The sequence below is a fragment of the Peromyscus eremicus genome, chromosome 10 (assembly GCF_949786415.1).
Source record: "Peromyscus eremicus chromosome 10, PerEre_H2_v1, whole genome shotgun sequence".
Lineage (NCBI taxonomy): Eukaryota > Metazoa > Chordata > Mammalia > Rodentia > Cricetidae > Peromyscus > Peromyscus eremicus.
Genome location: NC_081426.1, coordinates 29,401,734 through 29,471,905, shown reverse-complemented (window position 1 = coordinate 29,471,905; position 70,172 = coordinate 29,401,734). Strand labels below are relative to the sequence as shown.

Sequence of the window (70,172 nt, the reverse complement as noted above, 5' to 3'; positions counted from 1 at the left end):
GCCAACCCTTTCTCTCTAGGGATGGTATGCTGCAAAGCCTGAGGAACTTGGGGTCTGAGGCTCTGGGTCACAGGTCCTGGTGTGGGTAGCAGGCTGGACCCCTACCCACCAGGGCCCAGGGAGTGGACTTGCACTCAGTGAGTGGAAGATGCTATGGCTTGGGTCCAGCTGACTCACCACGCTGAATCTCTCTAAGGACAACAACAGTTCCCAGCTCATTTCCAGAGCAGCCACTCAGGAAATCCTTGATGACAGAGCACTGGCTGGCAGTCCCAAACACCAGAAGGAATGAGAGGCAGGGAGGGGGAGCAGATTCTAGATCAGGGTTTCCTGAGACCCACCTGATGCCCACATCAGCTTCATTTGCTTTAGATCAGAAAGTAGTACAGGGCACAGGCTCACACCACAGGAAAGGCATGAGCCCTTGAGCTACCACCCCGCCCTGGGGTTGATAGACATCATGTAGAGAGATTCAGAAGCTTAGAAGGTTGGAGAGATGACTCATTAGTTAAGAGCACTGGTTGCTTTTCCAGAGGACCTGGGTTCGATTCCCAGCTAACTCTGTAACTCCAGTTCCAGTGGATCCAACACCCTGACTGGCTTCTGCAAGCACAGTGACGCACAGACATACATGTATGTAGTCAAAACACCGATACACACGAAAAACTTTAGAAAAATGAAAAGAAAGAAAGAAACACAGCTAGAATGAGGAAAGAGCCACAAGGTTCTGATGATGAGAAGAGGGGCCCAGCTTACACCTCTTCTTGCTCAGCTCCTGAGGGAGTTTGAGGGCAGGTCTCCGGACTCTGCCCTTTGGAGAGGTACCCGTGAAGGTCTGTCCCTCTGTCTTTGTTCCTGTCCCTTCCCAGGTTGACTGTGTTCTACCAAAGCCATAGGACTTTCTTGAGTCAGCTCATGTGGCCATCTCAGTAGATACAAGAGAGTATCGAGTATCGGACAAAATTCAGTTTTTCTTCTTAAGAAAAGGTGTTAGCCACCCAGAAAGAAAAAGACTCACTGTCCCTCCGATAAAGTCTATCTGGCAAAAGCCACAGGCAGTAATCACAGTTAATGAGAAAATGCTGAAAGCTCTCGGGATGAGATTAGCGAGCAGACAAAGATGCTGGTGAGTCCGCTGCTGGCCAATGTCAGCCTGGACGTGGCACACAGCTCAGGGGGTGAGTCAGGGAGAGCCTGGAAAGAAAGCAACAAAAACCCTTTACTCAAAGCTCATGCAGCAAAAGACCCTAAGGAATTCACGAGAGATTAAAAGGAGAGATTAAGAGCCAAGGTTGTAGACAAGGTGATGCAGTTGGCTCTCTGCTCATCAAACTTGGCTGGCCAGGACTCCACCCTGATGCTCAGCATGGCCCATGGAGACCAGCACTGCAGTCCCCTAAAACCCCAGGCAGAGGAAGAGAAGAGGGTACAGTGCAGGAAAAGAATACAGGCCAGTGAGAGACCCTGTCTCAAAACACAAGGTGGATGGATCCTAAGGAACAACACCCCAATCTGGGCTTGGTGGGGCACAGTTTAAATCCCAGCACTCAGAGGCAGAGGCAGGCAGATAGCTTTGAGTTTGAGGCCAGCCTAGTGTGCATAGTGAGACTCTGTGTAAAAAAATAAAAGAAAATAAAGAAATAAATAAAATAACTTTTTCTAAATGAGAAAAATAATAACCAAAACACAATACATAGTGGAAGGCAAATAAATACTTTGGAGAAACGAGCAGTTTTCTTGGTATTTTACTGCAATAAATACTTTGGAGATACTGGCAGGGTGGGGCAGTTTGCGGAATGAGCTGATGGCCAGGGAAGGCTGCAGGGAAGGTGACATTTAGGAGACTCAAGCGCAGCTAAGACATTCTAGAAGTGATAAACATGGGCTGTGCTCTGTCGGAGATCAAGGTGTATTTACAAACCCTCCATAATCAAGACAGTGTGGAACTGGGTGGAGAAGCCTGCAACACCAGATTAGGAGAAGCCCAGTCTTGCTCGTGACAACTAAGGCAAGCACACGTTGGCAAAGAACGAACTCTGCAGGGAGTGACTGTGGCAACAGCTCTCTGATGGTAGGGGAAAGTGAAGTTGTCCTCTGTCCTCAGAAATCAACATCAGGGACATTAAGATGTGACATGAAAGGCAGAGCCATAGCACTTTTAAAAGACAGTACAGCCCGGCGGTGGTGGCACACGCCTTTAATCCCAGCACTCGGGAGGCAGAGCCAGGCGGATCTCTGTGAGTTCGAGGCCAGCCTGGGCTACAGAGTGAGTTCCAGGACAGGCTCCAAAGCTACACAAAGAAACCCTGTCTCGAAAAACCAAAAAAAAAAAAAAAAGACAGTACAGAAATGTTTTCGTGACCTTGAACCTGAAGAGATTTCTTAAAGGTGCAAGAGCCAGGCGTGGTGGCCCAGGCCTTTAATCCAAGCACACAGGAAGCAGAGGCAGGTGGATCTGTGAGAGTCCAAGGCCAGCCTGGTCTGCATAGCGAGTTCCAGGACAGTTAGGGTTATGTAAGGGGGAGGGAATGCAAGAAACATCAAAAACTAGAGGAAAATGCTGATAACATCAAGTATATTAACATGTCTAGGTTGTGTGGGGCTCAGCGCTCAATCTGCTGCACCACAGAGAGAGAGAGAGACAGAGGCAGAGGGAGAGGGAGAGGGGTGTCTGCATCCAAGAAAGTCATGTTTAGAGTGAGCTTCCTTCTGGGACGGGAGTAGATACTTGCAACAAGTGAAATTGCCGTGTCTACCGAGAGAACTTCCCCGCGTTGGTGACAAGAGGCAGGGACAATGGCCAACTGAAACACCGCCTGGGAACCTGGCAACCCAGCTAACCTACGCAGATGACACAGAACAGGGCCACACTATTGTCACAGTCAATTTGAAAATCAACAGTTACAGATTAAACCTGCAGCAGGTAGGACTCCAGATTAACAGGCAGGGACAGTCAGCTGACATCAGGGTGGGTCATAGGTCATCCATGCTCCGTATACCCTGCCACTGTTGGAAGACAGTTCTAGACTATCTCTCCAGGCTAAGGGAAATGCAAACTAATGACCCAGAAATTCCATTCCTAAGTCAACAAATACTCCAGAGGAATGCAAACTTGTGCTTGCCTGTCCTTCGGAGCACCGCTGACCACTGCCGAAGGTCCCAAAGGTCAGACACAAGCCCACTATGAGTCGAGTGGATAAATGAGCGTAGTAGGTTCACACAAAGGAATCAGTCTCACCTAGCCTGGAAATGTGTGAACTGGGACGGTGTGACACAGAAGTTTCACCGACAGGACACGGGCAGAGGGATACTTTCATCTAAAAGAGTATGTGCAATGTAGTTAGTCTGTTGTTCAAAAGCTGTAGCCAACATTGTAAAACTACAAAGTAACACAAAGAAGTGATTGCTGCTAAGGGGAAGGGAGGGAATAGGATTGGGAGGGGCCCTAGGGGACCAGTAATGTTCTGATGGGCAGATGCCCCAGGACTAGTGACCCAACTGTGTATGCACGTGGGTTACATGCTTCTCCATGTGTCAGATTTTATTCCACATGCCTATTCTGTAACTGGAGGAGCTGGGCTGCCTCTCCAGTCCCCTCCATCTGACCTTGATCTGGCAGGGGCCTGTTTGGGGCCCGGAGGATGCATCCACCCCTGGCACTTGCTGAGTGAGTGAATGACTGAGGATAGACGGAGGGCTGAGCCATGGCAGGGAAAGCGCTTCTTCACTGTTGCTGTGAGAACCCCTGACAGAGCTGCTCTTGTGCCTAATCTTGAGTGAGAACTGTCTTTCCACATGGCCACCTCAGCAACCCGGTGAGAGGCTCTGGGTGGACTATCCTAGTCTTTGCTGTGCTGCTGACCAGGTGTGGAATCAGTCCTCTGAATGCCAAGCCCAGGCTCTCTGTAACCTCCCTGAGGAGATTCCCAGGATGTCTTGTGCTCCCCTCTGGCGAGAAGCAGACTCTAACAATCTCAGACCTCTTAGGAGTTGCTTTCCACTCTCAGGGCTGACCCCTAAGCGGCCACCTGCTCAATACCCCAGCCAGATGTTCCCATCACATTCCTGCTTAAGGACTTCTGCTGTGCATGCGAGTCCCAGCACAGACCATGCAGGCTAAATGGAGTCTGGCCAGGGGCCTATGCCCCACTTCATCTCAGCACTTAAAGGTCCTTAATTCCTGCCCCAAACTGTGAGCCACCCTGGAAGTATATTCTCTTCATGTTATATTGTGTCTTTTCATTTACCCAGGAGCCTCTCAGTAGAGTCCTGTTTGCATTAGAAAGAAGCAATATCAATGATGTTTCAGTTTGTAACCAAGTCACACCTGCATGCCCATCACTGTCAGTGAGCTGCTTTCACATCCATGCCTTGTAGGTGACCTCAGAGCAGAGCTGGGAGGCAGGCCCACGCGTGTGAGAGGTGAAGTGTGAGATGCCACAGGGTGGTCAGTGCACCGGTGGAACAGAGTTTCCAATGCCTGGTGCAGGATCCCCCGTGGGGAAGCAGGCTACAGGTCATGGAATGATACAATTGTCCATGCCTGACATCAGCCACTTAGCGGATGCTTTTTGTAATTTTGCACACTGGCCCTGGCAAATGAGCATGCCCAGCACAGGACTGACCTCCTTTGTTACTGCCTGACACACAGGAATGGCCAGGAATGTTTGTCTAATACAAAGCAGTGCACCATAGAAGGGCCTCAGGAATGGAGATCTTGGCACAGCTGGGGAAGCGCTTGCCACACAAGTCTGATGACCTATGTTCACTCCCTGGAATCCATGGATAGCTGCACAAAGTTATCCTCTGGTCTCGACAGGTGCAGCCTGGCACACAGAGGCCCACACATACATCATGCATACACAAACAAATAATAATAATAGTAAATAAAACATTAAAACTAAAAGAAATGGGGATCTTAATATAGGACGTAGCTCAGTTGGTAGAGTGCTTGACCAGCACATATAAAGCCCTGGATTCCAGGCCCAGTACCACATAAAACCAAAGGTGGTGCATGCCTGTAATCCCAGCACTCCACAAGTTCAAGGTCATCCTCAGCTACACAGAGAGGTTTAGGCCAGTTTGGGCTGGAGTTCCTATCAAAAAGCAAAACCAAAAACAAGACATAAAAATTAAAAAAAAAAAAAAAGTGTGAGGGTCCCAGTAGGAGCAGGAGGAAGGGAGGCAGGAAGGGATGAGAGAACCCACAGGGTATTCAGCCTCTAGCCTGGAGAAGATCTGCTGGTATGGGTTCAAATCCTGCCTGACCTTAGAGAAATGCCCTCACCTCCCCATCCTTAATTTCATCTGTGAATCTGTAAAATGGGGTGTGGGCAAGCCCTTATCAGATGCTCCTGAGCAGAGCAGCTCACACTGCTGCCTCTTTGAGTGCCTTTTTGAGCCCCAACCTGTGAAAGCAGCAGGCCCCATGGTTATTCCACTCTGGTATGGCCTTCCTAGGGCTTCATAAAGTCACTCTTGTCATCTGAAAAGGGGCCTGCAGTGTCTGTCTTAGTTACTGGTGTCATAATGGGGTTCTTCTTTTGCTGAAGCTCTGCTGCTTGGGACAAGAAGACAGCCCTGGTGGAGGACAAATTTCCCAAGGGAGCAGTGGTAGGCAACTGGGCCCCCCACCCACCCGGGGCCCTGGCAGTGGGGAGCAGCCAGAGCCAATGTAACTGCAGCTTTGGAAGTCAGGCTCACAGAAAAGACCTAAATAGCTATCTCCTCGGGGGAGGCTGGGAGCGGGGGAGGGCAAACTCTCACAGAAACGTCAACTTTTTTAAAAATATGTTTTCAGTAATTGCTGTTCTGTGTCAAGTTTCAGCCTGGTGGGAGTTTCCTGTCAGGATTACTAAGTAGGTGTTCCTAACAGACAAGATAATCACCCCTGTGTAGGGGCGAGATGCTGAGCACTGATCCGGATCCCTGTGCCCAGGTGAGGTGCCTCCTGGGTGTGCTAGAACGGGGGGGGGGGGGGGGGGGGGCGCTCTGGGATGGGGAAGGCGCTGTGCAGGGGCAGAGGAGACAGGGACTCGGAGGGTAACTACACACCGAAAGTGGAGGATGCTGTCCCACTCCAGTCCCTTCAGGACTGCCTTGCCCATGTCCTCAGCATCCTAGAGGAGGCGGGATGTGTGTTCTGAGAGGCCTAGAGGGTGCTTCTCTCCCCACCTCAGCAGCAGCAGAGTTCACCTGGGTGATCCCTGGCAGTTTCCGAATCTGAGGTTAAAGGGGTCACTCACTGTCTGTCTCTGTCTCTTACTGTCACTGGGGACTTTCGGGTTTTGTTGTTTTGTCTTGTTCAGATTTATTTGTATGTGTATAAATGTTTTGCTTGCATGTGTGTCTGCACACTAGGTGCTTGCCTGGTACCCAAAGAAGTCAGAAGAGGTCACAAATCTCCTGGAACCTGAGTTACAGATGGTTTTGAGCCACCATGTGGGTGCTGGGAATTGAACCCTGGTCCCCTGCAACAACAGTCAGTGCTCTTAACCACTAAGCCATCTCTCCAGATTTTGGGGGGGAAGGGCTGTTTGTTTGTTTTTTATTTTGTTTTGGATACAGGATCTCATTATGTAGCCCTGGTTGGCCAAGAGCTCACTATGTAGATCAGGCTGGCCTCAAGTTCACAGAAATCACCTCTGCTAAAGGTATGCACCACCATGCCCAGCATGACAAGCTGTTTTTGAGAAAAGGCAGCATTCTCTGTGACAGAACTTGAAACAAGAGAGGACTTTATCATTTATCTCATCATCTATTCATCTACCTATCTACCCACCCACTCACTTACCTACTGTCTACCTACCCACTCACTCATGGATCCATCTGTGTATCTACTTATCTACTCATCTACCATCTATTCCTTTATCTATCTACCTACCTATCCATTCATCAACCCATCCACCTACCTACTCTCCATCCACCCATCCATCCATCCATCTATCCACCCACCCACCATCCATCCATCCATCCATCCATACATCCATTCCACCATCCATCCATCCATGCATGCATGACTCCATCCATGCATTCATCTATCTACCCATCCGTGCACCCAAGCATTCATCCATCTACTCATCTCTCAACCAGCTCTCCATCCATGCATTCATCTACCTACTCATCCATGCACCCAAGCATTCATCCATCTACTCATCTCTCAACCAGCTCTCCATCCATGCATTCATCTACCTACTCATCCGTACACCCAAGCATTCATCCATCTACTCATCTCTCAACCAGCTCTCCATCCATGCATTCATCTACCTACTCATCCATGCACCCAAGCATTCATCCATCTACTCATCTCTCAACCAGCTCTCCATCCATGCATTCATCTACCTCCTCATCCATCCACTCACGTATCACTCATATCCCTTTTCTGAGCAATAGGAAACAGCTATAGAAACATAATCCCTGCCCTCAGAGACCACACAAGCTAGGAAGAGGAAGACACAGACGGAAGCCCCAGAGGAAGCTGCATAAGGAACAACCATAAAGTTGGGGGAGAGGAGTGGGTAGCTTGCAGCTCAAGATCATCAGAGGAGATCAGATCAGGGTTTTAGAGGCATCATCCAGGTGAGACTTGAAATCAAGGATCATAAAAGTAGGAGTGCTAGAGAGAGTGATGCTGTCTTTTGTATTTTAGGTTTTAGGTTGTTTGGGGTTTTTTTCATTGTTGTTGTTGGTTTTGTTTTGATTTTAGTTTCTTTCAGTCATTATTTGACTCTATAGCCCAAACTAGCCTGAAACTCACTCTGTAGTCCAGACTGGCCTCAAACTCACAATCCTACCACTTCAGCCACCTAAGAGCTGGGGTTACAAATGTGCAGCTCTACCCGTGGTTTGTCTTTGAAAGATAAGTTAGTACCCATTTCCAGTTATAACTGGGTCAAGGGAGGACCCAAAGGTTGGGATATAGGAGGTACTGCTCATGGCAGGTCATGAGGAATGTGGGAATTATACAGTGCCACACGTCACATGTCATTATAAAAGGGCCTATGATGCCCACCTGGGTGGGATAATAAGGGGTCTGAGGAGACATACAAAACTGTGTGAGATAAGGAATAACTTTGGGGACCTTTACTTGACACACAGAGGGAGTAAAATCATAGAAAGATTAGTCCCAGGGTCTGGAGTGGCAAGGGGTGGGAAGCAGCAAGAGTCCTGGGTTTGCCCATGGAGGAGGCCAGGTGAGGATGGTCTGTTTTCAAGGATGCTCTGGGTGGAAGGATGGAGAGAGGGTACTCAAGACATGAGTCCCATATGTCTCCAGATGATGGCACTGGCAAAGGATAGAGATGCTTCTAAGTGCATATCTAGATGCCTTTCTGCCTGCCAGAATAACCACTCCCAGCTGCTCACAGCTGTCCCTCTTGGGAACTGCTTTGGCCAAAAGGGAATAGTCTAATCCTTTCCCAGAACCCAGTGGGGCAGGGGCATGAATACCTGAGGGCCCTGGCCTTGAGGTGGGCTGGTTGGGAGGTGAATTTGAGTCTCCCTGAGCTCCTAAGTGATAGACTGAAGCTGTGCAGGTCACAACCTGGAAGGAACCGGAAGTTCTTTGTACTTGTACACATCCTCACTCTTTGCTCCTCTCTCTCTTTCTCCCTTTTCATTCCCCCTCTCTCTCCCTTACCCCTTCCTTCCCTCTCTTTCTTCTTGGAGAGAAATGGGTGGCTCTTCGGCTTTCCAATAAGGAGCTGGAGGCTGACTTGGGCATTCTTTCTTGAGGTTTAAAAACACAGACTAATGGCAATGGCAGAATTTGATCTGTTTGTCCCTTGAATCAACTATTACTCACCCTCTCATTCCCACTCTCAGGGATTCCTCTTACCCCTTCCTACATTACTTTCCAATTGGGTCTGGTACTTGTCTGCCTCTGCTTTTGATTTATTTCCCTACTCTAGTGGAGCGTTTGTGTCTGGAGTGTATTTATTAACCCGATCTCATGAAGTTCTCTCACATTTTCTTAGTAGTTTGGCTGAGGATAAAATTCTAGGTCAGAAGTCATTTTCCTTCTAAATATGAAACGATTGTTCTACCCATCTTCCTTCTTTATTGTAAAGACAGAGTCTCATGTTGTCCAGGCTATCCTCAAACTGTAGGATGTAGCTGAGGATATCCCTGAACTTATGATTCTCTTCTCTCCACTTCCCAAGTGCTGGGATTACAGCTTCTGCATTCATGGTGCATGCCAGGCAAGCATTTTAAACTATTTTTTTAAGATTTATTTATTTATTATGTATACAGAAGAGCGTGCTAGATCTCATTACAGATGGTTGTGAGCCACCATGTGGGTGCTGGGAATTGAACTCAGGACCTCTGGAAGAGCAGTCGGTGCTCTTAACCTCTGAGCCATCTCTCCAGGCCCAGGCAAGCATTTTAACAACTAAACTCCTGCCCTCACCCAGTGCCTTTCTATTTTAAGGGTTTGTTGTTGTTGTTTGTTTTTGTTTTTGTTTTTGTTTGTTTTTTGAGACAGGCTTTCTCTCTGTGTAGTCCTGGCTGTCCTGGAACTCACTCTGTAGCCCAGGCTGGCCTTGAACTCACTGAGATCCACCTGCTCCTACCTTCCAAGTACTGGGATTAAAGACATGTGCTTGGCTTATATTAAGGATTGTTATTGGAAAAACCTAGAGACAGTTTATAACCTTCTGTTTGTTTATTTTTCTCTTTTAAAAAAGGCTTGTAAAATTTTTTTGCCTTCTACACTGTAGACTTCCACAGTAACATGCCTGGCTGTAAGGTTTATTTTCACTCATTCTAGGAGTCACCCCATGGGCTCTGTTCATCCCTTTGAGGTCTGGATATTGTCTTAAATTATTAATTTTGAGCCGGGCAGTGGTGGCACACGACTGTAATCCCAGCACTCGGGAGGCAGAGGCAGGTGGATCTCTGTGAGTTCGAGGCCAGCCTGGTCTGCAGAGCTAGTCCAGGACAAGCTCCAAAACTACACAGAGAAACCCTGTCTCGAAAAACCAAAAAAAAAAAAAAAAAATTATTAATTTTGTAGTTTCTAGTTTCCATTTCCTCTGTGCTTTCTTGGGGGTAGGTAGGTGCAGACATTCTAGAGGGCACACATGTAGCCATCAGAGGACAACTTTTGGATAGTTCTCTCTTTCCACCAGGTGGATCCCAGGGTTTGAACTCAGATAGCATGGCTTGGTGGCAAGCACCCTTACCTCCTGGGCCATCTCACTGACCCTCTGTGCTTTCTGAAACTCCTGTTCATCAAATAATAGGTCTCTTGGATTGGAAATCATGTTTTTCCTTTCTGTTGACCACCTCCTTGTAACTTCAATGCACTTTCTCAGAGTTTTCTTTGATTATTATTTAGGTTTTAATTTCTGCTCTAAGTTTGTGAGCTGATAGCTCTTTCTGCTCTCTAACATGCTTTTATTTATTTATTTGTTTGTTTGTTTGTTTGTTTGTTTGTTTTTATTTCATGTGCATTGATGTTTTGCCATAGGTGTCAAGTCCCCTGGAACTGGGGCTACAGACAGTTGTGAGCTGCCATGTGGGCACTGGGAATTGAGCCCAAGTCCTCTGGAAGAGTGTCCCTGAGCTTAGCCACTGAGCCATCTCTCCAGGCCCCTCTAACATGCTTTTTATGTTCCATATAATTATGTATAACATCCATGACTATGTGTGTGAATTCTTTCCACAGCCAAGGGTTTCTGTTGTCTCTTCAAGGATAACATTTCTTCCCATTTTCTTTCACTGTGTGTGTGTTTATCTCCTATTTCCACTTTGCTGGGTTTTTTGTTTGTCTGTTTGCACTGCTCAGGACCAAAGCCCAGGCATGTAAGGCCCCTGCTTTGACCTTGCTACAGCCCTACATTCTTCCTTTCTGTTTTCTTCCAGCTGCTTCTCTGCGGTTGTCTGTTTCTGTCTCTCCAACTAGGAGCACCCCTTAGCCTTAGAACGGCAAGGAGTGTGAAGTGTAAAGGTTGACAGGAAGCTACTTCCGTGGTACCCATCTCTCTGTGGATTCTCTTCAGACTAAGAAAAAGGCCTGCAGCTTCCCATCCTCTCCTCTCCTCTCCTTTCAGAACTACACACCATTCCCCGCCTCCAACACAACCAGGAGGATCCCAGCAGGGAATCCTAAGCAGGGGTAACATAGCTAGCCTATCAACCGCTGCTTCCCTCCGCCTGTGGGAGGCAGTCTTGGAAACTGCAGCATGAAGGTGAAGAGCCTGGCTTCAAACCACATCTGGAGTGCATCTGCCTAAGACTGAAGCAAGGGCAAGATGAACCTCTGTCCTCCGGGACCCTCATGCATTGCCAGGCTTATTACAGTTACGCTAATCTGAGCAAATAAGTAAGGGTAGTTAGTAAACATTAAACATTAACAGCCAAGCGGCAGGGAGCCTGTGCTTCTTGACAAGACAGAAGACTAGGGACTGTCTTCACGCTCTTGTCTGAATCCACTGGAAAAAATTAACTCAAGCAACTGCTCTCAAGATCTGGGACAACTAGGAGGTAGAGAAGGGTGGATCCCTGTGAGTTCAAAGCCAGCCTGGTCTACATAGTTGAGTTCCAGGGCTCCCAAGTGAGATCCTGTTTCATCTCAAAAACCAACAAGACTAAAAAGCCCCCAAACAAAAACAAAACACCCTTCTTCTATCTGAAGGGGAGGTATTTGAGGCCAGGCACAGTGGTGCACACCTTTAATCCCAGCACTTGGGAGGCAGAGGCAGACAGATCTCTAGTTTGAGTCTGAGGCCAGCGTGGTCTACATAGTGAGTTCCAGGATAGCCAGAGCTACATTGTGAGACTCTGTTCGAAAAACAAAACAAAAGAGCTTAGAAAACAGGTGCCAACTTTGGCAAATCACCAGGTTTCCAGGCATCCTGAACCCTTTCTGGAGAAACACAGGGTACAGCTTAAAACTAAAAAAAATAAGCACTGGCTCCCTCAAAGACCCCTCCCTTTGTCCTCTATGTCCCTCCCCATTGGAGACTCTTTCGGGTCATCCTCACCAGATGACTCTTCTGCCTGTCCCTCTTAGTCCCCCAAACTGTACTGGTGCCTGTACCAGACCCTGGGTTCCTTTCAGGGTCAGGCTCTCTCCAGGCCAGGCCACGCCCCCAACAGGCTGGCCACGCCTCATTCTGTCCACTGGAGTTTCTTCAGGGCTGCAGGTGGGAAGAGACTAGGAAGGTGCACAAAGCCTGTCAATCGGAACCCGCGCGGAGGGGGAGCGTCCCAAAGACCAAGCTGAGATAGCTGCTCCCGGGTTTAATGGCAAAACCCTCTCCCGCCGCGCTTCTTGCGTGATTACATGAGGAGTGGGGCTGTGCGTGAGGACGCAGATGAGACGGAGCAGCCCCAGTTCGGCCGCAGGGCCCGACTTTCCCAGTTTCCCCTTCTTGGAGGAACCCAGAAGACCAGCTGGTGGGCTCTGCAGGCCGAAGCCCCAGGCCCAGAGCATGAAATGCGCTGGGACCTTTGCTCTCTGCAGGCGGTGGGCGGAGCCGAGCCAGTAGACTGGGTCAGAAACCGAGAGGAGGGCAGTCATGTGGGCGGGGCTTGGAGGAGGGCGGGATCGGGAGAAGGAGAGAGGCGGGGTCTGGAGGAGGGCCTGTTTGGTGGGCGGGGCTGCCGGTGGGCGGTTCTACACGACCAATCCTGTCAGTCGGCGAGCCTCAGGCTCTGCAGAGAAAGATGGCGCCGCGAAGAGAGAGGGTTTCTACGCTGCCTCGGCTGCAACTGTGGGTGCTGTTGTTTCTGCCGCTGCTGCTCGTGCCCCAGCCCATCGCCGGTCATGGCGGCAAGTACTCGCGGGAGAAGAACGAGCCTGAGATGGCCGCCAAGCGCGAGCCCGGGGAGGAGTTCCGCATGGAGAAACTGAACCAGCTATGGGAGAAGGCCCAGCGGGTAAGCGGGATCCGGGAGATGCACGGGGCTGGGGGTAAGGAGTTGCTTGTGAGCAAAGGAGAGCAGTGCCCTGGTCAAGAGGCTGGCGTGGCCTCCGGGCCGGGGCCAGCCTACCCTTTGTACTGCTTCCCCTAAGTGTCAGATGGGCCACCCAGACCTTGCAATAAGGAGAGACCCAAAGGCCCAAGAGGAACTTGGTGCTGATCGTACGGGGCTGTGGTTGCCTTTAGTGTAACTGGGGACCCCAAAGAATGAGTGATGCCTACCCTTCCTACCTATGCACACCAGATCACTCTGTCCAGAGAGCCAATTTTCCAAAGAGCCAGTTATTCAGATGCGGGTAGCCGGGTGCTTTCTACATGAGATCTTGTTTGCAAGCCTTTTCTTTTATCTATATTTTCCCCCTATGGAAAGAAGAAAAGCAGATGACCTGAGATGGTGACAGTACAGGAACAGCAGATGTCTCAGTTGCTAGCAGAGCTGGTTAATTTGGATGCCTTTCCCAAGGGGGTGAGGGGTGACACTACCCAAGACCTGGAGAATGCCTAACTCACATTTAGCAGATATCTTTATCTGATTCTCTTCCTTTTGGAATGGAGATAAGAAGAGCCTGAGGGCTGGCTTGGAACTTGGGTCCCCTCCCTGATTGAGATGCTAAAGCAGGGCTTTTGTTGTGTTATAAACAGGCCCTGAGGGCCACAGTCTCTTCCACTCTAGCTTGAAGAGAGTAGCCCTTTAGCCCTCCAGCTTGAACATTCCTGAGTTTGGGAGGATAGTAAATAATTTGCAAATGAAGAATGAGTTTTCAAAGAAAACAGTGGAGAAACTTTGGCCCTGGAGGATTAGGATGGAGAGATAGTTGGGAGGTTGGCTTCTGGGGCAAGAGGTGTGGTGCCTCACGTACAGCCCCACAGGCCCCTCCTGAACTACCACAGGGCCCAGCTTAGTGCCCAGCCAGTGCATTTGAGGGGCTGCTGCAAGAGGGGGGACAATGTGCAGTGTCCAGCCTGCCAAGGTTTGGGACAGCCCTGTTGCCTGAAGGAGCAGTTCAGCTCCCTGGAGAAACAGGCCGGGAGCACAGCGGGGAGTGGATGCCAGCAGAGTGTCAGCCATGGGAACCATCTAGAGTGAAAAGGCCTGCTCTCCCTGACAGCTGTCTCACATGCCCACTGTGATGTTCACTGTGAGGAACACTGTTCACCTGAGATTACCCAAGAGAAGGATGGGGGCCCTGAAGACAGTACTAGTCTGATAGAGACAAAGTCTGTTGGGGGAAGTGCAGTCTGGTGCCCATAGAGCCTGGCATCCCCTTTTGCTCAGAAGCTGGCCCCAAGTCCTCCACCAGCATGTCCAGGTGACTTTCTCAGACCTGCTGTGGCCGGTCACCTGTCCTCACCCTGTGCCCGTGTGGTCCCTGGGTCCTTCCCTGCGGTATCCACCCATCTGTTGCAGCATCCATTATGTCCCCTGATTGTCCACAGCTCCTTGTCACTGCTGGCATGGCCGCTCTCCTCATCCTGTCTAAGCCTCGGGCCGTGTCCTTCCAGCCCTGTAGCCTGAAAGTTCTGCTACACGGAAGGGGGTAATCTTCCAGGTGGCTTTCCTTTTAGGATGCCTTGTGTCTACTCCCCGCTTCCAAAGTTGAGTAGTGTTGCTTTTCCTTTCAGACATGAAGGCTTCCAGCTGTGTCCTAGCTGCCAAGTCACCTCTGCTGAGGGGAAGAGCACCAGGTTCTTATCTTTCATGTAAACATTTGGAAGTGGCCTTCTGTTCCTTCAGGATTCAATAGTTATTAGTGCTGCCATCTCCCACCCCCACCCCCATCCTTTAGGTAGATACAGTGCTCACCTAGGCCCTCCCTGGATTGTAGTCTCTTAGGGGTTCTCAATGATCTTCACCATTCAGGGAGGTTTTATTTATTCTTTAAACAGTCTGTGTTTCTTTGTGTTCCAAATACGAAACTACATCGTAGTGAATGGAATATAGTATTATCATGCATGAAGCCAAAGAAAAGGTGTGGCAGAGCTGTTTAACTGAGGTCAGTCTTGAGAGCCCAGGGAGTGGAGTGGGCCATGGGAGAGCTCTGCAGAGGCCTGGGACCCACCTCCATCTTGTGAGATTGAGCAATGTGACACTTGGGGAGTCATTGCTTCATGCCAGTCTAGCCCTCATGCCCTGACTCTGGTATTACCCAGTTCCTGTTTCATAGACATGCTTGTGATGAGCTGTGAGTTGGTCAGTGGGGGACTCCTGGCTCAACCAACCATCCTGACTCAGTGCTGTGACATGCCTAGTGAGTTACAAGATGGAGACTCCTGGGCAATGTGGAGAGCAAAGGACTGTCCTTGGAGTTGGGGGGAGGGGAACCTCTGCAGGTTGTTACACACTCCCAGAGACTCAGTTTCTCATCGACTCTTAGAGCGCCCAAGTATTCAGATGACAGGAGTTGACTTCTCAGGTCCCCTGGGAGGGCGGTCCTTCCTTCTGATTTTTTTTTTTTTAATTTGAGACAAGCTCTCTCTGTAGTAGTATGCCTAGTATGGACAAGGCCCTGGATCCTGGTCCTAGTACCTCAAAAAAAAAAAAAAAAAATCAAGATTTTATTGGGAAGTTTTCTATAAACTCAGTCTTCTACTCTGTAGTAGTTTTTTTTTTTTTCTTCTCACACTTACTGTAGAAAAATCATTTCTTCACCAAGTCCAGCCCTTCACTGGTGTACCCTTTACCTGGTACATAGCTCTAGGTGTCAGAATGTGAAGGTGTAGCCTGGCGGTGGTGGGCACGCCTTTAATCCCAGCACTTGGGAGGCAGGGGCAGGCGGATCTTGGTGAGTTCGAGGTCAGCCTGGTTATAAAGCGAGTTCCAGGACAAAAAAAGAACATAAAGTTGTCCTGCCCTGTTGCAGGAGGCTGCTGACAGCAGACCTCGCCTCAGCTGGGTTCCTGACACAGGGCACAGTCTCTGAAGTCCTTGTGTGTCTTGTCAGCCCTGTCCACTCTGGACTCCTAGTCACACACACACACACACACACACACACACACACACACACACACACACCCCAGGTCTTGTTCACCATGCCTGTCACACAGAGCTCATCACATGTCGGCCCTTTCTTCTTGGGCAGCTTCATCTGTCTCCTGTGAAGCTGGCGGAGCTCCACTCTGACCTGAAGATACAGGAAAGGGACGAACTCAACTGGAAGAAGCTGAAAGCAGAAGGCTTGGACGAGGATGGGGAGAAAGAAGCAAAACTGATCCACAACCTCAATGGTACCTTCTCGTTCTCACGGCGGGTGCAGCCACCAGCTAGGGGCCAAGTTGAGGGGGGAGGGGGTATTGAGACATCAAGTGTAGCCTGTGAGGTGGCACATCTGAGGACAGATAGATGCCCTGGGTCATGGTCAAAAGTCTCTGTGCTGCTTTCTGAATGTTGGAAAGGCGTCAGGGCTGGGGACTTGACGAATTGATACCCAGGCAACCAAAGGCTCTGGAGCTTTTTGGCCAGGAACAGGATATAGGATGCTGTCAGCCAGATGAGGAAGCAGGTGTGATCTCAGAATGGACTGTGCTGGCAAGGCAGGGTTGTGAGCATCTCCTTGTTGTGGACGTTGAAGATGGGCAGAGCTCTCACATGCCCTATTCAGTGTGCATACTTATGCATCCTTAGGTCTAGATGATAGGTGTGACTGCTCCACCTGGGTTTTCCTCTGCCATCCTCCCAACACCCTCAGCCCACACTCAGGCACTAATAGGAAGAGTTGGGTTCATTGTGTGCCATCCTGTGGCATTCAGGATACAGCACGTAGACTGGCCACCAACCCTTCTGTATGCCCTGGGCAGTAGGGTTTTACCCTAGCTCTGCCACCCCATCCACTATACCCCCATTCCTTGAGCTAACACACTGCTTCTCACATGACCTGGTCATGTGCTGCCTCTCATGGAAGTCCCAAACTGAGTGGAGTATCCACCATGAGATGCCACTGGACTGCAGGATGGGTGGAGTTCTCGTTGACCGGCATAAGCAACTGAACTGTACCCAGGGTTCACACAGGTGGCTTCTTCAGAACTAGCCCTCAGAGTCCCTACCTCAGGCCTGATGTCCAATGTGGAGTTGGTCCCCCAGGAGAGGAGGCCAGGAGCTGCCAGAGGGAAGTAGGCAGCAAGCTCTGCAGAGATGGGGTTGGACTCAGAGGTAGAGGGATGCAGACGTTCCAAGGAAGTGGGCTATTGACCAGCCTCTGGCTAGCCAGTGTCCTGGGCAGGGAGTAGTTTCTTCCAGCTTGGCAGAGTCTGGCCCACAACTCAAGTAGGACAAGGCTGCTTGGGCGATGCTTTCTTTTCACTGGTGCTCGGCAGCACACCTAACAGGATTTGGAGCCAACACCTGAAGCTGACTCTTCTGAGCACTTGGTAGATGGGTGCTTACTGATGCTGGCTACCCTCTGGCTGTGGTCCATGTGCGCCCCTCCATTCATTGTTCAAGTCATTGTCAATGCTGCTCCCACACCTTGAAGACCAAAGTAGAGTACAGACCTGTAACTTGGGGATAAGAAACATCACTGCTGGTAATCACAAGGAAGGGGTTAGGCCCCCTAGCTACAGCCAACTCTACCCTGGGCCAGGCCAGATCCTTAAGGCCTAGTCTCATCTAGACCCTCAGCTCTTGTGCAAAACCCCGCATGGACTCAGTCCTATGAGGCAGCGATCCTGCTGGTCTATTCAGGGGCATGCCCACTATCAGCTCCAGGGCTACCTCACTCCCCTGGCTGGGCCTGGACACTGCTAGGAACTATGTGAGACCTCAGCTTTCTGGGATTCTATTTCATACAGAGCTCAGCACTCCAGGATCCAGAACCTTGCTCAGCTTTACTTCTGAACAGTCTTGAGCAATTTGCTTATGGGCCCCAAGTCTGATAAAGCCCCCTCTGCCCAAGCTCCCCTCCTACCCCTACCCAGCTCAGGCACCAGGGTTACCCAGCTTGAGGGTAACAGTGACAGCTCTTTTCCATGGTGGCAAGCAATGAGCAGGCTTGGGCTGGGCAGCAAAGTTGCAGAGGCAATGCCAGGCACTGGCTCTCTGAGGCTGAGGTATCTGAGCCCCCAGACTCCAAGACTCCAGCAATCTTCCTGCCTAAGCCTCCCACTAGCAGGGATTACAGGCACCAGCGGCTGTCCACGTATAGCTTTGCATGTCTGAGTTAGAGTCCAGATCACGTCAGTGTATGTACCCACACTGTCTGCTCACAGATGCCTCCTGACCTGTGAGTAGAAGTGGCTTTCCATGGTCATCTAGAATGCCACAGACCGCTTGTGACTGGCACAAGGCCCTGTGCTCGCAAACTGGATGGTAGGTATGCACATTATACCAGGTTCCAGGGGTTCAAGCTTCCAGACAAAATGAGGCACCTTAGTTCTTAGGCCTGGGAAAAGGGGAGAAATCCCCCAAAGACAGGTACAGACTGAGCAACAGGGACACTTGCAGGGCTGGCCGTGACTGAAATCAGACCCCAGAAGAAGGAACGAGGTGGGGGCTCTGGTGTCAGCCATGTGGCCACTGACCCACTGGAGCGTGGAGACCGCAGTGCCACGTGGAACTGTCCAGTGAGAGCCGTGTGATAAAGGTGCCGAGGAAATGGCTGGGGATCAGTGGGTCACCAGCTTGGACCCGCCAGAGTAACACTGTAACAGAGAAGTTCTGCACCCTTTCTAGACAAGACAGGGTCACAGGGGAGGATCCCCAGTGGCTAAGCAGACATTAGGCCTAGGAGTGTCTCTGCCTTTAAGAGACAAGCAAGCCGGGAGGTGGTGGCGCACGCCTTTAATCCCAGCACTTGAGAGGCAGAGGCAGGTGGATCTCTGTGAGTTCGAGGCCAGCCTGGGCTACAGAGTAAGTTTCAGGAAAGGCACAAAGCTACACAGAGAAATCCTGTCTTGAAAAACCAAAAAAAAAAAAAAAAAAAAAAGAAAAGAAAAGAAGAGAGAGACAGACAGAAAGACAGACAGACAAGCAAACCCTCCAACCAAATAGACATTATGGGTGGCTGCTCATGGAATACAAGTTCCAGGGCAGTCTGGCTGGCAGGGGTGTGGAAGTTAGAGGCCAGGCATTTCTGAAGTCAGCTGGCCGGCTTGCCCTTGTTATGTGTTGGTGACAAAAGGTGCCGAGTCCTCCAGAGTGGAGGGGCTGTGGTGTGGGTATGCACAGAACCTGGGCATCTCAGAGGCCAGGTGCCTGTTGGCCAGCCTCTCCTAGCCATCACCCTGACACCCAGGAGACTGTTCTGTGCTGGTTTTTGCTGAGGTTCGGGCATATGCCAGTAATGGGAGCATCATGATACGGTCCTACTCCACACATCAGGTCACACCCTCCCATGAGCTCCTGATTCAGGAGGGCTCAAGCAGGGGGTGTCTGTGGTGGATGGAGTTCAGGATGTCTGTGAGTCCCTGGCCATGCCCTAACCTGGTGCGTGTTTTCCCAGATCACTTAGGAGAAGGGTGAAAGGAATCTTCTAGAAAATGAGAAGCAGACTCACCTTACAGGCCCCCATGGCAGCTTCTGCCTGTCAAGGGAAACAGTGTCCACTAAAAAATCAAATACCCGCTCTCTAGTCATCTTGGCCAGGTACGGACTGGATGGGAGGAAGGACACCCAGATGGTGCACAGCAACGCACTTGAAGACACCCAGGACGAGCTGGGGGACCCCAGGCTGGAGAAGTTGTGGCACAAGGTACCACTCACCTTTCCCCCTCCCCTTCTGAACTTGGGCCGACCTATAGAGTTAAGATGTGGGGCCGTGGGGCTCTCTCTGTGGTCTTGCTGCCTGCTCTGTGGTGAAGCCTGCTGTGTGGGAACCAACTCAGGCTGCTGCTGGCTTCTCCACGAGACATGATCTGTGCTCAGACTTCCCTTCCTGTGAAGTCTGCTGTCCTGGTTGGTCAACAGAGGAGTTCTACATTGCTCCTAGCTGTCAGGACTACAGGCATTAGAAGGCTCTTCAGGGTGTGTGGCTGAATCACAGGTGTATCAGGTCAGGCCGCTCTGTCTTCTTTGTCTCTGGGACTGGCCTGCGGTCTGGCTTCTGTGCTTAGGAAGGGGGCCCTCAGCTGTGTACAATGTCGGTGTGGGCTCTTGGGGCCGTGATTGGGAAGGCGGGCGGTGCTGGGTCTGGCCCATCTTTGCTTTGGGGTGCAGACCTAAGCAGAGCACAGGTGCGGGGTGGGCATTGGGATATGGCAGCGGTTCGGTGCCACAGGCTCACTTGGTCCCGCTCCCAGAGTAGCCCGTCTGGGTTACACTCATCTTGTCCCTGCTGGACCATGGAGATGGCCCTGCTGTCACCACCATCCACACAGCCAGAAGAGCTAAGCAGATGTAGGTAACTTCCTCAGTCAGGGTCCTTCCTCTCTCTTCTCTAGCCAGCCCTGTCGTATCTGTGGACATCGAGGGGAAGGGACACGGTCCATCAGGAGCTTCCAATTTGGGTTTTCTTTTCCTGGTACACACACCTAATAGAGGGTCACAAGGCTTGCAGAGGATGAGAACAGCCCCAAGCTCTTTGCTCTGGAGTAGGGATCCTGCCGACAGGCGCCTGAACTCCTTGGGGTGTGCTGATGACGGGACAGGCATGGTCACTCCAGGCTGTTTCTTCTCAGGCCAAGACATCAGGGAAATTCTCCAGTGAAGAACTGGACAAGCTGTGGCGGGAGTTTCTGCACCACAAAGAGAAGATCCACGAATACAATGTGATGCTAGACACACTGAGCAGAGCTGAAGGTGCGCCCCGTGTCCACCTGGGCCCCCCTGAGCCCCCCTGTGCCGGGCACAGTGTTCCATGGTTCCCAAGGGTTGTGGGGAGGGGACGGGACACTTTTCTCATGTTTCTACCCATGTTCGTGGGTGCAAACAGGTTTTGTACCAGTCGTGTTGTTACACCGGTCCAGCTGCACAGATGAAAGGTGGCTTCTGGGGTGACTGAGGTACCCTGACGTAGCAAGCCAGCCACCATCACTTCTCACTGGTGTGACCTTGCCAAGTAGGGGACCCGAGAAAGTTGGTCCCTGGGGCAGGCCTTTGGGTACAGATGCCGAGACATCCACCCTTAGACGTTTGTGTGAGAAAGCACATGCTCCAGCCCGCACTCAGGGTTGGCAGAGGCATGGCCAGTGGATGGACTCAGGGCCGTCTTGGCCACTAGGACCCCAGGCCTGCAGGGGAAGCCCTTGTCGGACATGCTGCATCTTGTTCCACAGAAGGTTATGAGAACCTTCTCAGTCCTTCCGACATGAGCCACATCAAGAGCGACGCGCTGAGCAGCAAGCACAGCGAGCTGAAGGACAAGCTGCGGAGTATCAACCAGGGCCTAGACCGCCTGAGGAAGGTCAGCCACCAGGGCTACAGCCCCACCACTGGTAAGCCCTTGCTTGCCCCTGTCGGTGTGCAGTTTATTTATTATTATTATTTTGTTGTTGTTGTTGTTTGGTTTTGGAGGGGGGTTTTGATTTTGTTGTTTTTTTGTTTGTTTGTTTGTTTTTCAAGACAGGGTTCCTCTGTGTAGTTTTGGTGCCTGTCCTGGATCTCGCTCTGTAGACCAGGCTGGCCTACAGAGATCCACCTGGCTCTGCCTCCCTAGTGCTGGGATCAAAGGCGTGCACCACCACCGCCCGGCATCCTATGTGCAGTTTATGCCTGCTGATGCCTGATGGGGGAATTGTCTGCTTCTGCTTGAGGCGGGCAGACTGACAGACACATGCTTAGGGGACAGGTACATAGACTCAGGAGTGCCCAGGAGACTTGTCAAATTCAGTCCTTGTCTGTGTTGAAGAGTGGCCTGTCCTGGGCCTCACTTGCTGTAATATAAATGTCTGGGCTGGGAACTAGAGAGAGATAGCTCAGTGATTAGGAGCACTGGTCTCTTCCAGAGGACTGGGTTCTATCCCTGGAACTGACATGGTTATCTAACTCCAGTCCCAGGTGGTCCAGTGCCCTCTTCTGGCCCTCGTGGGCACCATGCCTGTGATAGATACATAGACATACATGCAGGCAAAGCACTCATAAAGGTTAATTACCAGGACTGCTTTGAAGTGGTAGCAGAGTGGCCCTCGGGGTGGTGGCTCATCCAGGCCACTTTTCAGTCTTGATAATCTCACACAGGACTGTCTCCCCAAACCCTTGCCAGTGGAGGCCAGCTTTGCCAGTATCACTGGCCTTTAGCCCTTCTAGCAAGCAGGATGACGGCTTCTGCGGCAGTGACAGTCCCACCCTCTGGGGCTTACAAAAGTGTTGGGGCCAGGCCTGCTGTCCATCCTGGGGCTCTAGGCAGTAGGTACCTAGTTTCATCCCTAAGCACAGGGCAGTAGCCAGCAATGGATAAAGTCCTGCTTGCACAGCCTCAGACAGACAGCATGGGCCCAGGCAGAACCTCCTCCTTCTGGGGCAGCACCTGCAAGGCCTTGTGGGGCTGGGCTTGAGGCCTACTACGAAGTCTTAGCACCTTATCCCAAGACTGCTTGCTGTGGCGGTGACCAGGCTACCTTGTAGGCCAGCTGTGAGGTACTGTTGTTGGGTTAATGGGACTATACAAGGGAGTCTGGCCATGGTCAGTGTGCTGGGTGTCACCTCTCTCTCCAACCACAGTCCTGCTCTATAGTTGGAATTTTGTCTTTGGGCTGCCAACCAGCTCCCAAATAAAGACACGGAAACTTATTATTAATTATGAATGCTCAGCCTTAGCCGAGACTTGTCCCACTAGCTCTTTTAACTTAATTTAGTTTAACCTGATTCTTTCTATTCATCTATGTTTCGCCTCAGGGCTTTTTACCTTTCATTGTGTGTGTCCTTCCTACTTTCCTGCTTTCTCATTTCGGGCTGGCCCCTGGCACCTCTTTTTCTTTCTTCCTTCTTCTGCACCCTCCCCCCCCCCAATTCCTCCTCCCACTTACTCTCCCTGCCCGGAAGTCCTGCCTATACCTCCTTCCTCACTATTGGCTACTCAGCTTTTTATTAGACCAATGGGGTTCCTTAGGCAGGCGAGGTAAAACAGTAACACATCTTTACATAATTAAACAAATGCAACACATCTTTACATGGCTAAACAAATATTCCACAACACTGCCCTCCATGGGCCATCTCCTAGGGAGCTGCTTCCAGATAGTCCCTTTGCTTCTCTCACTGGCCTGCCTGTTCCTAACCCCTACACTCCCAGGAAAACCAGGGTTCCCTTGGGTCCTAGACAGGAGGGGCCCTGTGGAAGACTAGGATCTTCTGTTTTGGCTCAGGGGTAGCCAGACCAGGGAGCCTTGCTGTTTACCCCCAGAGGTGGGTTGATATCGAGGGTTCATGGGAGCTAGAAGGTGAATGGCCGAACCCCAGCCTTAACTAAGTGACACTCAGCCCTCCCCAATGCCCACCTGGTCTTCATGACCTATCACACCCCAGCTCTCACTCCCTCTCACCTCAGCGGCGGTCAGGGGCATGCCGATGGTCCTGGCCAGGTGTAGTAGGCGATTCTGAGTCCAGAGGATATGACCCCTCGCTGCAGGCAGTGAGGTTACAATCAGGCTACATCTAAGCTGGGGCTGTGAGCACAGACCAGGTACTTAGTGCTCCCAAAATGCAACACACACAGAATTCCCCCAGGCCACATGGACCCCCAGCACCAGGGTGTGTCCTCTGCCTACCCAGACAGACGACCCTTGCATCTCCTGCAGAATTTGAAGAGCCCCGGGTGATAGATCTGTGGGACTTGGCCCAGTCTGCCAACTTCACCGAGAAGGAACTGGAGTCATTCCGGGTAAGGAAACTAGGAGGCAAAGCTGTGTCGCCTTCTGTTGGGGCCTCCGTCTCTTGCCGGTCTCCAGTGGGATCAGGCTCTGTTCTTTTTCCTCATACCGCAGTCCCTTCATGTTTTTGTCCCGACCCTTTACCTTCCTGCCCCTGGCCTCTGCAGCCCTGTCATCCTGGTTGGAAGCCAAGTGGCAGCAGGTGGGCACGCACCTCCCATGCCCTCAGTCTCGTTACCTCCTGTGTGTGGCCTCTGGTTGGAGTGGGGGGAGGGGCTGCCCGGCATTGTGCTGTGAGATGCTGAGAGGGATGACGGCCAAGGTGTGAGGTGTGGGCAGAGCCGCGGAGGCTGAGGGGTGGAGTATCTTCTAAGCAGGATTGTTGATGGTTAGTTGCTGTTTAGGGTAGGGTGGAACATGCTTGGGACCTTGTATGGTTTGAGGCCCCCAAGTCTAAGGCTCCTCCAGTGTGTCTGTGCCCAAGGAACAGGGGTGGGGCTTCTAGAGGCTGCCACTGACCTCCCAGAAAGCACTGGACCCATGGGGTAAAAGGGAGCAGGCAGCCTGTGAGAAGCAAAGGCGTCCTGGGGAGGCAAGGCAGTGAAATGGAGGTGAGACTGTCCTCATGAAGCTTGAGCTTTTGTGGCCTTGTATCCCAAGAGACCTTGTATCCCAAGATGCAGGCTCCCTCAGTCATGATCTCATGAAGGCAGAAGATGGGATAACCACCAGGACCTGGGGTGGTGGGCCTGTTAGGGAAGGAGGGAGCAGAGAGGGTACAGAGCACCTGTGGTCAAGCTAATCCCTGGGCACCAGCCTGTCTGTGGGGCCAGGAAGGAGCTGGATGCCTAGTAGGCAGGGCTGCTGTTTCCAGAGGTTCCATATCTAGATGTGGTGGGTGGGAGCAGAGTCAGCGTGGGAAAGAAGGTATCCAGGGATGAGAGTACAAAGGTCCCTGCTGCCACCCGGTTCTAGTGGACAACCCCCATTTAGAGATTCTTAGCAGTGAGCATGTACCAGTTTTCGTGTGCGCAGCCTGGTGGTCAGGACCATTGCTGGACAAGAGACCTCGGGTCTCTGTGTTGGAGGAAGCTAAGTTGTTGACACCCTCTAGGAGGAGCTCAAGCACTTTGAGGCCAAAATTGAAAAGCATAACCACTACCAGAAGCAGCTGGAGATTTCCCATCAGAAACTGAAGCATGTGGAGAGCATCGGTGACCCCGAGCACATCAGCCGCAACAAGGAGAAGTACGTGCTGCTGGAGGAGAAGACCAAGGAGCTGGGCTATAAGGTGGGACACGCCGTTCCTCTCACCCCCTCCGCCCTTGCACCCAGTCCTCTTCAGCCCTATGCTTGGGTCTCCACCCGTGACCTCCCGACTCAAGGAAACATAAATGCCGTCCATGGGAGCTCGGAGTGGCCAGGTGCTCAGTGTGGCAGATGCTGGCACTGCCAACAGACGTGATGCCTGTAGACATGTAGGGCAGCAAGCATTGTAGCAGTCAGGGACAGGGAGCTGTTTCCTGGCCTGCTGAGAGGTGTGGGCTTGAATCCTAGGCTGGCCGTGCTGCGGGGCGACTGAGGTGTCGCAGGGGTCCCCGGGAGTCCTTTGGGGAACAACCTCTGGGTTAGTTGCAGACAAGCAGAGGCACAGCAACTGCATGAGCAGTCCCCACGGATTCCTGGAAGCCCGAGGAAGCAGCATCCTGCCTTTGGAGGGACCTGGGGCCACAGCCGGCATGGGAGAGCCTCTCCCGTACCTTCTCAAGTTGAGCCGCCACGGGGTGTGTTAGCTACGCAGAAATAAGTAAATCTGAGAAGTTAAGTGGCAAGAGAAGAGTGTTTATGGACGAGGCTGAAATCCAAGCACATTCTCAGCTGCCCCTGGCTGCCAAGGGACTTGGAACAGTGTGCGAGGGGCCCCGGAATCTGGACAATAGACTGGGGGTGCTGGGGCCACGGGGTATGCTTGGAGACCTGCCAGCAACTGACTCCAGTGGGTAGCGCTAACGACCACCATTTTGAGAGAACTCATAAAATCAGAGATCAAGCCTGGGCCTTGCTGGCAAGCCACTAAGGTTCTTTGTGTCTTTGTGATGTTAAGGGGTCAGAAATGGAGTTCTCAGTGTCCCCTTGCAGGCATCCACCACTGTGAGGGAAAGTCACTATCCTCATGGCCCATCACAGGGTCTCCTAGAAATAATAGGGCAAATGTCCCAATGTCAGTGTCTTTTGGGATGATCTGCTTCTGACTGCTTGTTTTTAGCATCCCTTGTGTTTTTGAGTCTTCCTTATGACATGTTCTAGATGGCTCTGTAATGGAAGATGGGCCAGAGTGTTTAGTATTGGTTTTCAGCTGTCTCCCGTGATCTCATGAAGTGACAGGCTTGCCATGCGGTCCGCCACTGACAGGTGTCCCTTCCACAGGTGAAGAAGCATCTGCAGGACCTGTCCAGCAGGGTCTCGAGAGCTCGGCACAATGAGCTCTGAGGACCAGGAGCCACCAGCAGAGAGGCTCCTGAAGACACTGGGAGCCGGCAGCATGTCATCTGCTTGCACAGTCCCGTGGTAACTGGTGTGGCTGACCACAGTGACGTGGCAAGGAGGATCCTTGGACACACCAATATGATCCTGCTGTGGTTGGCAAGGACTTGTTTTCTTTCAAGCAAGTGTGTGTGGCTGTCACCACCCTGGTTGAGGGCCGTGGGCACAGCCACCAGTGAGATATGACTGTACTCCATGCTGCAGCAGCACAGTTTACATTGAAATTACATAAATCTGTCACTGGAAATGTTCTGTACGGAGTCCTTAAATACATGGCAGGATTTTGAGCCACCCAGTCCTTACCTGGTATCTCGATGGATGGGTCCAATTTGAGTCAGAGCTGGCACCGTGGCAAAGTAAGTTATGGATGAAGGGAGGAGGCATGGGCTAGTTTACCTGAAGCATTTCCCTCAAGGCCCCATCCTCTCTCTCATGGTCCCCAGACAATCACTGTCCCCACTTCACTCACCCTGTCACCCTCCTCGGTGTCCTGACCCCAGGTAGTTTGAAATCAAGAGCCCAGTAGAGGTGAGATTTCAGGAAGAAGATGGCAGAGGTGAAAGCCAGCGCGGGGCGGGGGGGGGGGGGGGGGGGAGGCAGGGGGCATTTTGTGCCTCCCCAAATACCCTGATGGGCTTCCACGTCCAGACTCAGTATTTGATCCCTCACACAGGAGAGTAGCCAAAAGGACCTCTGACCCCTGCAGCCGATCCTGGAAGATCAGGCCATTGGGCTCGATAGTGTCTGGATCTCAGCTCAAAAGTTGAAATCTGCCTAACAGGAGTACACAGTTAACCTTGTTTGTAAGAACATCAAAGCTGGAGAGATAGCTTAGTAAATAAAATGCTTGCTCTGCAAGCTTGAGGTCTGTAGAGTTCAGATCTCCAGAACCACGTAAATAAATGCCTTGTGGGTGTGGTGGCCTGCCTGTAATCCCAGCACTTGAGAGGCAGGGAGAGAGGACAGCCAGGGTGAGCTGGCTAGCTCTGTCAGCCAGTTAGCAAAAGTAGAGCATGATGGAAGAAGACACACAGTTCTGATGTGTGCACACACTTACACGTATACCTATACACAAGGGAACACATGTATACGACACTCATACATGGGCAAAACTTCAAGGGCAGCATGCAAGAAGCCTCCTGTTGGTTAAGGACAGTAGCAGCAAGGAGCAGCAGGACACAGTGGCTCCCTCACCCACACAGTGTGTGCCACTGTCCGGGCCAGCTAGGATGTGTCCCTTTCAGAACGAGTGAACACCTGCCCAGAGCTCTCGGCAGTGTCTGAGGCCCAGAGAAGGGCCTGTGACTAGAGTTTCAGCTCTGACTTTCTGGTTCAGAGACACACGCGGGTACCCACCAAGGGCCTCCTGTGCCACACGCAGCTCAGGGACCTGGGATGACGCTGGGCCCCTCGAACACCAGGCTCAGTCTACTACAGGAGGAATGCCTGATATCAGATGCAAGAGAAGGAGATGAACCTTCACTCGGGTTTGTTTCTGTCCCTAGAGCCAGAGGTCATGGCTGCATTTGTCTACGTAGAAATGAGAAATGAGCATGTTGCGCTGTTTGTAGCAGCCCAGTGAGCCATCTCTGTGAGTGATGTGGAGCCCATAGCTGAGTCAGAGCAGATGTGACCAGTGCAGGGGCCGCCTGCTCCTCGGAGCTGACCCCTAGGTACAGAATTGGGAGGCTGCTCCTGGCTAACTCAGGAGTCAGACCCTACAAACTGCTCCCTGGGTGAGTGTGACTCATGGCAAGGAATGCTCAAACTACAGACCTAGACGAGGTGGTTCTGGCTGGCAGTGCTCTGCCATCTAGCAAAAGTACAAGTCCTCAGGCTGTCAGGTGAAGGCATTTGCTGCCCAGGCTGGTGACCTAAGTTCAGTCCCCAGGGACCATATGATAGAAGGAAGAACAGATTTGTGCAAGTTGTCCTCTGACCACATGTGTGCTGTGACATGTGTCCCCACACAATAAAGTATTTTTCAAAGTATTTCTGAGAACATGACCTGTGTCCCTATTTTTCCAACCCAAAGGTAAGGTCCCATAAGCCCAGGGTAGCTCACAGTTGAAAACACAAGACAGCCAGGTCCAGGAGTGAGAGCTTATAGGGGTGACAGCAGAAAGGAGCCAGCAGGTAGGGGGGTGGCATTGATGCTGGATGACCTGTGGTAAGAAACAGGGATGCGAGCATCTGAATGGCACCTATAGATTCAAGAGATGTCTGCACTGAAAAGAGTGTCTTCACAGGAAAGGGAGCTGGAGCCACTTGGCTCATTGGGGGAAGACTAAGTCACCTTGCACATCATGCACAATGCAAAACTGTCCATGGGCCCAGTGTGCAAACCATGCTGATGGGCCGGGTGGTGGTGGTGACGAACTAGAAGATGGCCGGGCAATGGTGGTGCGTGCATGCCTTTAATCGCAGCACTCGGGAGGCAGAGCCAGACAGAGCTCTGTGAGTTCAAGGCCAGCCTGGTCTATAGAGTGAGATCCAGGACAGGTACCAAAACTATACAGAAAAACTTTGTCTTAAAAACAAAACAAAACAAAATTAAAAAACAAAATCTAGAAGATGGCCAGGTGGTGGTGGTGCACACCTTTAATACCAGCACTCTGGGAGATAGAGGTAGGTGGATCTCTGTGAGTTCAAGGCCAGCCAGAGTGAGCTCCAGGACAACCAGGGCTACACAGAGTAACGCTGTCTTGAAACAAAAAAAGAAAGAAAAAGAAAAAGAAAGAAAGGAAGGAAGGAAGAGAAGAGAAAGAAGAAAGAAAGAAAGAAAGAAAGAAAGAAAGAAAGAAAGAAAGAAAGAAAGAAAGAAAGAAAGAGAGAAAGAAAGAAAAAGAAAGAAAGAAAGAGAGAAAGAAAGAAAGAAAGAAAGAAAGAAAGAAAGAAAGAGAAAGAAAGAAAGAAAGAAAGAAAGAAAGAGAAAGAAAGAAAGAAAGAAAGAAAGAAAGAAAGAAAGAAAGAAAGGAAGGAAGGAAGGAAGGAAGGAAGGAAGGAAGGAAGGAAGGAAGGAAGGAAGGAAAGGAAAGAAAATTGGGCTGGGGCTCAGTTAGCAGAGTGCCCGCTTAGCATGCACCGAGCCCTGCGGTCAGTCCCCAGCACCTCATGAGCTGGGTATAGCGGCACATACCTGTAATCACAGCACTGGGGAAGGATCAGAAGTTTGAGGTCATCCTGGACACGTGAGACTTTATGTCCAAAGCTCGCCTAAATGGCATAGAGAATTGTCCAGCCAGTTCTTTTTAATGAGCAAAAAGATCATTTAGGCTCTTTACCAGTGAAGATGCCCACATGCCCAGCAGCATGAAAGGGGCACTCAGCATGTACAGGTGGTAAGAATGCAGAATCTTCCAGTGAGATGCCACTGTATCCCCACGCCCTAGTGCTTGAGTGTGCATGCATGCTTATGTGCGTGCATGTAGTGTGCAATGGTGAAGCCTCCCTAAATTTGAACACCCTCTACCAGACAACCTGAATTGGCACTGGCATGAACGCATGTCCTAAGATCAGAATGCCCCAGCAAGTTTACTCCCAGCTGTCCCAGCTGTAAGCAACCTCATTGAGCAGGAGTGTTAGAGGCATAATATATGGTGTGTTTGTATGCTGGGACAGTATTTAAATGAGTGACTTGCTAACACAACATGTGTGAATCTCAACACTTTGCTGAGCTAACACAGCTGAATGCAAGACAAGATTAATCTCCAGAGATGGGTGCCAAAGCATCAGTTACATGCTGTCTCTTCAGTTGCTGATGGAGGGCTTGTTCCTGAACATGAAAGCTTACGTCAAGAAAGCATGGGACCCAGGAAAGCTGCCTGAAGGCCGTGAGATACCAACAGCCACTAACAGTAAGCCCTTGACTGGGATGTTTCAGAAGCTTCGAGAAGAGACTCAGCAACAAAAAAGGTTGCAGCCTGTGTTGGGACATTCTGAGATGAGATTACACAACTGGAAGAGAGCTGACCATGTATGAACGGTGAGTCACAGAAAATTTCATTCCAAGGAGAGCTGAACTTCAGCAAGGAGGGAAGCAGAGTGACATGAAGCATCACCCTGGAGCTCTCAGTCAACACTGGTTAAGCATGAGGGCGGGCCTGACCAGAGCTGCATGCAGCAGCCACAGAGGATGTGTGCATGCAGGTGGCACAGAGGATGTGCTCATGCAGCAGCCACAGAGAACGTGTGCATGCAGGTGGCACAGAGCATCCTCACAGTCCATCGGGTAAATGGATGTGCAGGACCTGGACTGACAAGTGGCCACAAGATGGGCATGTTCATATAGTGACATAAATACAAACTGTCTTAAGACAGTTGAAAGTGGAGGCTGAACGGGGTTGCTATCTTTAGTAACAAGTCTAGATCTAGGTGCTGGGCATGTGGCTCAGCAGGTGCTTAGCACGCTTGCTTAGCATGCATGAAGCCCTGGTTTGGTCTGAATGTGGTGACACAAGCCTGTGATCCTGTGCTTGGGAGATAGAGGCAGGACAATCAGAAGTTCAGGTCATCCTTGGCTACACAGTGAAATCAAGGCTGGCCTGAGCAACATGAGATCCTGTCTCAACAACAACACAAATCTCTCATAGATGTATCTGACTGGAGAAGCATCTCTGATGAAAAACATTAGCAAGTGTCCATCTATGATGTCTTAATAAGTAGCCCAATGCAGGAAAGCTAAACATACAAGCAGGTCATGCGAAGGGGCCCTTCTGAGGCCATGGAGCTGTTGGAGTGCCTGAAAAGCTGCTGCTTATCTGATCATGAGGGAAGTGCAAATAGGACTCAGACACTACCAGCACACACCCTGATGGCATGTCTACCCAGTCCTCCAGACACTCCTAACTAATGAGGTACACCAATCTGACAGAAACCGAAGATGTGCACCTGCTCAGCCTGGCAGAAAGTCTACCACCCACCAGGAGGCAGCATCTTGCAGCAGGACAAGCCACCTGAGCCTCCACACCCATCAGTAATGCCCAACGGCCCACCAAGGTCCCCATACACAGTGTGCTACCAGATACAGTGGCAGCATGGCTTCTCACTATGATTGACAGCAGATGGGCCAGGGTGGCAGCATGGCTTCTCACTATGATTGACAGTGGATGGGCCAGGTGGCAGTATGGCTTCTCCGTGTATTGAAAGGAAATAGGCAATGCCTACTTAGAACACCATTTGTATAAAATAAAAATGTTAGCATATGTGTGTGGTGTGTGTATATATGTATGTGTATATGTTTACATGTGTGGGCAAACATGGAGGCTACATTACCACATGTGTGTGTATATAAGTGGAGGCCCAAAGTTAATATTGGGTGTTTTTCTCAATCATATTCAACTTCGGGTCCCTGAACCTAGAATTCACCAATTCTGCCATATCTAGCTAGCCATTCCCCCCACCCCAACCCCAAGGAAGCCTCCTAAGTGCTGGGATGATAGGAGAGCCCCCACACCCGCCTGCATTTTTGTGAGTCCTGAGGATCTGAACTCTGGTTCTCATGTTCTACAAGACTCCTGACTTCTAAAACACACCAGTTTACCCAGGCTGGCTCAAGTTCCTGGCAATCATTCTGCCTCAGCTTCCCATGAGCTGGTATCACTGATGGACCCACCTCACTCAGTTCCTAAACGTTTAACTCCCTTGAGACAGTCATATGAGGAGCTACGGGCATTGGTGCCCTTGGGTTAGCCAATGGCCACGTGTGGGTGGCATGAGCTGCCTGCTCCTTGAGCTGGATCCTGAGTGCCCAATGGCACCAATCTTACACTCTTCTGTGGGCCTAAATGCCCTGCAGGGAGAAGCTTGAAGGAAACCTTCCCACCCTCCCCACCCTGGCTGCCCCCCAGGACAACCATGGTCCTCTCCTGTGAGCCCTCCCGGGATGCCCCACACATAGACATGCCTCAGTCCACTGTGCTCTGCAGCCGTGTACCCACCTGCTCTTGAGTGTTGTCTCCAGATCTTTGCTCCACTTGCACATTCGGCTGCCTCATCCACAGCTATGTGCCACACGGATAGATGCCAAGTGCTTCAACATATTCCCTGTTCCGAGATAGGACTGCCCACCTGACGTGTGTTCCCTGGCCCAGCGTGGAGGGCACAGGAGTCCTTGTGTGAGGTGTTGGTGGCTGATGTACTGGAGAAGTAGATGCACTCTTCTGTCAGGATCTGAGTACAGTTCCTGGTCCCAAAGTCCTCCCGCGACTCAGATACCAACCAGTGCTGGGCCTGGCCTAGAACTGGGCTTGGGTACACAGCCCAGAAAGGATCCTGATCTGACTGAAGAGAAGTCAGGATAAGACAGCATCTAGGGACAGTGTGAGGAAAGGGTACAGGAGGGCAGCCAAAAAGGCAGTGGGCAGGGCAGAGACAAGGGCCTGGAGAGGCAGGTGCTCAACCCACGGGCCCACTAAGGACCTCTTCCTAGACTTAAGCTCCAGGCCATTGTTCCTGAGACCTCTCTAGCCACACACAGAGTGGGCCTGGGACTCCACACCACTGACAGTGTTACAGGGATGGCCCTGGGGACAGGCTCTGGATATCCAACTCTGAAAGGAGGTCAAGTGACTCTCTACTGTGGCCTCAATGGGCTATGGCTGTGACCTCAGTGGGCTCTCCTGGCTGGCTGAACCCTGGCAGCCCTAAGGCTACCTGGGCTAGAGGTCACCTGCTGTCACAGCAGAGCAATCCCACCAGAGGTGGCCTCACCCTTCTCTGGACAATCCGAGCATGGCTTGGGCTCCAAGGTGGGACCCTCCCTGTGCCACCACTGGCCACATCTGCCGGAACCCCGAGGTAAGCCTGGATCTGTCCCGTACTATGGCTTCCCACACTCATGGCTGCCCCAGCCCCACTTCACTCTTCAGATGAGCAGTTTTCTAGGGGATCCCCTAGGCACCCCAGTGCAGAAAACATATGGCCCAAGCCATGCAGATTCACCAGTCCTGGATGAAATGTCCCTCCTACCACATTGCCTTTTCATCACAGAACTACAGCCCTAGTCTAGAGGGACAGACTCCAAGGCTCATTCTCTAGATAAAGCACCTGCCCTGGCTGCCAGGCTGGCCCAGGGATGACAATTCTCTCATGCCACATAGTCACATTCTACCAGTCAGCAGCAGAGATACTTGGGCTAGTGTACAATGTACCTGCCAACACCAGGGCCCCACAAAGGAGCTGAGTGCTGACCCCACCACAGCCAACCACAGATCTAGGGGACTCCTGGTGAACTCCTTGGAGGCAGAAAAGCAGAAGGGCAAAGAGAAAGATGTGATAGAATGCGATTGGATCCTGAGGGGAGGCCCTGCCAAAGCTTCTACCCACAGGGCTGAGGCAGGGCAGGAGACCTGTCACCCCAGAAACTCAGTCCTGGAAATACCATGTGCTGCCCCAAACAACAGGGACATCTGTAAATGCCAGCATGGCATCATCATACACCCCCATCCCAGAACCCCTTGGCCCAGCAGCAAGATGTTGGTCCCATCCAGCCCAGGGCAGAAATCACATGTGAAAGACCTCACAGCTTTGGAAAATAATATGGATTGTTAAAAATATAACAGTAGAGATTTAAAACAGTTTACCCGACTGGCTGGAATAGGTCCCAACAAGATGACAAGAATAGTCCTGTGCCCACCATGGCCTTCACCTCAAGGTACAGGGCCTGGCTCAGGAGTGACCGTGCAGGAGGAGGCGGGTAGGGGAGGCTGCAGGATCCCAGCCCCAGAGCCAGTCAGCAGCATGGCAGTTACAAGTCACAGGTCCCTCTACAGTACAGAACTGGTTCAGAGTGCTCTGTTAATACAAGCTGTCATTCCGGTCACCTCATCCGGGATGGGGAGTGCAGCTTACATTCCAGGCCTGGGAGACTGTTTCCGGTTTCCACTGGTCAGCTGTAGTTCTGCTGTTGTGGCAGGTATTGAGGCTACCAACATCTGGAGATAGGTCCCTTGGTGGCTCCATGGCCTAGGAGAACTTGTTCAGGCCAAAGGAAGGGTCGCTCTTGGGCACCAGTGAGGCAAGAGGCCCTGATGGCAGAGAGGAGGCTGCTACATGGCTTTCACACATTGGAATGAACTGATAGGGTATGGGCCCAGAACCTTCGACCGCTCATTCCAATGCACAAAGACCAACCACAGCCTCCATTGGAGACTAAGACGCAGCTTCAATCACTGACCACCAGAGTGTACAGACTGGCCAGAGCCCCTAGCCACAAGGGCCATTATCTGCAAAAGGGGATGGCCTGTTTGGCCACATCAGATGGTCCAGCTGGCTAGGTGCCCAGCCAGCCCCAACCTGAGCTGCAGCTTCAGGGCCCTTTCTTCCGCTGCTCCAACTCTGGCAATCGTTCTTCCCGAGTCTGTGCATGCCGGACCCCCACACGATGCGCTGTCTCGGTAGCTGTGATGTCAATCTGGGCATAGCGGGAGGAGGAGCTGGCCCCTGAAAGCAACCCACTGTGAGTGGACCCAGCAGGAATGGCCCCTAGCCCAGCTGCCCCTGGCCTGGTCTGCAGGTGTGTCTGGTGATAGGGTAGGCACTCTGATCCTTCTCCACTCCCACCCACCCAAGTAATCATGTCAGGACGTGGGCGGCAGCCCAGGGCAGGACCTGAGGGTCCTGGCTGTTTGGAAAGGTCATTTGCAAGCTAGAAAGAAGGGCTCCCTTGCCAGGGCTGATGTGCCTGGGGCTCAGGCCCAAAGCTAAGGTCACAACTCCCCTATGAGGCCTTCCTATGGTAACTCACCTCGCACACCTCCACTGGCCCCTGGGAACTCCAGGCCCATGTAGTGCAACTGCAATCGGGAGGTAGGGCTGATGGGGATATTCACATACGTGTGCATCTCGCTGTGTGGTCGTTCCGGCCCTGGGCTGTCAGCCGCCATGGGCCCTGGAGATCCTGTGGAGAGAGGTCCTCTGAATCCCTGAGATGTAGCTAGGAGCTGTACAGCCACCCCCTAAGACTACCCTCCATGGCCCAGTCCCTTCTTCCCACCTTCTACCTCACCTTGGAGACCCTACCCAGCTCTCCCATTTTCCATTCAGGCCAGGGCTATGATCCTAGGACTCACACACTGTCCCATCCCCAGTCCAGACACTCATGCATATGGATCCCACAAGGCCTGTTCTCTGTCCAGTCAAACCTTATCTTACATCCTCCCAGGCACCCTCTAGTGCAATCTCCCCGCCCCTCCCCATCCCCCAACCCCACTTCTCCAGGGCCAGCATATTCCTGCTGTCTCAATCTGACCCTCTTCTCTGTCCTGGGTCTTCCACCTGCTACAGGCTGCTGCTGGAGTAATCTCCACTATTGAGGATAACTCCCACCAGGACCCCTCTGCAGGTCATAGCCAACAACTCCATCTCTGTCCCCAGAAAAGCAGGCACCCTCTCCCTCTCGGACATCTCAGCAGTTTGAATTTTCTTCTAAGAATCCATTTCTTGCCCCTGTCCCATATCCTAACAGTTGACTGTCGATGTGTGCAAAGCCCATGGTGCTAGCTGCCAAGGAGCCAGGGACCCTCCATGCCCAGCTGGTAGTGCTCCTGGTAGACTCACTGCCAAGTGAGCTGTCTGGGTGGGCCCCGGCCCCTTCCGTGCAGGCCCAGGGACTCCACACACAGTTGGCAAAGTTAAGACCTTTCTCCAGAGGCACTCTCATAATCCTGTCCCTCTGGGGTGGGAACAGCCATATAGAATGGGACACAAAGTACCATTTCAGAGTGATAGGCAAGAACAGTCATCCTCTATTCCAAGTGCCAGAGCTTAGACATAGACAGGCTGCTGAAATCCTTGCCCCATAGCACATGCCAAGCCCACAGAATCCAGTTCAGGGCTGGGGCTCAGGATGGGGACATTGAGGGCCCCACAGGTAAGCTTGTTCTGTACCCCGTATCCAGAGAGAGGCCTGGCTTCTGCCTGTCTGCCCCAGGATCCCGACCACCCAGCCATGTCCCTGACACAGCACCATCTGAAGGTGTCCGGTCAGCACCTCTCCTCCTCCTCCTCCCTCTTCCTGCCACCAACATGGCTAGGGTGGAATGTGGCAACAGTTTGCCCTTCACGGAGAAACCCCAAGTTCCCAAGTCACACACCCATCAGCCAGGATATCCAGATGAGGCCCCAGGGTTGAGGGGGGTCCACCTCTGACTATTCACTGAAGCAAGCAAGTAGTTCTGTTCTGTCTCCATCCCCCAGACTTGGCGACCCCACGGCAGACCCCCTACTACACAGTACATGTCCTTGGAGGTCTTGAGGTCCTTGTACTGTCCAAGCTACGGTGAGGCTCAGCTGCTGCACAGGACCAAGTGGGACTTCCATTCGCTGGCCTCAAATCAGGGAGCTGGCTTTGCTCACTCACAGAACATTCTGTCTTAGCCCTTGGCAAACAAAGGTAGGCTCAGTGTTTCAATCCCCAGAAAATCTCTGATCTGAAGCAAAGGATTTCTGAGAATCTGATGCATTTGTAGCACAGAGAATCCATCATAGCAGAAAAAAACCTCCCCAAGGAGGCTTAACCAGCAGGGTGGAGGGAAAGCCAGGGCCAGCCAGCACTGGCCAGCCAGGCAACAAGGCAGAGCCCACAGCAGGCCTTCCCAGGGTTGGGCTGGCAGGCTGGAGAAGGGGCATGGCTAAGGGAAGGAGGAGAGGGGATGGGTGAGCCAGGCCTGGGGTCTGGGGTCTGGAGACTGGAGATGTCAGACTTCAGCACTGAGCCTTGGAAGGCCAAAGAGGGAGAGCTGGGGCTGGGCTCCGTGCTTTAGTGCACTTGAATATATTCCCAGAGTCTAGACACTCTGTTTGGGGTTGGATCCATTTTGTCCAAGACGGTCTGGACAGGTGAGTTGAAGAGCAGCAGGGAGAAGCAGGAGAAACCTGAAACCTAAATTCAGGGACGTAGATGAAAAGTTCGAAGCCAGCTGACATCGGAAGTCAAAGGCCAGAGGGGTGCTGTTGAGACTCCAATGCAGTGAGTGCCTCCTCTCCCGCTAAACTCACTCTCCTCCCAAAGGGACGTGAGCAGCTGGCCAGGAAGGTGTGGGTTCGCTATGCCCCATGTCCTTCCTGGCACTTTAATTCAGTTTTAGCTTTGGCAGCAGCATTTTAGAACTCACATATTTACTAGAACAAAACAGACAACAGGATGGTGTCGCCTTTTCCCTCCCGCAGCTGCGGGCTGACCACCATCCTACTATAACCAGGCACATCTCTGTTCCTAGTCTGGTCCAGGGCGAACTCACATGTCCCTCATCAGAGTCAGGGCCCTACCTCCCACGTCACCCTACCCTTGCCCTCAGAGGGAAAGGGCCCTGTCCTCAAGTGGTACTGTCTCCATCTCTTTGGTCCTGGGGTGGAGTATCCATTGTATTAAAGTAAAATCCTGGCATCCCTAGTGGGGTAGCAGTAGGAGATGTCTAAAAAGTGAGGGCCACCCCTGCTACTCCATGATGCCAGGGAGGACCCTGGACCATAGGCTTCACATGGACCCAGAATTCAGGCTGAGCATTCCAGACAGAAAACCCCAGCAAACAGATGGGATTGGGGCTTTCCTGTTGGCCAGGGTGCTGACCCCCGTGGCCTGCCTGTGGCCCCACCCACAGCTTTCTGCCCCAGTGTCTCCTTGGGTCTGATTGGACTCTATCTTACCTACAGGGCTTGGCCTTCCAAAGGCACCACTCACCTCTGGAAAAAAGACCCAGGGATCTGTAGCACCCACGCAGAACGAGACAAGGAAAGAGGTATCCCTGGCCTCCAGTCACCTGGCCCAAGGTCAGGCACCCGGGACCTATAGGCTCTCCCAACCCTCCCAGGTTGGGCCAGCACCCTCCAGCCTTCATCGGCAGACAGTCAGGCTTCTTCCAAGAAGTGTCCCCTGCTTGCTGAGTACTCTGGCATTCCCACCCTTCCCCAAACCTGTCCTGAGGAGCTGGAACCTCTGGGGGCCATTGCTTCCTTGCCCGTTCACTATCTTGTACACACTTGGGGCCAACCCCTCCAATCTGGCTCCTGAGCTACAGACCATGGTCCAGCTGTCACTGGCCACCCCTAGACAGCCACCCAGTCATGCTCCAGAGCCATGCACCTGTCTTTAGCTCACCACCTCACCCTACTCACCTGTTCCAGGCTTCCCAAATGCCACCGTCACCCCACTACCCACACCCTCCCTATCCAACAGCGCTACCCCTTAGCTCTAAACCCTTCATCCCTACACCGTGAGTGCTGGGGGGTTCAAAGCCAGGTGCCTACCTGGATATGTCCCCATGAGTCCAGAAGGTGAAGTAGCCATGACCTAGACCAAAGACAACAGGGGTTAGTGTGTACATCCCACTCACCCTTTGCCCTGTCCCCCTGAGCCCCAAGAAATGGAATGGTAACTCCAAAAATGGCATAGGTCTGAAGATCTGGGCAACCTACAGCCTAGAGGAACACAGCTTTGTCCTCCAGACCCTTCTGTTCTTAGACCCCATAGCCCCAATCACCCAAGCAATGGTTTGACATGACAATCCAGGGGACAGCTGAGGCCAGCAGTGTTCTGAGGAAATTTACAAACAAAGGTTCCCAAGCTACTCCTTTCCAGCTTATGGCTCAGCTAGACTCCAAGATGGCTCATCATCAGTGCTTATGGCTCAGCTAGACCCTACTGAGTAGTACATGATTGCTGAATAACATGCCTACATGGCCTACGTGGCCACAGTGTTACTCTCTGGCTCCGGCATATTGTCCCATCCCTTACAGAGTCCTCCTGGGAGCCCATCAGTGAGACAAACAGTCACCCAACCCTGGAATGAGTCCCAGACCTCTGTTTCAGGCAGAACCGGATCAGGGAGTTGATGGAACATGAGAAGAAACAGCTTAGAGTAGCTGTATGGGCAGGTGGGGGAGGCTGAAGGCCACAGCTGGGTGCATTTGCTATCTCATGCACGGATCTCCCCACTCCAGCTGAGAGAAAGTGGAGGCTGAACTTGCCCAGGGCTCCAAACATCCCCAGCCCCTTGTCAAAGGGCCTGTCCTGAGCAGGTAACGCAGAGTCCCACAATCCCAGCGACTCTAAAGGAGCAGCTTGGTAGTGGGACCTCTTGGGGGTGGGGGCAGAGAAGGGAACTTGACACCCAGCACTGTTCAAGCCAGCCTTGAGAGTGATAGTCACATGCCTAGGGTACAGACAGGGATACCCCTGAGCAGACCACGCGGATCTGACCGCGTCGCCATTTATAACAGAGCCCTGTGCACGCTTGGGGACTCAAGCAGGTATAAAGCAGCCCCCAGGACAAGAGTCGAACACCCTAGAGCCAGAGCCAACCACATACAGGCCCCTCAGGGTGTACTTTGTCACCAAGCAAGAAGCCAAGTCCTCAACAGCCACCACAAAGGGCAACTGCTCAGGGAAGGCCATGGCTACAGGATCAGCACCAGACCTTAGCATGAGTGGGCCACACGGGACAACAAAGCACATGATCAGCTTAGGCCCTTGGGTGGGCAATGCATGAGGAAGCAAGGTCTGAGACCAGCGTCTACCTATCTGCGGGCCCCTGACATGAGGGGAAGCCCCCATCATATCAGCCACCGCATTTCATGAAGAGGAGTCGTGGCTGGTGACCCTGGGTTCCGCATGAGACCCTAATCACTGAAGCCTTTGCAAACTGCTGGGGCTTCTAGTGTCTTGGAGGATGGACTGGCACAGAAGAGCCTGGGATGGTCTTCCCCTGGAGACTTTCCACTTGACGTCTACCTTCTCCCAGTGTGTCATGGTGCTCCCTTCCTAAAGTGAGGACTTCTTGCCCACAGGACAACCCCCACCCACCCAGGTCCAGGGCCCAGGCCAACTTGCCTCAGGTGGAGGGAGGATGGACATCCAGGCTCCTACAGCATGGATTCACCCTTAATAGACCTGCCCACCTGGGTGTCCCTCTGCCTGCTGCAGGGAGGACCCATGGAGTATGGAGAACAAGGGCCTCGGGCCAGAGCAGTGCCTGCCCCTCTGCCTGGCCACCCGCTGGCTCCCTGGTCCCGGGAATCTGCATCCTCAGTCCTTTTGCAGGAAGAATGCCTAGCTCTCTCTAGTGAACACACATCTGCTGGGTGCTTACACAGGAACTCATCAGACCCTTGGGCCAGCCCATGAGGTGAGGACGGTTACCCATCAAAGGAGGAGGAAACTGAGGCTCCCAGAGGTACAGTGACTTTCAGGGTCACCCAGTCAGTGGGTAGTGAATGTGGCCAAGCTCCCAAAGCCTGCTCTTCCCTACACAGCAGCTTGGGGGAGCCAGGCTCCCAAGTTCCAGCAGCAGGGCTGCCAGCAAGGATGGAAACAGGCAGGGAGGAGCTGCTGCTCCCTGGAGCTGTCTCTGCACAGGGGAAATGGGTTGGGTTAGGGGTTGGGTGAGTCTGAACTCGGAGCAAGCCCTGCATGGGGGGGATGAAACACGCAACACTGTGCATGGGCAGCCCTGGGCCTGAGTCTGAATGACCATGGCTGATCGCAGTGTGGTTTCCACAAGCCACACATAATACACACAGTCATAACGCTCCCCACCCCCCACCACATACACACACCATGTACCCAGCCCCAGGGCTATCCAAAGCCCCCTGGCCTCTTTCCCACATCCACAACACCCAGACCTCAGGCTGAGGGCCAGGACCCTGGAGTTTCTTCAGTCCCAGGCCTGGAGCAGGGGGTCAGCCAAATGGAACAAGGCAAGGCATAAGAAAAGATAACTTTATTTCCAGTCTGAGAATGTAATTACAAACAGATTTTTTTTTTAAAAACGCAATAGAGCAACATGATCGGCAGACAGCGCAGGTACAGATGAGTCGGCCTGCCGCCGGATCGGAACTGCAGGTGCCAATGAAGAGACTCACACAGGGTGGGCACAGCCACACCGACCCCCTGACCCTGGGAAGCGGAGCACCCCTGCTCCGTGCAAGGGAACACACAGTCTGGGATGGGAGACACCCGAACACAGAGCCAGGGTGACCTGTGGGTAGGGCCAGAGCCCTCTACATGCCAGTGGAGCCCCAATTTCTTCCACCTGGTCCTGGCCACCAGCTTCCTGGTCCCAGCAAGGAGGCACAGGGGAACACTGCTGGGAGGTTCTGCAAGAGACCCTCCGGCAAACTTATCTCGGGATCCTGGGGAAAACTCAACCTCTGGGGGTGCTGCACACTCCTGTCAGGCAGCCCACTTCCCAGAGTCCTCCAGAAGCCCAGGAGCAGGCTGAAGTGAAGAGGGGGGGTCAAAGCCACAGGCCCCTCCAGTCATGGAGCCTCCTGAGCGTCAGTTTCCTCCCCGTGGGATGGGATACCGACCCCACCTGTGGGGGCTGCAGGGTGATGTGTAAAGCAGATCCTGTACAGACCGTGCCCAGTCTGTGGGCTGCATACACAGAGCAGCAGGCTCACAGAACTAGGGATTCTAGAGCAGCTGCGGTAGAGTTGATTTGGGGTAGGAAGTGTGTCTGTTTACTGCAGAACTGACCGAGAATGACAGAGGGTCAGTTATCCAGGAAGAGGGCAGTGGGCCAGGCCAAGCCTCGTCACTGAGAGCTGACCCCAGCCATGGAGGTCTTCTGCCCTCAGCAGCAATACCTGGCAGGAGCCCCCAGCCCCCCCGTGGGCAGAGCACCCCTGTGCCTGATCCACAGGTGAGGAGATATCGGGAGAAGCTGGATCAGTGGCTCTCCTGACCCCACCCTGCCCAGCCTCCGTCACTGGCGGCCATAGCACCCACCTAGGGGAGGACAGCCCTATGGATGTCATCCTGCCCCTGAGGCCCTTGCTACAGGTCCGGTGGCTTCTCAAAACAGCACAGAGCACCCCCTCTGCGAAGAGGCTAGGGGCCCCCCTCTCCTGTCTGGAGGGGCCGTATCCAGCCCTTGGCAGCAGTGGCCAGCCTGCTCTCTCAGGGAGGGGGCTTTACCTTGAGTCCGCCACAGACTGAACATGACAAAAAGAAAGCCGGAGGTGGGCCCGCATGGGGGCTGCCTGCTTCCCAGGACTCGCCAGGGGACGGACTGGGCAGCGTGGCTTCACTGCCGGGGCCTTCTGTTGCCTGGCCCCGTCGTCGCGCTCCCAGGCAACTGGCGGGACACCCCGGAGGTGCCTGACCACCCAAGTCCGTGGCTGAACCGTGGTCAGAGCTGCCCTGAGAGGCTGGGCTTGGGTCTCTGGGGGCCTGGCGCAGGCTTCGAGGTGTGTCATAGTGCTGTCGTAAGGAGGTGGGCACCTGGTACTCGGCCACCCCTGGTGGGCAGGCACACAGTTTGGGCTCAGGTGCGCTGGCTCCAGGCGGCAGGCTAAGCAGAGAACCAAACTCCTCTCCAGCCCGCCACACGTCCAGGCTGCTGCCAGCGTAGGATGAGAAGCTGCCCGAGTAGGAGGAGTGGCTGCCCGTGGCGATGCCACTGTCGGAGGAGCTCTGGCGGCCGACCTCCTGTAACTGTCGCGGCCGCAGTGGCTTGAGGGGTGGCGGCCTGGAGGCTCCCAGCATGGCTTCTCCGGGACCCTGGGCAGCCACCAGCCCCGGCCCTTCCTGCGATGTGCCGGCTGAGGACGAGGACTGTTCTGGCCATGCAGTGAGGCGGCTGCTGGCGCTGATGTCTGAGTGGCTGGCCTCGGAAGAGGAGCTGGACAGGCTTCGATCATCCCCTGAGACAAAGCAGAAACGGAGGCTGCTGGGGGGGTCCAAGGAGGTGAGGGGTGGCCTCCAGTCAGCATGCTGTGACAGTCCACTTCTTCCTAGCCTCTACACCTGGAAGCTGGAGCAGTAGGCCAGGATCTGCAAGACAGCCCTTCCCTCATCCGACCCCGGGCCCACTTTCAATGCTAGCCTTTCTAGAGCCTTCCCTCCCCAAGGCACTTCCTTGGTCCCAGTCTGAGTCTCCCCACTGGGACTCCCCCTCACCGCCACGGTCCCTCTGAGGCAGGTACCTGCTTACATCCCTCCATGCTGTGTGTCTATGACCCAGCTCCTGAGCTTCCTCCTCCTCCTCTCTCAACCCAACTATTCTGACTACCATCCTGGCCACCTTCTAGCCCAGCCAAGACCTGGGGCAATCCATCCTCCTTCACCATCCCAGGTACGCTCACACACTAGACCGCCCCTTCCTCTGACCCCATCACTGCCTCATCGCCTCATGGGGCTGTGAGCCTCCGAGGACAAGAGCGTGCCTGGGATCAAATCCTGTCCACTCCCCTCCCATCCTGCCTCAGGAACTCTGCCTTGCCTCACTCTGTGAATGAAAAAAAAAAAAAAAAAAAAAAAAAGATGCCATCTTGGCTTTTCCGCTCAGCTTGCCTGGCCTAGCTCTCAGGACTCCCGAGCAGATACCAGAGGCGAACCCTCTAAGGAGATAAGAAAGCTTATTGCAAGCTTAAGAGTCCCTGCTTCTAGAGGGAGGGGCTGGGAGGGGAGAGGCACCAGACAGTACTTCTCTGGCCTAGGAAGGCCTGGTACAGCCCGCCTGCCAAGCTGGCCTCAGCCACGGCTGGGCATCCAGGTTCTTCCGTCCATGTTCCCATTGACAGTAGCTGTAGAGGACCGTCTGCTCCTGGGAAGCCAGCTCAGCTGGCCCCTGAGCATTTTGTCAGAAAATAGACAGTAAAACTAAATTGCAGACGGCTTGGGCCTTGCCCAGGCCACACAGCTAGTGGGTGGGAAGGAATTCAAACCCAGGTCACACTTCCCATCACGGCGGCTGTTGTCATTTGATATGTTTATAGGCTAGTAAGTGAATGGATGAAGGGAGAATAAATGAATGAATAGGAGAAAGCAGAAAGAATGAGTCGGAAGGGGAGCAATGAGTGGCTAAATGGATGAATGAATGAGCAGGAGGAATGATGTTTGGATGGATGGATGGATGGGTGGATGGAGAGATGGATGATGGATGGATGGATAGATGGGTGGGTGGATGGATAGATGATGGATGGATAGATGGGTGAATGGATGGATGGATGGATAGATGAGTAGGTGGATGGATGGATAGATGGGTGGGTGGGTGGATAGATGGGTGGGTGGATGGGTGGATGGATGGATAGATGAGTGGATGGATGGATAGATGGGTGGATGGATGGATAGATGGGTGGGTGGGTGGATAGATGGGTGGGTGGATAGGTGGATGGATGGATAGATGAGTGGATGGATGGATAGATGGATGGATAGATGGACAGATGGGTGGGTAGACAGATGGATGGATGGATGGAAAGATGGGTGGGTGGATGGATGGATGAGTGGGTGGATGAATGGAGGGATGGATAGATGGGTGGGTGGGTGCATGGATGAATGCATGGATGGATGCATGCATGGGTGGATGAAGAATGAATGAACAAGAGGGAAAAGGCCTGATTGAGATGGATGACAGCTACCTGCAGAGGTCAGAAGGGTCATGAGTACGTACACAAGGAGACTCCCACAGCCCATGCAGACAGATTGCTGCCCGGCCTTGAGTGGAGTGGGGAAGTGAGTACTTAGGGAGAGGTCCCAGCAGCCCAGACAAAGCCAACCACTGACTCTACCTCCACTGCCTGGCCTGCCGGAGTGTGACAGCAGGCTAAGTCGCTTCTCCAGCTGCAGGGCCTCCAGCGCCTCCTGGGCAACACGCTCCTCTGAGGCTGTGGGCCCCCCAGAGCTTGGGTCTGTGCAGAGAAAAGGGTCAGTGAGGCAACAACCACTGGACTCCACCCTACATCACCCTACACTCCACCCTACACCCCCCCCCCCGCACTCCACCCTACACCGCCCTGCACTCCACCCTACACCACCAGGATACCTGGTGCGCCTAGAACCTTCAGAGCCAAGGCACCCTGAGCTAGCCCCTAGGAGGCCCAGCTCTGCCCTGCACCTTGGCCCAGCTGCTGGGCATCAAACACAGGATACCCAAACCAGTCACTCAGACCCCCTAGATGCCCAGCTTAGGTCCCTCTCTGTGGACAAGGCCCCATCTGCCCAGCCCATGTTCTTGTCCCTGTGGACATGCCCCTGAACTACCCAGCCTGAGTCTTTATCCCTGAAGTTGGTCCCCTATCTGTCCAGCACAGGTGCCTATGTACAACCCTCAGCTCAGGTCCTTGTCCTTGAGGATGGCTCCACATCTGCCCAGCCTGGGTCACTGTCCCTGTGACAACCCCCACTAAGGCAAATAGGCTGACTCCTCTTCCTCACCCTCACTAGGCATGAGCCTCTCCTTGCCAGCAATGGCACTTCCTCAGTACCACAGCTCCCCTGATCTAGGAGAGGTCTGCCCAGCCCTAGCTCACCACACCCACTTCTCAGGAGTCCCACTTTGGTCCGAATAAAATGCCTCCATAGTCCTGTTACTGCCTGCAGCTCCCAGGTTAGGTGGGATCTTTTCCTGGCCCCTCATCATCCGCCATCCCTGAGCTATACTGTAATAGGTGACAGACAGCAGGAAAGTTGTCACCCTGTCCTCCCCAGGCACCCTCCCCTGCTGTCTTTGCTGGGGTGCTCACATAAAGTACTCCTTACCCATATCCACACTGCCTATCTGAAGCCCTTGACAACGTCAACATTTGGCTGAGAGGCAGCCAGGCTGTAAGTAGTGGGGACCTGCTCCTCTGGCCCTGTGTATGTTCTGTGCACAGCCACTGACGTGTAGAAAAGCTACCCTGTAAGGGAAGCCTCTAGCCACCCCTTTCTAGCTCACAGTAGCCTCCTTCCTCCAGAAATACCTTGGAGCACAGTTGGTCCCAGAGAGCCCAAAGGGGGGTTTCTACGATTGGCATCTTGTTGCCATGGGCTTCCTCAGCTGTGAATGCCTACCCTCCAGCAGTAGTGCCCCCCAATTAGGAAGGGTCACTAAAGCATCATGAACGCTGTCCTCTGAGCAGGAATCCCCAGAATCCTCGATCCTTCCCTTCCCTCCAGTCCCCTCTGTGCTCTGGTCTTCATGTGGGCCTCAGTGGGTCTGATCCCAGTGACAGTCCACACAACAGCACACCAGAAAACCTAGACTGTGGGGTGCTGCTCAAGTGTGCATCCCAGGAGCCCCCACAGCTGTGGGACTTTAATGCCATATGACCCAGAGTCCTTGTCACCCTATAACTCCTCCCCACATAGGTCAACGCTCCAGGACTCCACAACTGCCCTAGCTAGATGCTAACTATGATCCATATAGTTGGCATGCTGGAGTGACCCAAGGCCCCATATACCTAGGCAGGACACCTCGGGTACAATGCCTGTTGTCTGAGCACGCCAAGATGATCTGGCAAGGACAGTTGTAGAGCAGGTCTGGGTACCCCATCTGCCCAGCCATCTGTCAACATTCACCAATGGCCCTATCTGGGGACAGCCCACCCCCTGCCTGTGTTGGGGCACAACTCACTTCCAAGATGATTCTTCTATGCCATTCTCTGCCCAGTGTTCTGTCCAGTGCTCCCTTCACCCAGAACCATTTAAAACAATGGACCTGGGCTTTAGGAGTGGGTACCCCTAAAGCCCAGGTCCTGCTTCCAGGCACACAAATAGCAGCCCTTACACTAGAGTGAGTTGGGGGAGGAATATGCTCCAAAGAACCTCTGAAAATGTGTGTCTCTTGGAGAAAAACATGGTCCCTCCCCACACCCTGACACCCAGGTGGCCCATTGGCATTTCCTCTTCACATTGTACATCTGCAGCTGCAAGGTAGAAAAGTACCAGCAGGGGGCGCTGCAGGAGGGCTCTGACCACAGAGAAGGCCTCAGGCTCTCCAGGAGCTATCTCACTGGCTGCTGGGGCGGGAGGGGGCAGCAGATATAGAGCAGATATGGAGGGCCTGGTGCCTGTGCGTTTGGCTCAGCATTTGAAACATTTGAAACTGTGTCTACCCTGGCAAGATGACCATGTAAGGACCCAGCAGATGGAAGCTTTGATCACCCATGCGTGGTCACACTTGGACCCTGTCCTCATGGGGAATCTTCCACATAAGGCCCCCAACTCGGGGCCTGGCAGAATCTAGAAAGTCCATCCCACTCTGGGTTCCTCAGTGCCAGGGCCATGAATCCTTTAGCTCTAGCAGCCCACCTGGCCAAGGTGCCCTCGGCCACTTCAGGGATTAGAGGTTAGATAAGAAGCAGGTTCAGTGGAACCCACCCCAAATACATCTTAAAACCCCCATGCATACCAGATAACCTCAGAGTGTCTCCTAGCCCAAATGCCAGGCTCAGACACCATGGTCCTGACCCCCAGCCACAGAGAAAGATCAGCTGTCCACATGTCAACGACCTATGGACAGGCTCTCTCTGTTCCATCTCCAGGGTCTTGGGCCACTTACTGTCCAGCCCCTGCAGCTGTGGCTTACCTGGATCAACCAGAAGGACACAGGCCCTGGTGTACCAAGGTCCATGTCCAGGAGGAGGGGCAGCTGCAGGAGAGCCAGGCCTGAGACATGCCAGCCGGGCCACTTAGGGACCCCAGGCTGCATAGTGGCTAGAGTGCTAGAGTCCCAGGCCAGGGGGCTCTAGGGTTCTTAGTTGTGGATAGGAAAGGGCAGGCTACCTCACTAGGCTGACGAAGCAGGTTAGCAGTCCCTGGACCACCACATGCCTCTCCCTGCCACATTCCCACACACCTGGAAGAACTGGCCGGAGTCCAAATGGGCCTTTGGTCGGGGAGATGCCTCGGACAATACAGTCAAACAGGAAGCTGATCTGCTCTCCCTCAGTTGAGGACAAGAAGAAGACTCCAGCCCCTGCAGAGGAAGGACAGAGAGACACAGGGGTCAGCCAGCCCCAGCAGGGCTTGGAGAGACACCCAGAGTAAGCCTGGGGTTCTCAGGTTGGGGTGCAAGAAACCTGAGCAATCTCCAACCCAAATCCAAGTGACCTTGTACAACTTCGTGAAGCCACACCCCCAGAGCCCCAGATCCCTTGTGCCTCTTCTGCTGCCTAGGCAGCCCACAGATGCTTCACACACAAAACCAGCCATGCCTTGGGCACCAGCTCCATACCACCACAGCCCGTCTGAACTAGCCCAAAGCAGCAGCCTTCTCCACCCGCAACAATGTCTCCCCAGGGTGCTGAGTTGAGTGCCGTCTCTTTAGCAATGCCTAGGGACTGGTGGAGAAACTTGTGCCAAGATGCCAGCTTGGTGCCCTTCCCAGTCGGCACCGCATGGCCTGAGAACAGTGGTCCCACATCTCATGTGGGTGACCTGTCCTGACTGCTCTGTCCAAGACTGCTCTCCTGAAAGAATGTTCACCAGCTCACTGCATGCACCTCCTGTGAGGAGACATGCAGGTCAAGCCATCCTCTGCCCTCCAGGCTTCCTGGGGGCTCTGTGCCAATGACAAGAGAGGCACTTCTGGGAGGTTTCCTTGGGTGTCTAAGAGCTCAGGCTGTCACCTCAGTATGGCCATCTCTGACTCAGACTCTCATCCAGGACTGTGCCAAGTCACCTATGGATGCTTGTCCCATTGTGGCACAGTGCGGTGTGCCCACACCACAAGTGATCAGCTGTCACTCTGACCAGTGCTGTGTCCCCCACACACACACTGAGTGACCTCTTCTTTTCTTGGAGGTCAAAGGTTAAAGATGAACCCCTGAGGTAGCACATGTGTCCCAGGGCTGCCTCTGCCCCTCCTGCCCACTCAGCAGAAGGGAGGAATGGTGTGCAATCAGTCCAGGGTCACTTGGGCAGAGGGACCACAGAGGTGCTCAGAGCCTTGGTGCCCAGAGAAGCCCAGAGCAGTGAGTCAGCAGGGAGGCCACCCCGAGGCCATCTGCCATCAGGCACCAGGCCGGCCCTCCTGCTGGGCCGAGCATCCACCAAGGGTGAATGAAATCCCTCCCTGGCTGAGTGAATGAGAGAGCAGCCAGGCTGCCTGCACCCCCCTGCTGAGCCAAGGCCATGAGGCTGGACATGGTAATGTCACCACACAAGAATCTCCCTCTGCTCCAGGCCTCTGCCATTGCCCAAAGAAAGACAGGGAGGGTCCATGAGGGATTCTCAGGGGCAGAAGGCAGGGACAGCTCTCTATGGCTGGGGAAAGGCGTAAGATTTGAGAAGCCCCCTCGCTAAAAATTCTGCCTCCAGGTCACACTCCATCTTTGCTGAACATGAAGCTGTGGATTCCAGGGACTCAGCCAGTACCAAGGTATGCAGGCATGGCCACCCCAGTGCACACAGGGAATGACATCACCCGTGATCGCTGAAGCTTCGTGTTGTCTTAAACAATGTGGTCTAGCAATGTCATTCTTGTTTTAGAGACAGGCAGAACCCACGGTAGGCAAGAATGTTCATGATCCCAGGCAAGAGATGGACTCAAGCCTAGGGGCAGAGGCCACTGGGACATTGCCCAGCACCACAGAACTGTTTCTACACCGGAAAGCTGTGGACCAAAAGAAAAGGGGAGGACATGGAGCAGAAGTGGACAGCTCCCCTAAAGCCCACCCAGGAGGCCACCTCCAGAGGCTCACTGGCTCAGAAAGGCCCTGGTGGATCTGGTAGATGGCTTCTGCAAGCCAAGAACTCTGCTGGGCCTTAGTTAAGTGAAGCATGCTCATCAGGCTGGCCATCATCTGCTGGCCAGTTCACACAAAGCATCCCGTGCTTGCTCCCTGTCCCCATCTACCACCCCACCCACTGTAGGGCTCAGTCAGTCTGGCCCCAGCTCTCATGGAAGGCCAGGCCTCTAATCCTGAGCTTACAGGCAGCTGGCAGAAGCCGTAGGACAATCAGTCCCCCGACTATAAAAAACCACATTACCGAAGGGAGTGGAGCCGGCCCTGCATTCCACCACGGCGGCGTCTGCGGAGTATCATGCTCCCCCAGGAGATGCAATCAGCCAGACAAGGTCCAGGAGCCCAGCAGCTACCAATCCGGGCCCCAAATGCCCATATGGCATCCCTACTAGCCACCCTATCTACAGCTCTGGAGGACACCCATCTTCAAGGGCCCATTAACCTGGGCCCTCAGAGTCCAGGGATGAGGCCTCCCTGGGATACATTTCTATTTCCTACCCTGTCCCCACTGTCCTCCCTACCTACCTGAGGCTCTCAGAATCATCCCGGGCTCCTTAACATGCCTGCCTTACCTAGCGTGCCTCCACATGAGAGATGCCCATCCATACTCCTTAGCCTGTAACGACATCCTTTAAGATAGCACCTTTTATTAAGTTGTTCCAAACCCTGACCCTTGCCCCCATCTAAGGAAGCCAGATGTTCATCCTGAGATGCTTTCACTTCTGAGACAGAACCTTGTGATGCTTACTCTGCCTCACATCCCTTTACCTGTCTGCTGCACTTGACCCCAGACCAAGCACTGTGTGACAGTGGCCCCATGACCTCCCAGGACCTGCTGCCAGAGGAGCCACCCGTAAGTGAGAGTGAAAAGACACCTCCGGGGACTTCTCTGTGTTGCTTATTGGCTTGCATGTCCTAAGAAAGGGTAGAGCCCGGGTTCCCTGTCCATGTGCCTGCCCACCCAGGAGGCTGGGTCACCGTCCTTCACTGCCCCAGGGCCAGCCTGAGCCTCCTCTGAGTGGTATAAAGTAACAAAAGTAACACTCTACTCTTCCAGGTCTGGGAGGAGGCCGCAGAGGGAGCCTGGCACCACCCACTCGTGCTCTCTTGGAACCACCCACCATGTAGAAAAGCCCAGCTATTCTGCTAGAAAAGGAGGTTCCAAGAGGAACTGTGGCCTCCCTACCAAGCACAGACCCTGCCCCCATCATCCTGGCTTTCACTGTTTGAGTGACCCAATCTGTACCTGGTGGGACGGAGATGAGCCACCTCATGGATCCCTGCCCAGAACTCTGACCCAGAACGATACGCAGTAGAACAGGGACTACACTCAGGGCATTTACTACATGGCAATGGGGAATACAAGGACCCGAAGAGGAGGAGCCAGGAGCTCTTGGGATGTACCCGCTTTAGCTCTAGTGGGGAATGTCTTTGACATGACTATGACAATGACCTCTAGATATACACATAATTCAAAGTGTCTCAGGCTTGGCCCAGCAAGGACCAGCATCTTCCAGAGCAGAGTGAGGGACATCAGCTACAGACCCTGTCAGCTTGTCCCTGGGTACCCTTGACATCACCTTCATCGACCCATGGAACGCTCTGCAGGCCCAGGTGAGGCCACTCCTTCATGACTCCCAATCCTCTGCCTGCTTCTGCACCCACTTTGGGCCTTGGGGGTTCCTGCTAACCTACACAGTCTACACCAGCACAGGACCTGATAGGCCCTGACTCTTTTGTTTCTTGAAGACCAAGCCGAGGTCCTGGTTGGACATAGGGGGGCTCCCTTCCAAACCTCAGGAAGGGGGGAACCTCCTCAAGTCCAAGCTCAGGCACACTGTAGGTGCACAGGGCCACCTCAGGAGGGAGTTCCTTGGTGGGGCTTGACACTTGCTCTCCTGTCCAGATGAGGAAGTCAAGGCATTGGGCTCCATCATGATTGCAGTCAGCCACACACCATCACTAGCATTCCCAAAGAGTGAGGTTCCTGTCTAGGAACCCAGGTTCTCCTATGTAGCAGCCTGAGCTGAGGCACGGAGCCTCTATGTACCCCAGGAGGTTACATGGCCTGTCTCAGAGGTCAGAGGGCACTGCCTCTCCTCTCTAACAGCTTGTGGCAAGTCAGCCCCCAGAGGACACAGATGGTAGCAGCTGACAGCTGGCAGTGTCTGAATTACCTAGCAGCTGGTCCTGCTCCCTGGCTCCAGCTTGGTACCTACTCTGCCCAAGAAGGCCTTTTGTTCCTCAAGAGGAAGAAGGGCTGGCACGTGGCGGATGGAGGCCTGGGGTAAGCAGCCAGCCCCACCCTGCCTCAGGAACAGCTGCACAGACAAGCAGCAAGGCATGGGCTGGGCCACTTCCGTCACTGCCCCCACATGGCCACGAGTACCCACGGCAGCCCATGCCTCAGTCTCCTCTTCTTCAAAACTGAGCTAGGGTGGGGGTGGGGGCCCATGAGCTAGGGACCGTGTGTGCCCTTAGATGTGTCCCTCTTGGTGTCCTGTAGGGTAGCTCTCAGGAAGCCCACTATGGCCAGCCTGGACCTTGTGTGACAGCAGATACCACACTGATGGGACCTGGACTCACTTCTTATGCTGATGTTACTATACAACTACAAAGAGAGAGAGAGTCCACTCAAATCCAGGCCAGCAGAACCTGCAAAGCCACTGGAGACACGACCATGGGCCTGGAGAATCGTGACAGGCAGCCACAGGGGCCTGACTCAGTACCAGCCACGGAATACAGGATCTTCTCTGGAGGCCACAGAGAAGTCTCTGCAAACGGCCACATCTCTTGAATGTCACTGTCACTCCACCACTACTGAGTCCAAGAGCTTTGTACCGGATGACTCCTGCCTGGGATGCCTGCATCACTACCCCTGCTGCCCATGAACAAAGCACTGGGAAGGTACTGGGCTCCACAGAGTCAAGGGTCCTCATCCCAGCCCTGATCCTGCTGCCCCCACCTCAGCAAGAGGTCCTGCCTCTCCCACAGTCACCATGCAGATGGTACTCCTGGAAACTACCAACCACCCTGCTGCAGCTACTGTGCAGCTAAAGCTTCCTGCTCTTGTCTGGAGAGAAACCAGAATCTTCTAGGCCCCTCTGGCCATTCCAGACTGTACTGTGGAGCCTGTTGGTATCATTCCCAAGTGCCCAGCCTGGGTCAGCTCTCCAATCCCTCTGTGTCCCTCCTTTTCTCTTGTCTTTCCCCAGGACTCCATGTCTCTGAGAGAACCCATGAGGTTATATTTCACGTCCATGTGTCAGAATCATACATGGCTATTTGCTTCAAATCTATGTTTGCCAGATACCACCAAAGGGGGCAACAACCTGTCTCCAGTGGCCATGATTGTGAGTGGAGGGATGCTGGGGCCAGAAATGATGCCAAGAAGAGGGACCAGTCCTGAGATGTACTTCCTGGGGACTCTTAAGGAGATTCCACAGAAGAAAGGCCAGGATAGGCATAGTACCTGAGAAAGCCACCAAGATGATCTGACTCAGACTGGGGGACAGCCTGGCACCTTTCTGCTGTCTGACACCGACTGAATTCTTAGCAGTAGAGGATCCTGCCGTTCTGGGGACAGGGCATGGAGATGGTCCTGAAAAGCCCTGCAGCGGGCAGGAGCAGGGACTTCCCGGTTAGTTCCCTCCTCTAGAAACTTCTGCTCGCCCTTAATGTCGGCCTTCCCAACCCTCCCCCACAGGCCTTCTCTTCCTAGTCTTCCCTCTCTCTCCTGGGGTGCCTGTCCCAGAGCAAGTGGCCCCAGCAAATCTCTTCCCCACCAGGTCCCTGGCACCCAGACAAACCAACAAGTTTGAGTAGATGAAAAGCAACCTTGGGGACAGAGTCCCCTCTATGCTCTCTGGGGAGCAGGCTAGGGCAGTACCACATGGCATGGTCTAGAAGGGGCAGGGCCAGGCTGTGGTCTGTCCTCAGGGGTGAAAGAGAATGTTGATTTTATATACTCAAGATCTTCCAAGGCCTTCTGATAATGTCCTCTAGCCATCTGTTCTCCAAGTTAGATATGGCAAAGTCATATGTACCATGACTCAATTTTTATAACCATCATGCCTAAATGGTGGCTTCCAAAAGACCTGTCCATGTGTATATGGAAAGGGTCTTTGTCGATGAGCTGGGTTGGAATGTGGACACAACACTATCCTGGCTGATCCAGGTGGCCCTACATACAGCCAGTGACAGTCCTCGTGAGAGAGAGAGAGACAGAGGAGACACCAGCTGGGACACCAGGAACACAGTTACAGAGGAAATAACTCAGAAATAACCCAGAAGCTCTAGAGGAAGGGCCTCATGTTGGGGACTGTTGACCCCAAATTACAAAGGAGCCAATTTCTGTTGCCTTAACAACCCCATCCTGGTCTGTGGTTGACTGCAGATGCCTGGGGCTCCATGAGCCACACTGGGCTGCAGTTCCTTTCCTGGGTCTGCCCACGTGTAGGGCAGGTGCATGGCCTCCAGCCACTTCTCTGCCCACCGGCCCTGTGTGTCCCATGTTGTGTCAGGGTGTTACACCATGGCTGCATCAGTTTCTGTGACCAGCTGGAGTAGAGTCAAGCTTGTCTTTATTGGAGAACAGAGCTCCAGGGCACCTGGCAGGGACAGAGGGGTGGGCTTTCCTAGTTGGTCCCTCCATACTGACCTTAGAGAAGTGGTGGGGGCATCACTCCCAGGTCCCTGTGGATACACATCCAGTCAGGCCGTGCTGAGCCTGACTGTGCTACACAGGGGCTGAGTCCAAACTCTTACATCTCACGCCCTTCTCACACCCCAGCGTAGGTCAGGGCTACACTCCTAACAAGGGGAGGGTGGGTGGACAGATTACAGAGTTGCCACCGCCTGTCCTAGGAATTCTACTACTCAAGGTCCGGGCCTCTAGACAGCAGGGCCTCCTTGGCCCTGACGCAGCACCTAACCATGGTCACCATACGGCTTTTTCCAGCAGCCAGTGACCCATGGGCCAAGTAGGATTTCGTCTGGAGGGACAGAATTCCCAGCAGTGCTAGTGCCAGGGTTATGAAGCAGGACCCAGACTAGCCGGCTCCAGGCACAGTGGTTCCAGGCAGATTCCTGCAGTTGACAAGCTAATTCAGGACCTTGCTCAGAAGCCTCGGGTCAGCCCTGAATAGTTTACCACAGCCACAGGGAAAACACAACAGCCCGGGTCAGATGCTTGCCTTCTCAGTGGCCCTACCACTCAGTGCCCAGGATGGTGACAAGCAGAACGGAGCCCCACTGGCACCAAGAAACCGAGCTGTACACTCAGAGGGCCCAGAGGAGAAAGGTGTGGCAGGCTCTAAGACACAGGAGCCCAGACAAAGTGAACAGGCCTCCGTGGAAATGGGTCCTCTGACCCAGGCCACCTGAGAGGACTCTCTGGCCTGGAGGACATGCTGGCCAGCACCACGCATAACCTGGACCTGGGAATCCCATGGAACCAAGGATTCCATCATGCTCAATTGGAGTGACTCCAGAAACTCCCAAATCGAGAGGCTCCCAGGAGGGAGAGGCCACATCGTGACTGACTGACCTATAGTTCCCCGTTATCCAGTAACAGAGGAGACCGACTGGCCATCCCACCACCCCAACCACAGGTCATCCTGGAATCCCCTGCTCTTGAGACCTGCCAAGGGAGAAGACTGCACACCACAGCTGGCATGGGAAATGGCCGTGCTTGCCACAGCGCTGTGATGTCATGCTGCCTCTTGGTCCGGGAAGAATGTTGCCTTGCCTCATCGCCTCGTGTACCCTTTTGCTAAGCATCTCTTCAGATCACACCTCATCTCCCCCAAAGGTCCCCACGGGACTGCCTCCCACTCAGAGGCTCACCGTCTGCCCCTAGTATCCAACAGAAACTGCGCGGGAAGTGTCCACCTCAGCCCTTTGCAGAGCATGGGGTCCAGGCAGCCAGTGACCAGCACAACACATATCTCTGCCATCCAAAGACAGGGAGGCATCACTCCCAGGTCCCTGTGGATACACACCCAGTCAGGCCATGCAGAGCCTGCCTGTGCTACACAGGGGCGGAGCCCAAACTCTTACATCTCACACCTTCCTCACACCCCAGCGTAGGTCAGGGTTACACCTTTGGCAAGAGAAGGATGAGTGGACAGGTTACAGGAGTCTCCGCTGCCTGTCCTAGGAATTCTACTACTCAAGGTCCAGGCCTCTAGAGAGCAGGGCCTCCCTAGCCTTAATACAGCAACGAACCATAGTCACGTCAGCCCCATGAGGCCAGGTTGCCAGGAGGATGAGCGTCGTGGGCAGTCAGCTCAAAGGCATAGTGTGAATGGCCTCTAAGAGGGGAGAAGGGCTCTGTTCCCTCAGGGACTCAGGGAGTACAGGGACTCTGTACTCCACTACCATGTACACAGTCCCCTTAGAGAGCAGCGTAGCGGGAGGTCACTGGAAGACTTCATTCCCGGTATGAAAGGCCTCAGTGTCCTCCAAACACCATAACCCACCCACTGACTACCAGACACCAGCCCATCATGGCTGTCCCGTGTCAGCCTCTGCATTCCCCTCACCCTGGTCACACCTGAGTTGAGGACCATACAGAATGGCCGTGAGGACCTTTACACCTCCCAGAGGCCAGACCCACCCTTCCCACACGTGGCCATCTCATTGCTGACATCCGGGCAGCTCTGGGCACCTCAGCAGTCAAGGCAGCTGGTGTGTCTAGAGGAATTCTGGGTCAGTGAAGGCACTTCAGCTGTGGCATCCATGGGACCTCACTCATGGCCTCACTTTTTGTATTTTTGTCATTCAATTTGAACAGAAGGAACTCTGACACTGTGACCTCATACAGTGACACTAGGCTGTTCTCTGGAGTTTCCCAGGATCACTCAAGCTCCCTCCCAGCGCCAGAAACAGCCAGGGTCCAGGCTCAGTGCTGAGCACCATGCCCAGCTGGAGCCGGCCACAGCTCTGTTGCTTGGGGACACAGCCCAGAGCCTTCTGTCAGGTCCCCAAGCCAACATGCGTAGGCCAGTCAGCTCAAGCGTCCCCAGTATCCCCCCCACACAGCATACTTACAGTACCCACACCTGGTCCCGCCTTCGAAGATGAATCCATTTGGCACAGCCCCGTAGCGACGGAGGTCAGATAGCTTCCACTGCCCCATGACGGCTGGAGGGATGTCTTTGGCCAGGACAAGGATGTCATTGCAGAGGTGCAGAGTGGCTGGACCACTCTCCAGCTTGGTGCCAGGAGCTACCGTCACATGGAACCTATGCACTGAGGGCCAGACAGCGGGCAAAAGGGCATTACCAGGGGGTGGCTGAAGTGGAAGAAGGAATGGTAGTCTAGGGTCAGGCTGGGGACGTTCCCTCACAGCCACCCAGCCAAGAAAAAATGACAAATGTCAGGAAGTGCTAAGGCCATCAGTGGGCCCCACATACATCCTGCCCAGATTCCAGGGTCTTCCTTAAGCAGAGGCAAGCAAGTCCTCTGACGGGAGTGGCCCCTGCCCATCCCTCCCCAACATATTTAGGGCAGGTCCCATGCACTAAGGCCTCTCCTTGGGGACCCTCCCATCAAGAAAGCCAATGTGGTCCAGTTTCAGAGATGGAAAAGCAAAGTTCAGGAGATCCCACATCAGACTGTGGAGTGGAGTAGGTCTCATCCTGTGTCCAAAGCAGAAGGCAGGTCTGCCTGAGACTAGCATGGCTCAGAGGCAGCAGGATGCTGCCATGGTCCTGTCCACTACTTCAGCTCGGCCCTTTGCCTTGAAAGCCCTTAAGGAGCACAGCCAGAAGCAGTCCCTTCCTCCCCACTCTCCTACATCACCCCACTTCAGAAGGCAGCCCAGGCCTGTGAGCCAGCAACAGCCTGCCGGCCTACAGTGCCTATGTGCCAGCCTCCTGCCCACTTCATCTCCAGACTCCAGAGCCAGAGGGTCCCTAGTGATGATGCCATCTGGTCCTCTTCCAAGCTGTGGCCTTGGGTCTGTCACTGACAAATCCACTCTTGGGACTACAGGAGTCTGTCAAGCCACACTAGTTCTCGTTTGACATCTATAGAGAGACCTGGGAAGCCCACCGTCTTGTGGGGTGACCCCCTCCCCCGCCTTACCTGGATGGGAGGGGGGCTGCAACCAAGCTATGAACCACCACCAGAGAATTCTCTGGAAAGATGAGAGCTTCTACACTAACACTGCCTGCCCTGTACCTTCACTGCACTGTCCACACCACAGCTCTGGGACTGTCCACCAGGCTCCATTGTTCTTATGGACGAAAGCAAAGCTTCCACCTCAGCTGTCTAAACCTCAGCACATGTAGGCAATGTGTTTTATTTATTCACTTATCACCATCATCATCACCATCGTGTGTGTGTGTGTGTGTGTGTGTGTGATGTGGGTGCAGGTGCACACATGCCACAGTGTGCCTGTGGAGATCAGAAGACAATTTGGGGGAATTGGTTCCCTCCTCCCACCCTGAGCCTCTGAAGTTCGATCCCAGTGGCTCCCGCTGACCCCTCTGCATGGGCTCTGGGATGGTACAGAACACATGGGACAGAGTGAGGCTGGGGCTACCTTGGTTAGCTAAGGGTTCTAGTTTTAACAGAGCCACTTTAGGGACCTCAAAGAGCTATGGCACCGGCCCCTAGCTAGAGCACCCCAAGGGCCCACCCTGCTCTTTCACTCTGAGACATTCACCCATTTTCATCTTTTCTACAAGATTCCCTGGGGTCTCACCCATCTCTGCAGCCCACATTGGTGAAGGGCCCTAGGGCCTCACCTCAAACCTTGAATTCATGTCACTTACCCTCGCCCAGTGCATAGCGAATACGGGTGTCCCAGGCACACATGGCCTCATGGCTATCAAAGCCCAGCATGACGGCCTGGGACAGGCAGATGATCGCCAGAGTGTGGGCCAGGCCCTCATAGGGCAGGGCAGGCTCCAGGCCACAGATGTCCTCCAGGGTGAGGCTGCTGCGCTCCCGCAGACCCTTGGAGCGTTCACTCCTGTCCTTGTAGACCAGCATCAGCAGGCAGTCTGTTCAGACAGGCGAGAGGCCATCAGCGAGAGGCCACAGCACAAGAGCAAGCCCAGCCTACCCCTGCTCTGGGTATCTGAAGCCTACCAGGTATTCATCCCAACAGACCATAGGGCCAACTCCGAACCCCACGCTTCCGGCCTCTTTATGCCCAGCCTGTGTAGTATGGTGAGTGTGTCTAACCCGGCTACAGTGGAGAGGACTGAGTCTCCACTCCCAGGTCCTCCAGAGCAAAGGCATCTTGGAACTGCACCCCGTGTGTTTCCAGTCTGCCTTGCAGTTGTCAACACTGCCACTGCACTGCACCCCAGGAGTGTCACTCCCCATGTGGCCTCAGGCAAATCCTCCTGGAGAAGCTGGGCAGTCTGGTGCAAGGCATGCTTATATCTCCCTGCCCTCAATCGCCACCATCAGCCTTAGTCAGAAGGTCCCCCAGTCACCAGGCCTACACACCAGCAGCACCGGGACCCCAGGATGCCTACCTGTGAGGAGGGTATAGGTTCATGGGCCTAATGCAAACACCTAAACACTTTCATGAGAGGCAACCCCAAATAGTGCGTGGCACTCAATGAATGGGTATATTGGACTACACCGAGGAGAGGGTGGAGAACGCCCCACAAGGACCACAGAGCAATGCCTCTGACCTCTGCAAGCCAGACATTCCTGCAAACAGCCTCAGCAAACCTACACAACAACCCAATTCTCAATCATGACTCCCAGAGCCTCTGTGGTTTTCCTTCCTTCCCTACCCAGAATCTGAGAGCCAGGGCCATGCGTGGAAGCTGGTAGCAGCTAGCTTCCCACGAGAGCCACAGTCTCTTCCTCTACCACCCAACAGGGTCATGCAGTGGGCGAGCAGCCAGGCAGCATGCTCACCAATAAGCACAGGTGTATGCAACCTTACCAAACCAAGGAGGTAAAGGCAGGAGGGCCAGGAGCTGGTGTCCAGCCTCAGCTGCTCAGCAAGTAGCTACGGACTATGTGAGACCTCATCTCCAAAAGCAGCTAGGCCCTCTGCTTCCTGTTTGTGGACTGAGCTGTGAGCCCTTAGTTGATGCTCCAGCGCCATGCCTGCCTGCTGTCATGCTCCTCAGCATGGTGGCAACCAACACTTTTTCTTTTTTCTTTTTCATTTCTTTCTTTTCTTTTTTTTTTTTTTTTTTTTGAGACAGAGTTTCTCCATGTAGTTTTGGTGCCTGTCCTGGATCTTACTCTGTAGACCAGGCTGGCCTCGAACTCACAGAGATCCACCTGGCTCCGCCTCCCGAGTGCTGGGATTAAAGGCATGCGCCACCACCACCTGGCTGGCAATCAACTCTTATCCCTCTGAAACTGGGGTCACAGTTACGAGATTGTCTTGAGTCTCAAGTGAGATGTTGAACTTTGGACTTTTCAGCAGTGTTGGGACTGAAAGACATGGAGACTTCTGAAGTTGGACTAAACGCATTTTGTATTAAAAGATCGCCACAAATCTGTGGGGGTCAGAGAGTGGAGTGTGGTGGTTTGAACAAGAACGGCCCCCATAGGCCCAGATGTTTTAATACTTGGTCTCCAGTTGGTGGGTTTCATTTGGGAGGTGTGGTCTTGCTGGAGAAAGTATGTCACTGGGGGAGGGGGGTGGCCTTTGAGGTGTCCCGCCATTTTGAGTTAGCTCTCTCTGCTTGCTGTTTGTGGATGGAGATGTGAGCTCTCAGCTTCTGCTCCAGCACCGTGCCTACCTGCCTGCTGACATGCTCTCCACCATGTGGTAATGAACTCTTATCCCTCTGGAACCATAAGCCCCAAATAAACCCTTCCTTCTGCTAAAACAAACAGGGTGGGGGCTTCCGCTTACTGTTTGGGAACTTGTCCATTATTTATAACCACAAAAAATGGGAAATCCTTCCCAATCAGGGAGAAAAAAAAAAACTTGCAGAAATCCACCTGCCACCTCAGGGATTCTGGCTCAGTTTCTCTCAGACACAGGTGAGAAAGCCTGAATGATAGATTCACTGGCACAAAGCAAGAAACAGAGCCCAGAGGGAAGTAAATCCAACAGGGCAACAAAACCAGAATGTGTCCCTCAAAAGCATCCCCAAACATACCTGACAAATGAAAACCCAAGGGACATACTTGGGGATCCACAAAGGAAATCATGGGAACAATGGGGGTGGGCATAGTCAAGGCCCTATGTGTCCCCAGTGTCAGGATGGCAGGGGAGATGACATCCCCCCATCACCTCTCAACTCATGTCCTCATCTTGCAGGACCCCACCTGAACCAATGCCCTGAGGACCGAATGTGGGAAGGTGTAAAGACCCCACATGTGGCAGGCGCTTAATATGTGCTCACGCATTCCCACACCACTTTCAGCTGCAGTCTACACAGCTGTCCGCTGATCTTCATGAGATGTACCAATGTGTACCAATGACCGGGTCACCGTGGCCAAATAGCCCTGGCTCCCTTTACCTCTCAGGCCCTGAGCAGGCAGGACTCGGAGTCCCAGACTCTTCGTCCCTGGAGAACCCACCCTGATGGTAGAAGCATCTGAGCCAATGTCCTGCTTCTGCTGCTGCCTGCTGAGGCTGACCTCGCTACCCACCCAACAGACACACTAGCCACCCCAGCCTGGTCCATACACCTGCCTGTCCTTCAGGCCTCAGCACTGCCACCCTGGTATCTTCTCAGTCTCCTCCCGTACTCATCTGCAGGCCACCCTCAGGCTAGAGCCCCCGACCATCCTCCTCACATCCCACTCCACCTCTGCAGCTCCAGCATCCGTCAGCACAGCTGTCAAGATCAGCATCTACGTCCTTGTCCGACTCCTTAAGCTCCAATGGTAGCTCAACCTCTACCTGTGCTAGCACAGAAGAGAGGCTAGCACTCAGCCAGGAACAGCCTGCTGCTTTGGGGACAGCAGATTGTCACCCCCTTTGTTCAGAAAGCCAATGTTCCCAATGATAGGATCAAGAATGGTGTCATTAAGCTTTTCTTTAACTACCAGACAGTAAATACCTTAGCTGCACAGAGATGGCGGCTTCCATCACATCCACCCAACTCACTAAGTGCACAACGCAGCATGGAGAGGCTGTGGGGGCTTCTGGTGACTCCTCAGAAGGAGGCAGTGGGCTGGGTTTGGCCCATCTCTACCCTAGGGTAGAATTTTCCACAGGTGGTGCTAAGTCTGATGCTTGATTGGTTTAAAGAGCCACAAAGAAGGACCCCATATTTGACCCTGAGACTTTATCCCTAGTGGACTGACGCCACCCTCAATCTATCTGATTTCTGGGGACACAAACTCTCAACCTGTGTCTCAGGACACTCACAATCAGTGAACCCTTTCCTGTCATCTACGGGGGCTGAATGGTGGTCACTTCAGCCTGGGGTGTGTGTGTGGGGAAGATCAAAACTGCGGATTGGGAGACAACCTCCTCAGTTATCCTGGGGACACTGACATACCCTCAGATGTGGCAGAAGGTGAGGCACCAGAAAGGCCACATGGACACAGGCAGGGGGTGGAGCCATAAGGTCTAAGTCAAGTCTACCCAGAGCCACTAGGAGCAAAACAAGGTGGTGAGCATCTGGCCCTGCCGTGGCTTAATCTCACTCTTCTGCCCCTAGACCTGCACAGGGATGAACATCTGATGCTGGAAGCCGGTTTGTGGTGCCTGGGTTTCCAAGTTGCAGTTTCAAGAGGCTAACACAGGCTTCAGGACAGTATCTGCATGTTCAACAGAAATAGGACAGGGTGGCATTCAGTGCTGCAGGAGAGGCTCCTGAACTGGCTGCAGAAGCCACAGCTACCACCAGAGTCTTCAGCCTCTGCCTGTGGCTCCATGGGCCTGTGCATGGAGGCAACCGGATGGATAGCTAAAAAGGGACCCCTCAAGGTGGGCCTGAGTACACAGCAACTGCCCTCATGCCCCACCCTTACCCTGCTATCACCCAGTCCCATCTCCTATGAACTTGGACCAATGGAAAGAGACCCTGGGACATACAAGCCAACAGGTGACTGTTGGCACAGTACTATATGGAGAAGAAGAACAGGTAACAAGATGGCGGGCGGGGCCCTCCTGAGTGTGTGTGTGTGTGTGTGTGTGTGTGTGTGTGTGTGTGTGTGTGTGTATGTGTGTGGCGGGGGTGGAACCCCTCGGGGATGAGCAGATAAATGAACCCTCAAGGACCCAGCTTAGCAGCCTCATAGGGAACAGTTAGGACAAAAGCCCAGAGGTCTCTAGAGAGACTTGAAGGGCCAGGAGAATAAGAAGACGGAGTCACAGGCAGGTGAGCCAGGAAGGCTTGGTGCCCAGAAGGTAGCTCTAAGAGTGCTGAGCATAGAAGGCTGGCCCAGCCTTGGCTACTGCACAGAGAATAGACTCACTGTGACAGCACAGCTTCAGACACTCCTGTCCCATTAAGGGATACCTTGGGCCTGGGAGCATAGGAAGAAGCAGCCCCAGCTCCAGCTCCCTGAACCTGCCCCAGTTCTCCAGGCAGGAGCCACAGGACTGTCTCTAGGTTGGCAGGAGGCCAGTGGAGACTAGAGGATGGCTCCTGGGATGCCATGGGAAGAGGATGCCTGGGGAGAGCTTTCTGGGATACAGCTGGGACCAGGTTCTTTCCTAGACGGATGAGGCTAAGAAGCCCATTGGACATTGAATGGCCATGTGGGCAGGCAGCTGGAAGGCGTCTAAAGATGTAAAAATAACCATGGAGTTGTCATGAGCTCACAGAGGCCTTCCCAGCCAGGGCTCAGGGCCATGCAGAGGGCAGGAGGGACAGGCAGAGATGAAGCCTCCTGGTGGAGGGACACACTACAGGGAAGACAGAGTGACCAGGCCTGGAGGCCACAGGAGACAGGGAGGGTGGAGCTGGGAGAAGGCAGAAGACAGTGGCAGTGACTGTGGGGTGGAGCTAGCCCCAGAGGGCACAGTGACCTTGAGGCAGTACCCTCAGAAGTGCTGTGGATTGGAGCAAGCAGCAGCCTGAGATTAGCCTGAGCCTGGGATGCATGGGGACAGGACGGAGTGTGAGGCCCCAGGCCTGAAGTTTATCTTAGAGAAGACACCATATCCACTGTTCCACGTAAGTGAGAGAGACTCATAGGCATGGGTGTCCCCAAGAATGCGTACATCATGGAGCAGCCAGGGCTCAGCACTGAGACCCAGGCCCACCCTTCTGTCCTCCCCAGTCACCCTCCAGGCAGCTGTGGGAGTAGCCAGGCAAGGACCAGCCTAGAGCGTCCAGCTAAGGACAAAGACACTTAGGGATGATATGGCTGCCTGGGTCACACAGCTCAAGAGCTTAATCAAGCCTTGAACCCAGGTATTCCAATTCCCTGTGATGATCCCACAAAGAGAGAGGTCCGGCTGCTATCCTGGCCTGTCCTCATCCGTGGACTGAGGTACCACCCCATCCCACTGGGAAGGAGGCAGAGGTCTAGATAACCCAAAGCCAGAGGTGCTCAGGGGTGATTGGGTCACCACCCATGGGATCTCAGTCTTACTGAAATACATCTGCCATTATCAGAGCTACTGACTTCAAGGTTAAGGGTTCCTTAGCAGAGCACTGGCTGGCATGGGACTCTGTCTTTAAGGCTCCCTGTCCCTGTGTGTGGACTTGAGGCCTCTGCTGTCACCATGAGCATGTGGGTGGGATAGTCTCCTGCAGGAAGAGTTCATTGAACCTCTCTGGGACAGTCATACCTGGCTGCCTATGTATGGTGCTGAGTGAAGGGCCTCTAGCTTTCAGGAATTGAGAGCAAGCCTAGAGAGAGATGGGGCATGAAACCTCCCCACCTCTATGTCTGGACCTTGGCCTTCTCCGCCAGGTCCAGGACTTGGGTCCCTCCTGGTGGCTTTCCCAAGCTAGATGAAGCCCCTGATGCAGCCCACATGGGAAGCAGCAGAATACACCCTCTGAGGATGCTGTCCAGCTGTGTATGACCACTGCTGAGGTCCCTCCGTGGGCTGTCTGGAACACTCCAACAGAAGACCATACCACTGAGAAAGGAGAGAGGCTGAGACCTGAAGTTCTTGTCTCAGTGAGCCGCTGGCCAGGACAGAACCCAGAGCACCCCTTTCCTGAAGGTCCTACCTAGTGGGGAACCCAGATGCACATCCTTCGCCAGGCAGAGGCACACTCTAAAATCCCACACTGAGACAGGCCTGCAGGAAAGAACTTCACATCAGCTTACCGGGGCACAGTTGCCCAGTGGTTGGGCTAGGAGCTACAATGTTTACTTTTTTGCTTAACCAATTCCTTCCATGAGCTCATATTGCCTACCAGAGATCTAGCACTGTGGAACACACCTCTGATCAAAAACGTTTTCCCCCTTTCAGGCAGCTAACCCCTTCCTACAGGACAGCTGCCAGTGTTGGTGGTATACAGGAGCGTGGGCATGCTGTCAAAGAAGCCTTTGCTCCCCAACCTCCTGGTCCCTCTCAACTATCTCCCATGAGCCTCCATGACAGAAGCCACAATTTTAAAGCCAAGCATCCCTTGATTTCTTAGAACAAGAAAACAGGGCCTTTTTCTCCCTTCCAAACCAGATCAACGGAGTCCAGACCACAGGTCCTCAAGGACATACATAGGTGCCAGCCTCCATCTAGAGGGAGGGCATGTGTGGAGCAGGGAAGAGCCAGTCTCCAATGGGACAAGACGGGGAGACAGAAGGAAAAAGCCACAGTGGGGTGGCTATGGGCTGTGTAGCTCAGGAAGAAGTCACCCAAAGCCCAAGAGGTGGTGAGACAGAAAGCAGGCTCAGGATGGACAGGCCCACATCTGCCACTCTTGGTCACCCTCCAGTCACCTCCCACCCCTAACAAATTCCAGCCCAACTTCAGAGCCTCCTCTGGAGACAGCTTGTAGTCCAGGTTCCTTTACCAGTCCCGCCCCTGGGGCCTCTGGCCTGCTCACGGCCGGGCACACGGGAAGCTCTCGGATCCCAACAGTCAGTGAGCATATCTCAGGATGCTCTTTGGGGTGGCATCTATCCCAGGAGCCTTCCCTGTGAGCCCTCACCAGCTACTCTAGTGTTTCGTACATGCTTCAGTCCAACACGGTCCCACACTCTGGCCACAGTTCATCAAAGCTTCTTACACTCCCTGTGGCCTTTACCTCTCTCCAGATCCACACCCCCAAACCTGGCAGTGTCCAGGGCCCCTTCCTCTCCCCAGTCTCCAATCTTCCTCTCTCAGACATCCTGGGAACCCAAGGACAAGGACCCCCAGGCTCTGAGGCACAGAGGGTCCGGGCTTGAAGGACTGATGAAGGCACCAACACTCTGTGGAGCCAGGGCCCTTGGGGAGCCAGCCGAGGCCAGGGCAAAAAGAGACTGACCACAAAAGCAGCTAGTGCATTGTGCCACCCCTCCTGGGAGCTGACAGACACCCAGCATCCTGGAAGGCACTCTGGCTGCCTGCACACGTGTGAGGCTGCCACAACACGTGCCCCCACCCAACTTCCCCTACAGACCCCTGGGTGCCTGGGCCAGCTCCAAGGCACCTGTCTCCTGAAACAGCTGCAATTCCAGGCCGGAGCTGCCGAACTGCCCTGGCTCCTTGCTGGCCCTCCCCGTGCAGAGGCCACAGACCCTGGTACCAGTCGCTCTTCCCAGAAGTGTGTCTCCCCCAAACAACGTAGATGTCACTTTTCTGGGACACAAAAGTAGGACTCTTTCTACCTAGTAGTCCACTATTGCCCTACCTGAGAGGGTGGGATTGGGGAAGCGTGGCACTGCCTGGGATGCAGTTTGGGAGCTCCTGATGCAAGCATTTCCACCAGGACACCTATGTCCCCATGGAACACTCTGGGGTCTGCTTGGTGCTCCATGGGGAGGCCACAACCCCTCTGGGTCTCTGCTGGTCCAGGAAAGGGGTTGGCTCACCCAGAAGCTGGGACTCCCTTGCCCCCAACTCCACACTCGGGACTTGATTGCGGCTGTTTTGCGGGTGGACAGGTCCCAGGGTCCCGGCGCCGGACCGGCTGCGACTCTCCGATTACCGCCGCGGGGCCGGGTTTCAGCCGCTTCCCCGCGGCTATTTCGGGAGAGCTGGCACCTCGGCCACGCGCAGCAGGGCCCGCAGGGTCCCACCGGCTCGCTGCGACCCGCCCGCCGCCCGCAGCCCCGCCCGCGGCCCGGCCGCTCACCTGCCACCGGCGATGGCTTGCGCAGCACCAGCCACCTACTCTTCCACTGCGGAGACAGGACGGCGTGAGAGGTCGCCCGCGCGCGCCCGCCCCGCGCCCCTGCCCCCACCCGCGCGCGCCCCCGCCCCGCGCCCCCGCGGCGCCCCAACCTTCTTGCCGTCCCGCAGCTTGACCTGGCCCTCCACCAGCGCTGCCTCGGTCATCTTCTGTCATGGTTCCCGCCGCCCGCCGCGCCCTCTCCGCGCGCCCCGGGCGCCCGAGCCCAGGGTCACTTTCAAAATAACTCCGGGAGGGCCCAGGGCTGCGCCAGGAGGGCGGGCCCGGCGCGGCGGGCGGGGCGCGGCGACACGGGGACCTGGATGCGCGGGAGACTGGGCGGGGCGCCCCGGGGCCGCAGTCTTTAAGACCCTGGCAAAGTGCAAGCCAATAGGTGGCAGTGGGCTTGCGCAGCCTCTGCACCCAGCTGGCTGCCAGCCGGCCCTGCTCCTGCCAGGTCTCCGGACCACTATCTAAGACCACCTGAAGAAGTCTCTCAGAGAAGAAACTCAGCCTGGGGTGCGGGAGCGGGCGGGGGGGGGGGGGTAGAAATTGGGACAGCGGCGGTTTCCCAAAAGAAGGAAACTGTCCCAAGACAACGCCACAGAAGGCTTTGTGGCCGTGTGCCTGCTCAGTCTCTGTTTTAGTTTGGGTTCAATGGCTTCATCCTTTGCACCTGCCCTTCCCCCACCCCATGGAGCCACGAGGCACCCCTGATGACAGACCAACATAGAACATCCCTGGCCAGGGACATTCCCCAGTCCCTAGGCCTTCCCCACCCCCAGAGAGGTGGGTGTGTCCACTCTTTAGGTCTTGTTCCCTCCCATTCAACTGAGTATCTGGCAGAACAGACCTCTATTCAGGTGGCAGTCAGGACCAGGGGCCACTGTGTCACCTCATTGCCCCATGTCTCCCTGGCTGGTCTCTCCCGCTTCTGAAAGCCAGCTTGCACCAGCCTTGCATCAGGGAGGGCCTAGTGCTGCTTCACAACAGCCTTGCCTAGTCGCCCCCACCCGGCCAACTGGCCTCCAAGCCTCTGGATTTCTCTTCCTCAGCCTGTTGCTCAGGCTAGGGTCAATTAAGGTCTCTATGGCCACCCCAAGTTACTGTGGAGGCAAAGTGCTTTGTCAGGCCTATGTCACGGACTCCCCAGATATAAGACCACCTAAGACCCATGATCTAGGAGCACCCCAGGGGACAGAGAACATCCACAGCTGGGAACTGACTGCATCCAACAAGATAAACTCAGACAGGCAATGGAGCCCTGTGCGTTTGCCCATCCTGATCCCCAACCCCAAGGATCTCTGGTCCAGGTAGAAATGGGTTAATGGTCAAACTGTATTCCATTTGTGCAATGTGTGTTAGTCTTCCTCCATCCTGCACAGACTCCTCAGGCTGCTTCCGATCTGCTCCATACAGAGAAGCTGAGGGTCAGGGTGGTGTGAGGACTCATGGCCAGGTCTGACCCACACATGCTGACCCCAGAGCAGTAGTCAACCTGGGAGTCCTTACTACAGCCCTTCTAGGAATCTGGAGGATAAACCTTAAGTGGACCATAGGGCTGATTTTTATGTTTTCCTGATGTCTTGCTGGGGCCTGATGCAGGGAGAGGTTACCAGGTCTGGGAAGGAGTTCTGTATGTTCCTCACCCTCCATCACCTGTGCAAGACATCAGCGCCTTCTGCAGAACAGTTGCTGGCCACAGAGCCCCATTCATACTCCCCACACATCGAAGGCCCCTGGGGACTGGCTCAGGACAGCCGGTATGGAGTCCGTTGGGGGTTGTAGCCATGGCCACATCCTCCAGCCCAGAAGCCTGGCACTTGCTCTTCCTTGCAGGGAGGGGCCACGTCCTGCTGCATTCCAAGCGCTGGCCTTGGCCCAAACTCCAGCCACGCCTGGCAGCTGCACCTGCTCCCGCACTGGCCCCGGAAATGCGGGCGCCATAGGGATAAACAGCTTCCTTCTCCCACTCCACATGGCCCAGGAGACAGTACTGTGGTTACCAAGGCTGCTGAAAGGTAGGAAGAACTATCTGCCTCATAGAGAAAGAGGTGGTCTGGCCAAGAATTCTGTGACCTTGGCTCTCTCTGTGCCTCAGTTTCCCCAGATGTTACAACCAGATTTGCTGGGGCTCTCTACATGATGAAGCTATCTCTGGCCACTGAAGGATGGATGGCAAGCCTCTTGAAGAATCAAGGTGAGAGCTGGAAAGAGTGGGATGACAGGAAGGCAGAGTCATATGTGAGACAGGATGACACTCAACCCCGTACCCCTGCCTGGCACCGCTGCACACTGGACACCACAAGGCTTTAAGGAAGCTTACAGCTGTGGTCACAGCTGCACCCCTGTCTGAGCTCACAGCCACAGTGCTGCTGCTAGACACTGTGGGCAGCTAAACTACCACTACCACACCCCATAACCTCGGGACAACGCTGTTTCCGCAGTGGCCCTGCAGCCAAACCTCGGTGAGATACTGTACTTGCCACTTACTGGGCAAGAGCATGCACATCATCATGTGGCCTGAGCTTCCTGTTGCAACCTGGGTTTGTTGCCAGGGGTGACTACATATGCAAGAGGCTCTCAAATGATCAGTTTACAGGTACAGGGGAGGGTGGGACCAGGTGGCCTGCCTGGCTTGGCATCTCCAGGTGATTGGGAATGCTGGGCAGACAGACTCATACAGACTATGGCAAGCACCAAGCCCCACGTCCACCTAGTCCCATCCCCATTATCCCCTCCACTGGCTGAAACAGTACAGACGACTCTAAGCAGGGGAAATGGAGAGAAGTGCCCACCACTTCTGAGCCCAGCCATGAGATGCACTGTGCTATCATGCAAACATTTGTCACTAGTCACATGATGAGAGGAAGGGTATTATGGACTGGATAGCCTCCCACCCCCCAGCTCCCCAGCCATTTGCTGACGTTCCCACCCCCATGGGACCATGCAGACATGGAGCCTCTATGAGGGTATTTAAGGTAAATGAGGTCATACATGGGGCCCTAATCTGATAGGACAGGTGTCCTTATAAAATGACAAAGAGATCCCAAAGAGTGCTTTCTCCTCTGCACACAGGAAAAGCCACAGAAGGACCCAGCAAAAAGGCAGCTGTCCATAAGCTAGAAGGACTAGGAGCTGAATTTGACAGCCCCTTGATTTCCAGGCTCTTAAATGGCCGAACTATTTTTATTTTTTTTAAGGAAATAGGCTTATTGAGCTGCAAAGAAAGCAGGCACAAGAGGAAGAGCTGTCTGCTTGGATGTCTGTTCTGTCAGGGAACTGCTACCCTTTAGACCTGCAGTGGCTCCCAAGGCCACATGTTAAAGCTTTG

The 70,172-nt window shown here is 53.7% G+C and overlaps 2 protein-coding genes across 2 annotated transcripts; one reads left to right on the top strand and one right to left on the bottom strand.

The window, feature by feature from the left end:
• Positions 1-12,606: 12,606 nt before the first annotated feature.
• Lrpap1 (LDL receptor related protein associated protein 1) lies at positions 12,607-26,505 on the top strand. Its single transcript, XM_059275747.1, has 8 exons — positions 12,607-12,885; positions 16,010-16,154; positions 19,494-19,612; positions 20,538-20,658; positions 21,135-21,293; positions 23,592-23,674; positions 24,778-24,954; positions 26,091-26,505. The coding sequence occupies exons 1-8, from the start codon at positions 12,673-12,675 to the stop codon at positions 26,151-26,153; spliced, it is 1,080 nt and encodes a 359-aa protein (XP_059131730.1). The 5' UTR covers positions 12,607-12,672; the 3' UTR covers positions 26,154-26,505.
• Positions 26,506-34,515: 8,010 nt separating this feature from the next.
• Positions 34,516-67,062, bottom strand: Dok7 (docking protein 7). Its single transcript, XM_059275044.1, has 10 exons — positions 66,952-67,062; positions 66,803-66,848; positions 58,442-58,672; positions 56,712-56,912; positions 47,768-47,887; positions 44,718-44,837; positions 42,124-42,851; positions 38,454-38,496; positions 34,950-35,106; positions 34,516-34,642 (listed from the first exon to the last, which is right to left on the bottom strand). The coding sequence occupies exons 1-10, from the start codon at positions 67,003-67,005 to the stop codon at positions 34,516-34,518; spliced, it is 1,827 nt and encodes a 608-aa protein (XP_059131027.1). The 5' UTR covers positions 67,006-67,062.
• Positions 67,063-70,172: the final 3,110 nt, after the last annotated feature.

Coding starts and splice junctions, on each gene's coding strand:
- Lrpap1 (XM_059275747.1), top strand. CDS start 12,673: ATGGCGCCGCGAAGAGAGAGGGTTTCTACGCTGCCTCGGCTGCAACTG. Junction 23,675..24,777: donor AGGAACTGGAGTCATTCCGG/GTAAGGAAACTA, acceptor GACACCCTCTAG/GAGGAGCTCAAGCACTTTGA. Junction 24,955..26,090: donor CCAAGGAGCTGGGCTATAAG/GTGGGACACGCC, acceptor TCCCTTCCACAG/GTGAAGAAGCATCTGCAGGA.
- Dok7 (XM_059275044.1), bottom strand. CDS start 67,005: ATGACCGAGGCAGCGCTGGTGGAGGGCCAGGTCAAGCTGCGGGACGGC. Junction 47,888..56,711: donor CGGGACCAGGTGTGGGTACT/GTAAGTATGCTG, acceptor CTTCCTCTGCAG/GGGCTGGAGTCTTCTTCTTG. Junction 38,497..42,123: donor CAGTCTGTGGCGGACTCAAG/GTAAAGCCCCCT, acceptor TCTTTGGTCTAG/GTCATGGCTACTTCACCTTC.